The sequence below is a fragment of the Ailuropoda melanoleuca genome, chromosome 6 (assembly GCF_002007445.2).
Source record: "Ailuropoda melanoleuca isolate Jingjing chromosome 6, ASM200744v2, whole genome shotgun sequence".
Taxonomy (NCBI): domain Eukaryota; kingdom Metazoa; phylum Chordata; class Mammalia; order Carnivora; family Ursidae; genus Ailuropoda; species Ailuropoda melanoleuca.
The window spans coordinates 91033072-91102228 of record NC_048223.1 but is presented as its reverse complement, the minus strand read 5'-3'; the positions used below and the strand labels follow the sequence as shown (position 1 = coordinate 91102228).

At 49.9% G+C, this 69157-nt stretch overlaps 4 protein-coding genes and 1 long non-coding RNA gene across 11 annotated transcripts in view; 3 read left to right on the top strand and 2 right to left on the bottom strand.

The window, feature by feature from the left end:
* TMEM72 (transmembrane protein 72) overlaps positions 1–1170 on the top strand; it is a 25428-nt gene extending 24258 nt beyond the window's left edge. For both annotated transcript variants that reach the window (XM_002930492.2, XM_034662874.1), the window contains one exon: positions 692–1170. In XM_002930492.2, the coding sequence (XP_002930538.1) occupies positions 692–1170 (479 nt within the window). The remainder of the gene's footprint in view (positions 1–691) is intronic.
* An 11689-nt stretch (positions 1171–12859) lies between these two features.
* On the bottom strand, positions 12860–30461 carry LOC117802716. Of its 2 annotated transcripts, none has more exons than XR_004626194.1 (3): positions 30157–30461; positions 28547–29637; positions 12860–14796 (listed from the first exon to the last, which is right to left on the bottom strand). It is a non-coding gene; the product is annotated as an uncharacterized LOC117802716 (long non-coding RNA). The 2 variants fall into 2 exon arrangements; XR_004626195.1 differs by having other exon boundaries at positions 29135–29637.
* On the top strand, positions 19861–50409 carry RASSF4 (Ras association domain family member 4). Of its 5 annotated transcripts, none has more exons than XM_019793288.2 (12): positions 19884–19981; positions 21673–21788; positions 29164–29257; positions 30007–30082; positions 39220–39362; positions 40731–40822; positions 41729–41886; positions 45504–45605; positions 45883–45934; positions 46482–46603; positions 47458–47555; positions 48900–50409. In XM_019793288.2, exons 3-12 carry the CDS (start codon positions 29196–29198, stop codon positions 48958–48960), a joined length of 966 nt encoding a protein of 321 aa, XP_019648847.1. In that variant the 5' UTR covers positions 19884–19981; positions 21673–21788; positions 29164–29195; the 3' UTR covers positions 48961–50409. The 5 variants fall into 5 exon arrangements, with proteins under 5 accessions (XP_011215596.2, XP_019648845.1, XP_002930536.1 ...); XM_019793287.2 differs by having other exon boundaries at positions 29161–29257; XM_019793286.2 differs by lacking the exon at positions 21673–21788 and having other exon boundaries at positions 19862–19981; positions 29161–29257.
* On the bottom strand, positions 35095–36665 carry DEPP1 (DEPP1 autophagy regulator). The gene is made up of 2 exons (XM_002930491.4): positions 36472–36665; positions 35095–35900 (listed from the first exon to the last, which is right to left on the bottom strand). The coding sequence occupies exon 2, from the start codon at positions 35872–35874 to the stop codon at positions 35248–35250; it is 627 nt and encodes a 208-aa protein (XP_002930537.1). The 5' UTR covers positions 35875–35900; positions 36472–36665; the 3' UTR covers positions 35095–35247.
* Positions 50410–54481: 4072 nt separating the features above from the next.
* ZNF22 (zinc finger protein 22) lies at positions 54482–59851 on the top strand. The gene is made up of 2 exons (XM_034662872.1): positions 54482–54636; positions 56889–59851. The coding sequence occupies exon 2, from the start codon at positions 56975–56977 to the stop codon at positions 57650–57652; it is 678 nt and encodes a 225-aa protein (XP_034518763.1). The 5' UTR covers positions 54482–54636; positions 56889–56974; the 3' UTR covers positions 57653–59851.
* Positions 59852–69157: the final 9306 nt, after the last annotated feature.

The window sequence follows — 69157 nt, the reverse complement described above, 5'->3', positions numbered from 1 at the left end:
GCCACAACCTCCCACTCCTTGGAGAGCGAGAGACACCCAGAGGCTTCCTCTGGATAGAGTGTGTCTCCTGGCAGGAGACCCAGAGCAGCAATCTCAGCCTGAGACAGAGGGACCCCTGGCCTGGAGACTGGGGGGGGGGGGGGGCTGGGGGGGGGGGGGAGGTACACCCAAGACGGGGACCCATGCTAGGCCAACCCCACCCAGTAGGATTTACACTTTCCTCCATGTTTACTGGGGAGGCTGCGGAAGGAGCATCTCCCCACTTCTGGGAAGGGAAGGAAGCCCAGTTCAGCAGTTGGAGCCCAGTATCCAAAACAGGGTGCAGGCCCACTGCAGCCATGGCAGGTGCCTCCCCGCACGCGGTCCTAACAGGGCGGCCAAGCATGGTGATAAGAGGCCAGGCAGGTGGACCAGCGTCGGCTGTCAATAGGCAGGGGGCCTCAGGCCCAGGGTCGTCGGGCTGCCAAGCAGGGTGAGACCCAGCACAGCACTGGCCCCACTGACATCCCTCAGCCACACACCAGGCCAGCCCCCTGAATCTGAAGTGGGTGTATGAGGATGATACGATGCACAGGCTGGAGCCCAGAGGGCCTGAGCTTGCCACGGTGGCCCTTTGGAAGAGCGGGCTCAGACAGCCTCTGGCTGTTCCCCAGCACACGCCCAGCATCCTGACCTCCCGCATCCCTTCCAGGCTCCATGCTCATCATCACTGCCCTGGCTTACTTCCTGTTGAGCAAACGGAAGAAGAGCAAAGCCGACCCCGAGGTGCCGGCTCCCCCAGAGCAGTACACGGACCCCTCCAGCAGTGCTGTGAGCACCACCGGCTCCGGGGACACCGAGCAAACCTACACCTTCCACGGGGCCTTCAAGGAGGGGACCGGCTCCCTCTTCATCCACATGAAGAGCATCCTGAAGGGGACCAAGAAGCCCAATGCCCCCCAGGGCCCAGACACCCTGACGGGGCTGACTCTCGAGCCAGCTGACTCGCTGGTCAAGAAGAAGCAGGTGCACTTTGAAGACAGTATGGTCAGAATCATCCCATCTCTCACTGAAGATGCAGATGACGGGGACAGCGAGCCAGAGGAGACCACCTCTGACACCACCCCCATCATCCCTCCCCCACCAGCCCCTATCTTCCTGTCTGCTCTCACAGACACCAACCTATTCTGATGGCTTGTTCCAGCCTGGGGGATACTCAGAAAAGGGTCTGCAGAGATTGACGGCCCTGCCTGGAGTTTCCTGATGTTTGAGGCCGCTCCAGGGAGTGTGGGGGCTTCGCGGATTAGGGCTTCAAGGGGTGACCAGACATCCCCATGGTAGCTAAGCTGCTGGGCCATCGAGATCCTGCAGAGGCCTTGAGGAAGGCACAGGTGGAGCTCATGCTGCCTCAAGCCGGCAGACGTTCCTCCTTCCTGGACACGGAGCGGGGAAATCCTTGCGCTCTCCCCAAAAGAGACCATCAGTCCCATCTCACATACAGTTGCTTCAGCCCAGAAGCCAATGGGCTTCTCTTGCTCCCGACATGAGGGCCCAGCCCTCAGCAAGGACTCATGGTCCATCCCATCTCTGATGCAGCAATCCAGCTCCGAAGGCCCAAGGATGTGTTGGCCACTTGAGCATCTCCACGGCAGGCGTTGCAGGTAGCCCTACATCCCGCTCCCCCAGGTGAGATTGCTCCCCATGTGGGGAAGGCGAGGCAGTGAGCCCTCAGGCCGGGAGCAGCAGGAGCCGTGGGCCGCATTCTCTGCGTGCTCTGGGGCTGGCGCTGGGCAGCCGGAGTTACGGAGCCCTTCAGGAAACAATGCTGCTTTGTGTTTACTGCGGGGAAAGCCAGCCTCATTCCAGAAGCATCACTGAGGACTTCCCGCATCCCCACCACATGAACTTTCCCGATGACGTCAACCAAAAGATCTTGGAAGGCAACAAGGATTCAACAGCGCGTGTCCCCGCACACAGCGCCTACAGTGTGTGGGGCGGGGGGGGGGGGACCAGGGAGGCGGGGGGGACCAGGGAGGCGGTGCTCCCCAGACACACAGCACAGAGAAGCAAGCAGCTCGGCCATGCTCAGCAGCCCGGTGGTAGAATAGGTGATACATATGCATTTGTTTTAAATGTAAGGGAGGGAAGAGGAGGGAAAGAGGAGGGATAGGAGGAAAGTGGACAGGCTGCTAGCTTGGCTAGGGAAGTGACAGTTAGCCTACAACGAGCAAAGAAATTTCAATCAGATATTCCTTAAAAGATTTGCAAAATGGTATTTGTTTCTAAAAAGTGTCCTCTGGTCCGTGGGATTGTTGCAAGGAAGAGCAGACAAGTGATTCTTCACAGGCAATCTCAATGAACAGGCAATGTGAAGAGACAGTTTTATTGTTTCCCAGTGTGTGGGTGCATTGTGTGTGCGTGTGTGTGTGTGTGTGCGCGCGCGTGTGTGAGTGTGTGTGCGTGTGTGAGTGTGAGTGTGTGTGAGAGTGTGTGTGTGTGAGTGTGAGTGTGTGTGTGTGCAAGCACCCGGTTCTGCAGAGCAACCTTAGAGCACATGCTTTAAGGTCTAGAGAAGAAATGTGTTCATTCTTGTACACTTTTCAACATCCCCTGGGAGTTACTTTGCAAATGTGTGGGACTCAGGACCCCCCAGATGATCAGTCTGGGGCCTAACTCCAACAGGTATCCCAAATGAGCAGCCCTCTTTCCGTGATAACCCAGTTCTCCTGTAAAACCAAGTGAGAACAAACAAATAAATATGTCCCCGTGAGCAGTCGATGACGGAAGCTATGGAGCTGGTGAGCCGTCACCAAGGAAGGGCTTCAGAGTCTGAGGGCCCACCGTCAGGGGAGAGTGGAGAACACGATGTGGGTGTTGGTAGACGGGAACGCACCCAATTCCTAATGGGCCAGGCATCCCAGGCAGGCCCCCTGTGCACAGAAGAAGCCCACGTGGAGAGGAGCCAGGGGCCCTGCACCTGTCACATGCAGAAGGGCACTGTGATGGGCACAGGCATGGCAGGTTTCTGGGGAACTCAATGCTTCCATTCTGTTCTCAGAACCCAAGCCAGCAGAGTGGAGACAGCTGACCAGGTCACAAGAAGCAAATACCGAAGTGTGTTATCAGAGGTGTTTAATAAACACTTCTGTCAACCTGAGGAGTAGAGCATTGTTTGGGATGGGTCTTAGAGGGGAGGCACCTGTTGGCAGTTCCAGGTGATACGATGTGCCTGCCCTCCTGAGACGTCGGGCTTCCGGGTGCCCATCATCAGTTAAGCAAGAGTTTGCTGGCTTTGCTTTAGAGGTTCGGACTGTTATGATCTTCCCCAGCTTACAAAGTAAAGCTCTCAAACACGCTATTGCTGCCAACAACGGCCGCAGCAAAGCTGGGATGGGATCATTAAACAGCCTGGAGCCTGCACCTCTGTCGGTAGGGCAGACAGGAAAGTGGCACGTCCTGATCAGCAGGTGAGCACCAAGTGTCCCCATTTGATCCCCGGCCCGAGACACTCTACAGCCACATCCCTATGCACCGTTATCTCTATAAAGATGTGGTGATGACCCTTATCCCTGAGGAGAAACACAGACCAGAAGGGCTGAGCCTATCCTGTCCTTTTCCCTTTCTCAGCAGAAAGTGAGCAGACGTTGCATAGACGTGGAACAGAGCGATGGGACGTAGACACAGCATTGGGCTGGGATCATTGGCACTGCTCCTAACATGCTGATTGGCCTTGGCCAACCTTCTCCACCTCTCTGGTCTCAGGCTCCCCTATTACGTGGGAATAACAGCACTGCTCTCAGGATTGGTGCAATGACTTAACCGAGAAGGATGGGGAAAGTGCTGTTCAGATTACCCAGGTGGGTGTGAGTGCACGTGCCCATCACCGTGGGGCCTCATGCTGTGTGTGGGTGCACTGCGAGGAGGTCCCAAAGTAAGGAAGCACTGAGGAAACACCACCAAAATATGTCTCGGCAGCAAGGTCAGTGCAGGTCCAAGAGCTCCTTTCTTCCCTCCAGATTCCAGGGCTTAAGTCTGGGCAGAGTGTAGCCACCGCCTTCCAGCTTACACAGAGAGCCCCAGTGGACCCTCGATCACGAAAAGCCAGGCCCTGGGGGCCATCCAGTATGTCCTCTCTGTCCCCCATCAACCTTAAGGGAAGTTTTTCTTTTCTTTTATCTTTTCTTTTCTTTTCTTTTCTCTTAGTTTTAAAAATATATTTATTGAGATATAATCCACACACCATAAAATTCACCAATTTAAAGTGTACAATTAAATGGGTTTTAGTATATTCATAATCAAGTTCACCACAATCTAAGTTCACAATATTTTCATCACCCCCCCCAAAAAAACCTGGTACCCATTAGCGATCACTACCCCAACCCCACTCAAAGCAACCACTAATCCCCTTTCTGTCTTTATAGATATTCCTATTCTGAACATTTCATATAAATGGAATCATATAATATGTGGCCTTTTTGTTACTTGCTTTGTTCAGTTAACATAATATTTTTAAGGTTCATCCATGTTGTCACATGTATCCTTGTGTTACTCCTTTTTGTGGCTGAATAATACTCCATTCTATGTGTATGTCACATCGTGTTTATCTATTCATCTGTTGATGGACACTTGGATTGTTTACACTTTGTGCCTGTCATGAACAATGCTGCTAGGAACTTTCATGTTTTGGCGTGGATATATATTTTCATTTCTCTTAGACATACGCCTAGGGGTTGAATTGCTGGGTCAAACAGTAACTCAACGTTTAACTTCTTGCAAAACTGCCAACCTGTTTTCCAAAGGTGCTGCATCATTTTACATTGCCATACAGTGTATGAGGGTTCTGATTTCTCCACATTCTCCCCAACATTTGTTACTGTCTGTCTTTTTTATTATAGTCATCCATTCATTGTGGTTTTGATATGCATTTCCCAATGACTCATGGGGTTGAGCATCTTTTCATGTTATTATTGATTATTTGAGTATCTTCTTTGAGACGTGCCTACTCAAACGCTTCTCCTTTTTTAAATTTGGTTGTCTTTCAATTTTGAGTCGTAAGAATTTCTTACACATTCCAGACACTAGACCCTACCAGATAAATGATTTACAAATATATTCTTCCATTCTGTGGGTCGCCTTTTCACTTTCTTGATAGTTTCCTTTGAAACACAAAGGGTTTAATTTTGGTGAGGTCCAATTTATCTATTTCTGTTCTTTTGTTGCTTATTCTTTTGTGGCCAAATCTAAAAGGCCATTGCTTAACCAAAGGTCATGGTTTATTCCCATATTTTCCTCTAAGAGTTTTATAGTTTGGGTCCTTAAACTTAGAAATATCAGTTTGGGGGTAATTTTTGTGCGTGGTGTGATGTGGAGTCTAACTTAATTCTTTTACTTGTGAATATCCAGTTGTCCCAACACCATTTGTTGAATTAAATTGTCTTGGCACCTTTGTTGAAAATTTATAGACCAAAAATTTCTGCACTTGTAATTCTATTCCGTTGATCTGTGTATCAGTCCTTCTGACTTTACCACAGTTCAGATCACTGTAACTTCGTAGTAAGTGTGTTTCGAAACTAGGAAGTGTGAGTCCCCAACTTTATTCTTTTTCAAGATGGTTTGGCTATTTAAGGTCCCTCATATTTCCATATGAATTTTAAGATCAGCTTGTCAATTTTTGCAAAAAAAAAAAAAGAAAGAAAGAAAGGAAGGAAGAAAAAGCCAGCTGGGATTTTGATAGGGATTTCATGGGCTCTGTAGACCAATTTTGAGAGCATTCCCATCTTCATAATGTTAATTCTTCCAACTCAATATATGGTGCCTTTCCATTTATTTATCGTCTTCAATCTCTTTCAATGTTATGTGCAAGCTTTACCCTTCTTTGTTAAAATTATTCCTAAATATTTTATTTTTTTTCATGCTTTTGTAACTGGAATGGTTTTCCTTTTTTTCTCAGCTTTTTTGAGGTACAATTGACAAATAAAATTACATATATTTAAGTGTACAATGTGATGACTTAATTTACATATCCATTGTAAAATTAGTTCCACCGTCAAGTTAATTGACACATCTGTCACCTTGTTAGGAATTTCATCCAAGTTCTCTAATTTGTCAGCATCATGTTGTTCGTAATATTACATTATAGTCCCTTTCATTTCTGTAATTTGAGTCTTCTCGCTGTTTTGCTTGGTCATTCTAGCTAAAGGATTGTCAATTTTTTTGAACTTCTAAAAAAAACCCAACATTTGGTTTCATTGATTTTTCTTTATGGTTTTCTATTCTCTATTTCATGTATTTCTGTTCTAATCTTTCAACTTTGTTTCCTTAGGCTAATTTTGCTTTTAGTTTGCTCTTCTGTATTTTTCAAGTAGAAGTTAGGTTGTTGATAGAGGTATTTCTTATTTTTTAATGTATACATTCACAGCTATACATTTGTCTCCGAGCGCTGCTCTAGCTGAGTCCTGTATGATTTAATATGTGGAGTTTTTGTTTTTACTCATCTGAAAGTATTTTCTATTTTCCTTTGATTTCCTCTTTGGCCCACTGGCCCTTTAGGAGTATGTTATTTAATTTACACATAATCTAATTCAATTTCAATTTCATTGTGTTGGAAAACACACTTGGTACGATTTCAATTGTTTCCATGTTTTCCTTTAAACATATTTATAATAGCTGCCTGGAAGTCTTTGTCACCAAGTCCCACTTCTGGACCCCCTCAAACACTGTGTCTATTGCCCTCTTTCTCCCCCTGTGTATCACATGTGCATGGTGTGATTTTCTTAACAACGGGACATTTTAGATAATATACGATAACTATCCTGGAAACTGGTTCTCCTCCTTCCTGCCTGAGTCTATCGTTTTTGTTTTTTTCATTTGTTTATCTCTTGTCATTGTTTGTCTACTAACTTGGCTGGGCTAATTCTGTGAAGTCAATCCATTTTCCCTCAGTGTTCAGCCTCTTAGGTCCCTGCTCAGATTTTCTTTTCCTTGTGTTTGATTTTTTAGCCACCTTCCCTAGGAGTCTCGCCTGGGTCAGCATAAGCCATTTATTGGTCAAAAGATGTGCTTAAGTGCCTTTGACCAGTTAGATACTTACCTTTCACCAGTGTGTGTGTGTGTGTGTGTGTGTGCGTGCGCGTGCGCGTGCGCGTGTGTGACTTGGAGACTTCTATCACAGTTCTAGAAATTTACATTTTCCCCCACATTTAGCCAGGAAACAGTAGCTTGGATGTTTCCTCCCCAACCACTCCTGAAAGGGTACACGTTTGGACACACAAAGCTGTGTGCCAGGCTATCAGGCATATGTGTGACTATATTTGTGAGCCTGGTTTTCTAGGAGTTGCTACTAGCCCAGCATTTGGTGCTTAAGCCTCTCGTGCCAGTGCGGCATCTACCATTTGTTGATGGATCTGGGTGTGAACGGGGGAGTGATTTCAAGTCTGCCCCACCCCCCGATGATCCTGTGAGTAGGAGCAGCCTAAGAACTACACACAGCCTTCCTGACTCCCAGAACTGACTGAGATCCCAAGAAGGCTCTTCCTGGCTGTCTCTTTACCCAATTCTCTAGCAAACTCCTAGCTGTTCCTCTCTTTTGCTTGTTGCTGCTAATGCCGTGGAGTAATGAGCATCCTTTAAATTGCTCTCTACCAAGAAGGCCATTATTTTCAATTGCTCCCCTCCCCCCATGCATGGAATTCTCCCCATTCTGTTCTAAATAAAATCTGTCCCCTGAGACAGAGCTGTGAGTTCTTCATCCTTACTGTCTGCTTTCTCCCTGGATAGAACATCTGTACCACTGCTCAGGAGCCAGAGATGGGGACAGATATCTGTTTCCCCGGAGTGACACCCTGTTCTACAAGTAGGTGCTGAGATGAGACAGCCCCAGTACTCTCAGTTTACCTCTCCCAGCGTGGAGCTTCCATCCTGGGAGTGAGTCGGGTGTGGCAGTTGGTCCCAGTGTTCTCAGTCCACTATACCTGCAGCAGCCTTTCTGCTATGGGAGTGGGGGCTCCATGGAAGAAGGGAGCCTGGGTCATCTTAGTGGTGCCTCCTCAGGATAGAACTTCTGCAACACAGGGCTGTGAAGATGAGAAACACCAGCATCTTGCCCCTTTGGGGGCAAAACTGTAACCTAGACTGGGAATCAGAGGGAGAGGTATGGCTTGTGTTATCGGCCATACCCGCCCAGGGTAGAGTACCGGCGTGGATTTTCCATGAGATGGAGCTGAGAGGGGAGAAGGGAGCAGGTCATGGTTCAAATGCCATGACCCTCCCTGTTCTCACCAAGATTTAGTAGATATTCTTAAATGAATGTTTCTCCATTTGCTATAAGCTTTTAAGACAATTTCCAGAGATTTTAAATAATTGATATTTACAATTTTCTCTAGTTAAGTGGTTGTTTCATAGGGGAGAGTCTCCCCTGAACTCCTCAAGCTGCCAGAAGCCTCGCTCCTGACTTTTTTCTGCCATACCTTGAAGAAAGGTTGTGCACTGATGAGAACGTTGACCATCAAGGGCACAGGACCTGGGCTTGAACCCTGGGTCTGCTTTTCACCAGCTATGTGGCCAGAGTTCATATAACCCCCTCTGAGCCTCTTACTTCCCCATTAGTAAAGAGGGGATGATAATAGCACCTACTTCCAAGAATTAGCTGGTAGCTGGCAAGGACTCAGTAAACATCAGCTGCCTGGTCCCCCTTGAATGCTCCTTTTCTGGAACGTGGGTGCCTGCAGGGGCTCTGGTATCCTCTGCTCCCTCCTTAGTCAACTCTGCTGGGAGGCAGCTCTCTCTGTGGGCTGCCAGTCCCACCTACTCCTTTCAGCTCAGCCTAGAGCTATCCCTTGCCAATGACATGCTTATCCTAGGAAATCCTGGGGTCCTATGCAATCCCACTCCTTACTAATCTCTCAGAGGAAACATACTCATTAATAAATCCAAATGGGAAAACCTCTTGCTCCATTCCTGCCTACACAAAATTTCAAGCTTTCTCTGTAAACTGGTCAGTCATCCAGCCTGAATCTTCCTCTCAAATCTCTGGGCTCAGCCAGAGTCCTGACAGCTGCTGGCCGGCAGGTGGAGAGTCAGTTCTTTGATCACCCGGAGAGGGAAGGCAACGTAAGGCTCTTGGGAGACACGGAGGGACTGTCCCCACTGGCTGGATAGGGGCTGCTCCCATGGGATCTCCCTGGCTGGTTATCTTATCATTGTTCTGAGAAGAAGGAAGAACTGATAAGTCAAGACCTTTGCACAGAAGAGAAGGGGAATTTGGAGAAGCCAAGTTTCATTTAAGTGAAACATCATACTTCCAATTTCATATTATGACAAGGGTGAAAACAGCTTCATAGAAAGGAGCTTCCAGGAGGCCACGAGTATATTCTCATGGGGCTCTGCTGAGATTTGGGGCCCAAGGGAATTAGGTCATCTCCAAAAGTCCTGCCGGTTCCATCAGGGAGAGACACCCAGCTGTGCACGTTTAACAGGGAACATTTGCCCAGACCTCAGAGCAGGCCCAAAGGAAATCCAATTCTGAGTCTAAAGATAGGCTGTGCAATGTTTTGTACAGTGCGGGCTTCTGGAAATTTGCATAATCTCTTAGGACAATGATCTGGGAAAAAGGGGAGCATTAGAACCGGAGAAGTATCCTGGGAATATACTGGGGCAGGTGCAAAAGCCCCTCCGATGGAATGTTCACCACCTAATAGATATTGAAAGCCTCTGCGAGTCTCAAATCACATTTCCCTTTAAAGAGAAGATACCAAGTAAAGTGGACGGGCCATGCCTGTGATGATTCATTTGTCCCTAAACAGCTGCTTCTGTGCGAAGCTGCACATGGCTCTGAGTGGGACGAGGGTGCAACAGCTCGCTATCACTTCAGTTTCCTGTTCCCAGGAAGCTCGCTGAGATATTCATAGCCCTGAAGTCTTGGGTTCCTCTTTCCAGAGTGGAACACGGCTCCCGTCTTTGAAACCAGCAGCACCAACAGAAACTTAAGAAATAGGTTGCTAGAGACACAAGTCAATTTAACTCAACAAATACTCATTAAGCACCTACTGGTGAACCAAGCACCATGCAAAGTGCTGGGCTGAAGGAGTGAGTTAGGCATGATGTCTGATCCCATCGATGGACCATAAGTGTGGCTGACACGAGGCAGATATAAGCATGACAATGAAATTGCACGCAGTGTGCCATGGGAGATGAACTCAGAAGGAAATCTATGAAGGTGGATCTGTGTTGAGCTTCAAAAGTAGGACTAGAATATTATCAGGCACGTAACTGTCCATTCTGAGCCAAGGGAAGTGTGGCCAAGCCCATCAGAGTCTGAAGCCTGTAGGTGTATTTTCCAAACATAACAAAGGAGATTTCTGTGCAGCAGAAAGAGTATAAGGCAAAGAGTGGCGTCGACAATGATAAATGGAACGACTGAGAGAACTGAGACCTGAGTGTATGCCAGGCATTCGGTTCTTTGTAGGTTTCATGTCCTGTGGTCCTCACAGCGTCTAAGACAGGGTCTGTTATGATCACATATTACAGACAAGGAGCCACAGCATGAAGAATTTAGTGCCTTGCACACGCCATACAGCTAAGACTTGGTAGAGCCAGCATCCATTTCAGGCTCCGGAGTCTGAATTCTCAGTGACCTCAGGAAACCAAAGTCTGAGACTGGCCACAGACCTCACGGCGATGGCCTTGATCATGCCCCTTCCTCTGGGCCTCTCCCCACTCATCTTCTGAATGAGAAGAGTATGGACCAGATAGATGACCCTAAGATCCCTTCCAATCAAGTCATCTGAAACTGATTTTTCCCAGGGATCGAAGGAGAGGAGGCAAGGGACAGGGAGGGGTCAAGAAAGTCAGAGAGTGGGGAGAACTGAGTCGGGTGGATCAAGGCAGAAAACCAGCTCCCCACTTTGGTTGTGACTCAGTTTACCTCATTTTTCACCCTTGCGCTCACATGCCTGGGTGTGGTTTCTCTCCTGAGCTCTAAGCACCCTCACCTCCGCAGACTCAGTCTGCTCTGAAGCTGTCCTGACAAATGATCCCAACAGTTAGAATCCCTTCAGGGGCTGCCAACTTCCATTCAAAATGTATTTATGACCTGCTTGGGCAGAGAAGCCATTGTCTTCCGAAACCTTGGTGATGGTTACTGTGTTGTGACCTGGAGTTCACTGTTAATACTGTCATCCAAACAAAGTCGTGAAGGTTATTTGGTTATTAATATGATTGTTGTCACATCCTATGCAATGTGTCTAAATTGAATTATGGTACCAGATAGAACTATAGATAAGAATGAAGCTTGTGTATTATCCATTATCATGTATCATTAAAAAACAATTGAATATTCTTGAAAAGAAAAAAAAGGAAAGAAAGGAAAGGAAAGGAAAGGAAAGGAAAGGAAAGGAAAGGAAAGGAAAGGAAAGGAAAGGAAAGGAAAGGGCTGGATGGGCTTTTCTGCACCCCCACCCCAACCTGATCAGCGTTGGGCTACTCACACGGGGGAGGGTGGGTGCTGGCATTTTTTGGATTTCCCTGGTGGCTGATGGACGGGAGCAGAGCTAGGCCCAGCAGAGCCTGGGAGCTGTGTTCAGCCCTCCTGCATGGCCTGCCTCCAAGTCCAGAATAAAAATCCCAGCCTCAGCAGGGTCACCCCCACCCCATGCAAAAAGGAATAGCTAAGACAATGTCATTTTGACACTTAGGAACACAGCTTAAACACTCGGGTTACCCCTCCAGTTTCTTTCTCGGGGCCCAGACCTCTTGCTGCTCCTGCGTGCTGTGCTCCAGGCCCCCGGAGGCTCTACAGGAGGTTAGCAGACAGACACCAGCCCCACAGCCTCCCAAGGCTTCTTGCCTCTCCCCTGAGCCTGGAGTTTGTTGGCCTAGGCTTTCCTTGCAACTGGGTGAGGGAGAGGAGAGCCTGCTGACTGCAGGTCCCCTGGGGACTCTTCATTCCTCCGGGGACATTTTCATTTCCCATTTTTCTGGCTTGGGGGCTCCCTTTGTCTAGCCAGGGTTCCCTCACAGTTAACCAGAGCCTCCACTGCCCCCACCGGCTTTTTATGTGGCACTTCACAGAGGAAACCCGCTCCCCTGGATTACTCTCCAGACTGTTTGCCTCCTTCTTTCCCTTCAAACTCTGCTCACTTACCACACGGCAGCAATTTGCCCCCACTCTGGCCCTCCCTCTTGGCCCCCCTCTTCTGACAGACCCAGGATTTACCGCAGGCAATGCTGGCTTCTTCTAGGACTCGGCAGTGACAGTAGGCATTGCTGGGCTTGTTCCCAGGGACACCGCTAATGGCTGGCTTGCTGGTACAGCCTGAATTTTCATGGTTAATTGACCTTCATCCCCTTGGCCACCATGTGTTTCGCCCAGCCAGTCACAGAGGGTCCAACCTCAGCAGCATGCTCACAACCTCATTCTGGCCAGTGGGAGCTGAGGGAGATGGCCCAGTACCTTCTGGAAAAGGCTTCTTTGCTACTAAAATGAGCTGCACTGGAGCACACCCTTTTTCTTCTTCCATTGAATGTGGTCATGTCTGCCAGGAAATACAGGAACCATTTGCAAATACCAGGGAGAACTAGACCGATATGCTGAAGATGACAGAGTACGGAGGTAGGAAGAACTTTGGTCCTTGAAGATGCCTTTGGGGCCTAGACTTAACCCGAGAACTACCCATTCCTGGACTTTTTTATTATATGAGATGTTAAAACCCACATTGAGTTTTTTACTCCTCACAGCTGAAAGCATCCCAACCCAGGGTGCAGTTTCCCCACCCCTTTTGCCAGGTTTCACAGGGAGAAAAGGTCTGATATCACCCCAAACTCAATCTTTACCCATGGACAAAATCAGGCAGACCTCTGCCTGTTTTTATAAATAAAGTTTTATTGGAACACAATCACACCATTCATTTCAGATTATCTATGGCTTGAGTTGTGGCAAGAGAAATGGTATCGTCTACAAATATGAAAATAGATACTCTCTGGCCCTTTACTGAAAATGTTTGCCAACTTCTAATTTGGACTCATTTGGCCAATAGAGAAGCAAATTTCCTCAAAAATTGCCACAGATTACATAGGTACATTAAAACATGAAATCCCTGGGAAAGAAGGCATGTTACATGCTGAAGAGTCTTCGAATGCCGAGTATCTGCCACAGAGTCTGTCCTGAGAAGGACAAGATGGAGTATAAACTGTTGGCCAAACTCACTGATCGTGATGGTTAGTTTTCTGTGTCCACTTGGCTAAGCCATGGCACCCCATTACACGGTCAAATACCAGTCTAAATGCTGCTGTGAAGGTGTTTGCTGAGATGTGATTAACATTTAAATCAGTAGACTTCCAGTAAAACAGATTACCTTCTTCCAGAATGGGATGGGCTCACCCAGTCCGTTGGAGGCCTTCCAGGAAAGACAGAGGTTTCCCAAGAAGAAGCAATTCTGCCTCAAGATTGTAACGGAGAACCCCTGTCTGCGCTTCCGGTGTGCTGGCCTGCAGATTCTAGACTCCAGACTGCAGTATCAAATCTTATCTGAGTCTCCAGCTTGCCGGCCTGCCCAAGAGATTTTGGACCTGTCAGCCCCCACAATTACGTGAGCCACTTCCCCAAAATAAATCTCAATATCTCTCTTTCTCTCTCTCTCTCATATCTATCTATCTATCTGGCTATCAATTTCTCTGGAGAACTGTGACAAATACACTGATCACTCTAATTCTGTCCCAGCTGTAAGGTCGACATCCTGTTTATTATGCCGAGAGGGGGTTTCCAGCGTGAGATGCCAGAGATGATTCCCCAATGGACACACAAAAAAAGACGTTTATAATAGGGCACAACCCTGCCTTAGGCACACAGATCTCGAGTTCACAGTTCCAGAGGCTGGGAAGGGAACTTGGGAAAGCTAGCACTGGCACACCAAGAACTAAACAGAGGTGGCCCTGAGGGCAGGTTCAGAGGTGAGGCCAACCCCGCTGAAACATCTTTTTAAACACAAGGTTAACGGGTCAAGTCTGGCCCGCGCACCCCTTTCCCGTTGAGGATGTTTCACATTCCTTAGAAACTGCATGCTTGGGAGAAGAGCTAGAGGGCTGTCCTTCCTTCCAGAACACAGCAGCAGCAACATTCTTCGGCTGGGGAGTCTCCCCAGAGTGCCCTGAGGCTGATGTTCTTTGAAATACAAAGCCCAGGAACTGGACAAATGGCCCTTGTTTGCGCAAATGCTCTGTGCTCTCGCTCTCTCTCTCTCTCTCTCTCAAGGTTCCTTTCTTTTCCATCTGGAAAGCCTCCACCTCCTTTGGCTGTTTAATATCCTGGCTTGAGGGAAGGTCTTAATCGTTTATTATTTTGCCGCCTTGGATCTCAGTCGGTATCTGGCTGTTCATAGGAATTCTGGTTCCCAAGCAACACCAAACTCTCTGTAGAGGGAAATCCTTACGTAAGACGTTATACTTTGAGAAACTGTCCTTCCATAAACCCTCCTGCCCTTGTACTGTTTCAGGCCGTGTCCAGCCAACAGTCTTGCCATTTCTTAAATGAATCGAAATACTGAAGAGCGTGAAGAGTCATTTCCTGTTGTTGAAATTTGAGTTGCATTGACAATTAATACATTCAGACATCTTGCATTGCCATAGTTATTTTACCTTATTTCTGAGATGTTAGCAACTTGTGGCCATTATGATGTCCACTCATGACCATTGAGTTTCTGGCAGCCCCACATTGTCAGCATCCGCCAGGAGCAGAGCCCAAGTAGAAGGTGGCGAGGTATGTGAAGTGTGGGTGGGTGGCGAGGTGACATAGATCTGCGGGAGGCTTGGGAAGGCAGGGAAAGCCTAAGGAAGGGAAAAGATGGCCCTTCTTCAGCCTTCTGATTTGTACTGTTGGATGAACCAAAATCATATTTATATGTATATATAGCCACTGTCAGGAAACCAGGGAAGAAAAGGTGAAGGGAAAGACCTTTGACCCATTACAAACCAGACCTCTTTATGCTCTCTGCCTAGAGATGTTCATGACATCCTTGTCCTCACATGTCTTTAGAGCAGACTTAGGGACAGTGACATCCTTTTCTCAAGACCAAGTAGAGAAAGGGCTTGAGCTAAGCCAATATTTTTCCCCAAAAGGAAGTTTCAGGAGCAATTTTTAGCTATCTCACCTTTTAAAGGAAGCTCTCTCCCTCCTAGGAAACCCTGTTCCTAAGCCCTAAAGAGTTTTCTGACAAGGGATATGAAGCTTTTCCAAAACATAACCATAAAGGACAAATAATATGTAATAGGGAAAGTGCACATGAGCGTGTGTGTATGCGTGCGTATATGTATGTGTCCGTTTAACAAGAAGTCAGTTATGTGGCATACATTACACAAATTTATGTCCATTTGGCAAATAAATTCTCATTCTCAGCCTGCCTCTAGCATGGGTTGTAGAGTTCCCTATATTAACCTGAAGTTATTATTTACATGCTAACAAATGGAGTCAATGAAAACCATTTCACATAGGAAAGAAGGGGAGATGGTGTGTGGCTTATTTGAGAAATCATCTGAAAACTGACGGCAAATTCTTCTGTATTAACATACTATCCTTCTGTATCAACATTTTGCAATGGCATGACCTCACTACCCAAGGATTCCATCAAAGCAAGTGGTACAAGAAGCATTCTCTAAGTGGCCTCTTCCTGCTGGTGGGTTTCATAAAACAGAGCCCATTAAAGGCAAAGAAAAGCTGCTTGGTTTAAACTGGATCTTACAGACCTCAGTCGAGTGCAATCATCCAATTGTTTTCTCAAGAATATACATTCGAAATCATGAAGGCTTTGAAAAACTGCTTTAAAAGTCACTGGTTCTGAATCTTATGTCAGAGACAGTCAAGGGAAAAAAATCATACCAAGTCATCCAGGCAGTTAATCAGCAATTTTCACTCAAACTCCCATGTACTGTTTTCAGAGAATGGCCTTGAAAATGATCCCCATTATTAATAGCGTTTATGTTAAATCATATAAACCTATTTCTCAAGACTCAGAGAAACCTAAATTGCATCCCAACAACATGTGATTATACCCTGGCATTCTCATGACTTGCCTCTCGAAGCGCTGGAGGAAAGAAGGTAATTTCTCAGCCTTCTTGGAACAGGGCACTGGTGCCCAGAAGCCACGAGCAAAAGCAGAGCCCCACACCCATCCCCGGTGGCAGCCTTATCTGGCACAAGAAGTCACGTGTGTTCTTTCAGACACAGGCTCCTTTAAGTGTAACCCCTTGCAACTCAAACACAAATTCATTCTTGTCGTTCTTTCTTGACTAAAAATGTTGGATCATGAGTGTTTCCATTTGGCTTTTTATGGATCTTACAAGTCAGTCTGTACCATCCACAAAATAATGACTTTTCTAAAGACTTTCTGAGGCAAGAATGCTAGAAAAAGTGAAACTGCCAAGATGAACAGGATAATGCCCCATTCCTTAGTGGACTCCCACCGGCCCCCTCTCCTGGGGCGATGCGCCACGGTGAGAAGTCTTGCAGAGACTTCTGTGTGGCCTCAGCTCCCCTGAGGTCCGACCTTCCAACAGAGGTAGGTGTTGTTTTACCCTCACTCCTTGGTGGCACAAATATGACACCCTGAGACCACCAGAGTGCAAACCCAGACTCTACCACTTTATTCACTGTGTCCCTTTGGATGGGGTATTGAACCTCCCTGAGTCTGTTTTCTTTCCTGAATCTGGCAGAAAGGGGGGGGGCGGGGATCATACACCAGATATTGGTTAAACACTATTCATTCCAGGCAGAATCAATGTCTAACGCAACAGAAACAGTCTTAATGAGTCTCCTCCCTCGAGGAGCTCATGATAAAGAAGTGAAACACACAGCTTGCCAGAGAGTAGAATGTACGAGCCGGTGAGAAGCATTTTAGTTAGGGGACCAAGAAAGACCTTGAAGAGAAGGTGATTTGTGAATAAAGACCTGAAGAAGGTGAAGGAACATGTCCTGTGCACATGTGGAGGAAGAGCCTTCCAGGCTGAGGCAACAGGAAGTGCAAAGGCCCTGTGGTGTGATGGGCCTATGCAGGAAAAAGAGTATCACCAGAGCAGAGAGAAGGAGGGCAAGCAGGAGGAGATGAGGTCAGAGAGTCAATAAAGAGGGCGAGATCATCTAGGAAAAGAGTTAACAAATTACAGCCTAGGGTCACATGTGACCCCCCACCTGTTTTTGTAAATAGATTTATCGGAGCCACGGCCATGCCCTTTGGTCTACATGTGGCCTATGGATACTTTCAAACTGCAACAGCAGAGTTAAGTAGTTGCAACACAGACCATTTTGCCCACTTGGCCAAAGTATTTACTATCTGGCCCTTCATTGAAAACACGAATCTCTGGCTTAAACAAATAGGGGTCTATTTTTTTCCATGACGAGTCTAGAGGAGGCAGTGCGGGCATGATACAAGAGCTCCATGATGTTAGTAAGACCCAGACTCTTTTTATCTTTATGGTCCACCAACCTTAGCTTATGGACATGTTTTATCATGATCTCAAAAGAGCTGCCAGTGCTCCAGAAGTTACACGTGATATCCACATTTGAGACAGAATGGCAAGTGAATGGGATATCTGTTCCTTCTACCAGGAAAGCAAAAGTGGACTTCGCCCCCACCCCCAGAACACTTTTCCCTGTCTCTTCACCCAGAAGTGGGTCATATGGCCCTGCTAGTTTCAAAGGAAGCTGGGAAAGTCATGAAAAGGATTGTCAAGATTGACTTGGTGGCTTTCAAACATTTTTGACCATAGCCCACAGTGAGAAACACATTTCATATCAGCCTAATGCATGTAACTGAAACATACATAATGCAAACAAAAGTTTCATAAGACACAACTTATACTTACTTTGTGTGCTGTAAACTGATATTTTCTCTTCCATTTTTTTAATACAAGACACATCATCCACTAACTTAATTTCATGACTCAGGGTTGGGTTGTTGCAATGCACCATATGAAAAATGCAAGTGGTCATGTTCTGTCACTAGGGCTGGCATGGCACTGCTCCAAACAAGTTGCTGGCTCTCCCTCTCTCTCTCAACTTTTTTCCTTTTATTTTCTCAAAGATTTTATTTATTTATTTGAGAGAGAGAGAAACCGAGAATGAGCAAAGTGGAGGAGCGGAGGGAGAGGGAGAGGCAGGCTTCCCGCTGAGCAGGGAGTCCAGTGCAGAACTCTATCCCAGGACCTGAGCCGAAGGCAGACGCTTAACCAACTGAGCCACCCAGGCACCCCAACTCTTTTCCTTTTTGGTTCCTTTCCTTCGTTCCTCTCTTTTTCCCAGTGAAGGCAATGGATAATGGATTTGCAACTAATAATATCCGAAACACCCACCATAAGTGAGCTGGAGACCAAATACAGTTTCATTGAAAACTAAAGGAAAAGATGGTTCTCCACCCAAGGAAACTGAGGACCCTGATGATGGACACTTGTGTTCCATGTGAAATCCAGGTGGAAATACCCATTCCCTGGGTGTTGAGGGGATTGTGTGGGATCCCCGATGTATTGCACTAGCACAGTGCATGGCACACAGTGGGAGGGCAAGACACATCAGTTGCTTCCTCAAACACAATCATCACTCCAGGCTAGTCCTGGTCCTAGACAGACCATCAACTAGATAAGAGAAATGATTCATTCTCAAGTGCTGGAAAGCCCCAGGGAAATTGTATGTTACCCTGGTGCTGTGTTTATTTATCCCGTTGGGCATGGAATGAATACTCAGAGGTTAAGGGCTATGTTGAATTTCGCCCACTGTTTTTGGAAAAACTTTCAGAAGCACCACTTATTGGTCTCGGCTTTGATGACCAGACCTGTGGGCTGTGCAGGAGTCGGGGGTTCCTGATCACAGGGAAGCCCTGAGCTGGCCAAGGATGCGTTATTCTCCACAGATTCATGCAATGGCCAAGTTGAAGAATCTCTGGTATCTTTAGTCCCCTCATTTTTGCAGGTGGGGAAATTGAGGCCCAGAGCAGTTGCAACATGGCAAGGTCATGCAGGAAATAGACAGCAGAGCCCAATCTCTTGACCCCAAATCCCGCAGCCCTGACAACAATGATTGGCACAGCCCCTCTCAAGAGGGGACCAGGGGCCCATAAACTCAAAACCCAGGCTGATTTTACCTGCATTTTTCTAGAGGGTACATATCAGGTTCTAAAACGGCCATCTGTTTCTACAAAGATTAAGACCCACAGATCGAATAACACTAAAATGATTTGTTTTGAGAGTAGGGGAGAAGAGGTCCAGNCCACCCCCATACCCCAGAAACACTGAACTCTCTGAGCATCAGAAAGGCCTGTGGGCTTCGGTCCCCTTGCCTCCGTGCAGGCAAATCCTCGTTCTGCCGGCAGTGACTGGAAGAGAAGTTTCTCTCCTCTTCACCATCGGATCCGATTTCTAAAACGCGGTGGAGCTCTGAGAGTCCACGCCCAATCAAACAGCAAGACCACACATAGGTGCCCCTTGAGCAAAAAAGATGACAACGCTCGGGCTTTAACTGATAACGTCCTCCCCAGTGCTCACTAGTAATTTCGGCGCCCACGCAGCGGCCTTTGTTGGAAACCCAAGGGTCTTGGTCACCCAAGGGTCCGGACTCCGCCCACACCCCCAACCCTCCCGGCGGAGTCTGGGCTGTCCTCCAAGCCTCTCCGGGCGCCCTCGTTATGGTACGGGGACATCTCTCGGGTCTGACTCCTCGAACCTTCCCCGCAGCCCCTCCGGCACCGCCCGGAACCCACTCTTCTCGGCTTGCCGGGGGCGGGGCGGGACGAGCGGGGCGGCGCCATTGGCCTACGCTAGACGAGGGGCGGGGAGGAGGCGGGGAGGGGCGGGGCGGAGAGGGACAGATGGGGCGGGCCATTGGCCCGCGCCTGGCGAGGGGCGGGGAGGGGCGGGCCCTATGCGCCAAGCCCCGGGGACCGGGGGTTTTAGGCGCTGCGGACACAGCTCCGGTGCGGGCGAGGGCACAGCAAGGGCCCCGGCTTCTGGACTGCGCGATGAGCGGAGGGTGAGTGATGCACAGGCAAGAGTTTGGGGGCGTCCAGGGAGCACCGTCTCCGCCATCCCCGAACCCGAGACCGCCCCCAGCCGTGGACTCTGGAGCTTGGGCACTGATGCCCCTTGGCTGCCGCGTGCAGAGTTCCCTCCCCCTGCCAGCCTGGCGCAGCCCGGGCCTCAGGCCCATCGCTGAGAGTGGGCACTGCGCCAGGCACCTTCTCCAGGGGGAAGGCACTTCAGGGGCTCAAATCTGGCAGCATAGGTGAGAGCGGCCGCAGGCTACACCTTTGCTCACCTTGTCTCTCATCTTAGGCATTCATCTTAGTTGGGGGGGAGTGGCTCAAAGAGGCTCTGGCACAACTCTCAGATTTCACGGATGGAAAACCGGCGCCGAGATAATAGCAGAAGGAGAGGCTTGCGTCACCACGCTATTTATAAAGGATTTACCTGGTTCCCAGACCTGTGCAAAGGGCATTAGCACAATATGGCACCTACTTCTCAACAGCCCTGATATTTTCATTATCCCCATTATCAGATGAGAAGACTGAGGCTTACAGAATTATGGAATTGTCCAGTTTCACCCAGATGAGTCAGTGCTGGAGTCAGGATTTGAACTGACTTCATTGTGCCAGGTCTCATTCATTTCACCCACTGACTTCAGAGTTTACCCTGCCCACCATCTTGTTCTCCCCCCATGCTCCTGCCTCTCTGATCCTGGAGAGATGCTTCAGAGTTTGTACAATGTGACAAAGCGCTGTGGGTAGGAGGGCCTTCTCTCACACCATCAGTGCAAGGCCAGGGCTGGCCAGTGCTTTCTTAAAACACTATAAGGAGATTTTAGTAATCTCACTTCATAAACAAATTAAATAAAGTTGTAGCAAATGGGGCTGGGATTCTGGAATTTGAAACCAAGCAGGTTAGACTCCAAAACCACACACTTGCACTGGCAGAAGAAACCCCTGCTAGCTTCTCTGTAGTTTTAAACTACTCAGGGTGCAATCAAGCTTTGTTGCCAGTAGCTATGATTAAAAAAAAAAAAAGTTGCAGTGAATTGGTAGAACTAACAGGTGAATGCAGGTCTGCCTGCCTCCTCCTCCCCTGTTTAATTCCGGAGCTGCCGCCATCAGGGCGGGAAGTGCTAGAGGGAGAAATGGAGGAAGGAGAGATTGCAGGAGTGAGAGGAGAAGAAGGGGGAGGAGAAGAGGGGAAGGGAAAGAAGGGAAGATGATGGAACGCATTGAACTCAGGTCAAAAAATTTCTCGCTGGAAGTTGTAATGGGGTGTATTTCAGCACTTTGTCAGTGGTGAAATGTATTTGCAGTAGTTCTTGTCATAATTCTCTGTGTGTGGTGCCGGTGGTTCAAGACCTGACAGTGAAAGTGAGGTTGAGGCCACAGATTAGATGGCCCCTGTGAAAGTGGGAAGGGAGGCCCTCTTTCCACCCTGAGACTCCAGTGGGTGGCCTGGAGGTGGAGAACAGAGTGAAGGTCCAGGGTCCCCCTGGGACAAGGTCAGAGGGACAATGCCAGAGAACCAAGAACATGAGCAGAACTCAGCATGTCGCAGTTGAGATCCTGTCAATGCAAAGCCTCACAGGGAGACCCTGACTAGGAGGTCTACCAGAGGGCGCTCCAGACGGGGCCTCTGGGGACTTGGGCCCTGGTTTTGAGAGTAAACTCAGCCATCTGTCCTTGTTCACAGCCACTCCAGCTGGGAGGACTGCCGTCCTCTTTGAGTCCCACATCTCCATCTCCAGAACCCTGCTATCTCTTCCGACTGCTATAGCGACCTGTCGTGGGAGCTTCAGTTTATTAGGGGTGAGTTCCATGTGAGGCCCAGCTTATAGCAGTCAGTGATTCAGCTAGTGAGGAATCTGAGGTTCAGAGAGAGAAAGGGACTTTGTCTAAGGTCACACAGCTGATGAATCACAGAGCAGAGCTTTAAACCCAGATCTTTGTAAAGGCTGGGTGGTTATCTGGTCACAGAGCACATTGAAGGAAATATTTTGGACTTGTTTTAAAGTAAATTAAGATCAAATAGGAAGTGGCTGTACTTCCCAGAGCCTCTTCTCTTATTAAAGGGGAACTTACATTTTGCTCAGTTTTCTTTTCTGGCTGCCTGACCTCCTTCCCCAGGATGCACTGCTGAGGGAGAGATTCGGAACCCCTTCCGCTTGCCCTGCCTGACTCTGGGGGGGTGAGAGTGGGAAGCTCGCGTAGCCCCATAGCTGCAGAGCTGGGAAGAGCCCTGAGGATGTTCTGGACCAGCTGCCTGTACAATCCTGGCTAAACTGAGGCCCAAGGGATGGCACAATGTGCTGGAGTCACAGGCCAGGTGCATGCACCAGCAAAACCCACCCCCAGACTTCCCTCCCGAAGGCCCCTTCGCCTCCTCTCTCTCACTGTGCACGTTTCAGCAGAAGTTCTTAACCTGGCATCTGGGGATCTAGGGGCACGTGAATAGGGGCCTGAGGCCCCTGCAGTGGTATGCAACTTTGGTGTGGGCATCCTTGCACACTCATGCACATATGTGCATTTTCCCGGGAGGGTGTGTTACGCTTTCAAGAGATTCCAAAGGGTTCTGTGGCCCAGAAGATTCTGAGACACACGATGTCTCACAAGAAAGCACCACCAGGAACTGCACTTGGCCCACAGGCCTGGCGCGGTAGCCGGCGGAGGTGGGGCAGCCACCGAGAGCCCCCGGGGCAGCCCTGCCGCAGCTGGCACTGAGCGCTTGGAGGGCTTGCCCCCCAGACTACCCCCACCTCTGGCCTCCGGCACTCAGGATCTTGGTCATTCTGAGCACCTGTTTGGCCCAAAAAAACATGGCTGAGAGGATTCCTGTTTGCATAGATCCCATCTTCCGCAGGCAAGAGGTGAGCCTGGCTTTGGCAAGAAGGGCCCCTCTGGCCGCAGGTGTGTATGAGAGAGGGAGCAGGAGGTTGGGAAATGTCTTTCCTGGCTGAGGTTGCCATGCCTTGAAAGCCAGAGCAGAAACCAGAAATCCTGCCGCAGGGGCCTGCATGAGGCAGCTAGGGCTGTCTGGAAGATTCGAGGAAGGCCAGCCTGCTCGAGCGCAGAAGGCCCAGCTCCTCCGAATAAGGGCAACAATGTCAGGGAGCCTGTGTGCCAGGATGGGCTCAGGAAGACCTGTGGGTGGGAGCCCAGGACCGTCGGGGTGGGGAGCAAACACCAGAGGGACCTGGGGTCCCTGAGTCAGCCAGGAGAAGGCAGTGGGGGAGGTAGCTGGTGGCTCCGCAGCCAGGTCTCCTGCTCTCCCTCAGCCCCCATCACCTCCCTCTGGACTGTGCACAGTGTGTCACCCCCTGCCCCGCCCGGTCCTCCTTCCTAGCTACAGGGCTGAGGCGGGGAAGGGTGGGGCTGAGCCCGAGGCAGATGGTGGAGGGGGGGGGTGGGCGTTGGAAGCGGAGAGGAAGGTAAGGACAGCAGTGTGGAGGGGCAGGGGCGGCAGCTGCTGAGTCGCTGCCTGTCATCCGCATCCCCAGACCGGCTTTCTCCTTTCTGGGCAAACATGTGCTGCCGAGGGGCAGCCTGTGTCTGGCCAGGCCCCTCGCAGAGGCAGCTGGTACGGGCAGCAGGCACTGCCGCTTCGTCCCCAGCCAGGCTCCTGCCATTTGCTGGCTGACAGGTGCTGGGGGGTGGGGGTGCCTTTAAGGCTCCTTGTTTTCAGTGCCTCCTGCTGCCCACCCCCCCCCCAAGCTGGTCTTTGGAAGTAGTGGTCATGGGCTGCTGAGCATGGAACTCAGGCTTCTCAGGAATGAGAAGACAGTGTCCCTGCACCTGCCCTCTCTCCCTGAGCCTCCTGCCTCCTTCCAGTCCAAGCAGCCTGGGCCTGAGGCTTCCAGCTGGACCCCACAGCTCTGCCCTCCTTTCTTTCGCTTCCCACGTCACTTTATTTACACATTCAATTTTAATCATGCCTAAATAAGAAAATAAGCATCATAATTGTGTAAAGTATTAGAGCTTACCAGGTCTCCCAGACGTCCCCAGAACATTTAAATTTGGATATTGATGCATTTGCCATTTGGCCAAGTGAGGACAATGACTATCTATTTTTGCCATCATTTTATGAAAAGAGAGGGCATTGTAAGAGGGAAAAGTAGGCAGCACAGAGTCCCAACAGCAAAGGCTTTCAAATGTGCTCAGTTTGGCTTCAGGAGAACCCCACTCCCTTAGCCTTTTTCTCCTTTGCCCCTGGCCAGCAGGATGGGGTGGCAGCGGTGGTGACCCGAAGAGCCACAAAGCTGCCTTCTGTGATAACCGGCTCCATGACCACAAACAGGGGCAAGATGGGCCAAGCTGAGCAGTTGTAAAGGCTTCAGGGTCCTTTGTCCCAAATCAAAGGCCAGAGACAATAGCTAGGGCAGGCTGTGGTGCCGCCCGTCCCCAGCAGCCCCTTTGCACGGCCGGCAGAGCAGCCACTGACGTGGAAAGCAGAAACAGTTCACTGTCTGTTCACTGGAGACAGGTAACCGTGGCTGGCGCGTCGCCCTGGGGCCCCTTCTCTGGGGACAAAGAGCCCTGGCTGCAGTCTGAGTCCTCCGGTTGCGAACAGAGCCTCCTCCAGCCCAGGAAGAAAACAGGGAGGCCTGAGCCCAGCCCTGGGGCCAGGGGGGAGGGGAGCAGGCAAGGACAAAGAGGGCTGGCCTCCCAGAGCCGCAGGGCTTGGCCTGTCCAGCTGTGTCTGTCACTCTGCTTTTTACACAGCGCCTGGGTGGCAGGTCGGCTCCAGCCTGTCCTCTCCCCCACTCCCGCTCCAGCCAAAGTAGCTTTGCTTTCATCTGTTTGTGCATTGGGCTTCTGCCTTTACAAGTAAGATTGTGTGTTTTATTAAAGGTTGAAAAGCGCTCCCTGGGAGATTCTCCAAGGCCCTGTCCAGCGCACGAGGAGAGTGAATGTTTAACGGGCAGTTTGGGGAGCGTGTTCTGAACACAGAGGGATTTCTGTTTGCTTTCTTCCTGGGGATGCTCGCTCGCTCTCTCTCCCCCTCCCTGCCTCTCTCCCTGCCTTGCAGCATTCTCATTCCGCAGTTGTCTCTAGTGGCTGAGTTACAAGTGTACCTCACTCGAGATCTCTCCAGGACGCAGGGATGATCAGAGCGAGTCCGTCTAGTAGAGGAGGCCCAAATGCGCAGTGTTCAGAGTTGCAGGGGAAGCCTGCGAGTGACCCCCAAGTTTAGCTCTGGAACTCAGGGACGTGGAGATGTTGCCTACTTGGGGTGGAAGGGCGGTCATGTGAGAATCAGAGACAGATGATGAATGTCAGAAGACACAGAAATACGTGTCTCCAAGAAGAGACTGTTTTTCCAGGGCGGCAAGTTTCCTACCCCATAAGGCTTGGACCCAGCCCAGCAAGTTGGAAGAGACCCTCTTTGCTGACGTGTCCCCTTCATTGCCTCCCTGCAGCCTTTCTCACCCATCTTCTGCCCTCCCCTGGGATGGCATGCCCCCTTCTCCCTCCCTGCGGAGCTGAGCTATTAGCCCTATGGGTCACCTTCCCCTTTCTCCTTTCACTTGACCATCTATAATCCCAGACCACTCTTCACTTTCCTCCGGACTCCCTCCCCCAGCTGCTGCCACTCAACTCCAGCTGGAGCCGCTCAGCATGTTGGTCATGTCCTTTTAAAGAGCAGATTCTAGACAGTAAAGCTCTCTGGAAGGTCAGCGCAGGGAAGGTCTCATGTGTTATTTAGCACTGTGCTTTGCAAATAATATTATCCAGAGTCTTAGGCAAAGCGCTGGATGGGGCTCCCTACCACCCACCTCACTGTTGACCCAAGCAGCCCCCTTTAATCTGATTTGCATAAGTATTCCATTTGAACAAAAAGTTCTACAGTTGAGAAAATTGGAGATCAGTATTCCCATTGTACAGACGGGTAAATGAAGGCACAGGGAGGAAAAGGCCGACAACTGAAGCCATGAGGGTCTTCAGCCGCTCCCGGCCCAGAGCTCTTCAGGAAGCATGTTAATAACTAATCATTGCATGACTTACAGAGGCCCCACTTACAAGTTTTCCTGCTACATAGCTGTGTCGGCATATTCCCCACATGCTGTGGGAGAATCAGTGTTGTAAACTGGGTCTGTGCTGAATCAGAAGTCCCACCCTGGAGCCCCACTAAGGGCATCTGTCTTGCAAGTGGGTTTTGTCTGGCTACATTTTATTTTTAACTGTGTATTTTTAATTGAATAATTTCCTGTATGAGTCGGGATAGTCTAGGTTATGCTGCAGTAAAAGATCCCTGGGGCACCAGCAGCGTTTCCCAGCAGAGCATGATTTCGCTTTCCCAGTCCGTCTCCACAGTGGGTTGGCCAAGGACTCTGGTCCACAGAGGCACTCGGGGACCCAGGCTGACCATCTGGAAGCTGCACCAGTTGGGACGTGTGGCTTTCTGGCTCACCATGGCAGAGAACAGGGTCACACACGGCTCGAAGGCACTAACCTGAGAGTGACACACCACCCTTCTTGTATGTGACATGTGACGTGCTAGTCACATGGCCCCACAGGGGGCTGAGGAATGTGAGCCATCACAGGTCATTCCCCTGGAATGACTTCCGGGGCAGTCAATGTCTCGGCCACAGTGTTCACCTTTAAAAGAGGAATGTAGCCTGTGCGCATCCAGACTTTGGCTTCTCATGGCACTCCAGAGAAGGAATGTGTCCCCCAATTCCCCGTGGACTCCACTGACCAGTGGCTCAGCTGAGGCATGTCCCTGACCCCTGGAGACATTTACATGTTTTATTCCAGCTGGATAGGCACGGCTCTGGGAACGTTGACTTTGGAGGACCCCGTGAGGCTTCTCAAAGTCATCCAATAATTTCACAGCCATCTGTGGACCTCCTGCTGGGTGTCAGGCTCAGGTGTGGGGCTGGAGACAGGAGGTGAGCCAGAAAAGTCCTGTCCCTGGTGCAGAGGCCCCCAGCTTCAACCTCCCCTCCCACCTACCCCCCGCGCCTCAGCCCCCTCACACATGGGTCAGGCCCTGTAGACCCGGCACAGCCAGGAGCTCAGAGCAGGGCTGGACTGGAAAGGCGTCTCCTGATCCTGGAGGAGGTGGCTGCTGTTGCAGGGGCTCCGGCGGAGCCAGCAGCAAAGTGTAGGGCAGGAAGGACAGAGAACAGCACCGTGAAGACCCGGAAGGAGGACAAAGCGGAAAGCCCGTTAGGAGAAATGAGGGCAGCTCAGGGAGGCCAACGCTCAGAGCAGGAAGTGAGGAGGGGTGGGAGAGAAGCTGGCTACAGAGGAGGCGAGAGAAAAAACCTCCTGCTGTTACTTCTGGGCAAATCCGGCCCTTGCCACCATGAGCCTGCAGGAAGCAAGACACAGTTGTGCCATGGGCCCACAGAAGCCGCGTGGAGTGAGAAAGCCAGATACTTTTCTTGGGCTGAAGCCAGCTCTGCGTGGAAGTGTGTGAGGAACTCCCCAGACAGGGAGCCTGGCTGATCACTTTTTCCACTGGAGACTGCGGAGCTGAGGAATTGAAACCCAGTTTTGAAATCCTGTTGCCTGACAGCGAGGCCCCCGCTCCTGGCCCCTGTGGTGCCTAACCCTGTGCCCTATGGAGCTAGGGCCTCGCTGTGGCGACAGCTGGGGGCCTAACCTCTCTCTAGGCCATGTTTTGCCTCCCTCTAGACCCAGGCAGAGCAGAGGTATTTATAGGATGATTCTGAGGTCTCCGAGAAGCCCACCTCTCTCAGTTCATCCCTCTTCTCCATGTTTCCCTGCTTCCAGAATCAAATGCTCATTCAGGCCTCATGCCATCACAGAAGGCAGGCTTGTCTTGTTTGTGGATGGTATCAAACAGGTGGGAAGAGAGGGTGTTCGGCTGGTCAGAGTCAGGGCCCAAGGGGACGGAGCGCTCTGAGGACATTAATGCAACAGCAGTGGAACCTGACCTTAAACCCCCGGGAACATGTGCACACACACAGAGGTGGGGAAGACCTGACTGAGCCAGGTTTGTGTGAACAGATGTTGGGGTTTTGTGAAGGAGCCACTCTGCGATGCGAAGGACAAGCTGTGTACCCTGTCTGGGCCATTTCCCAGTGTGACTTAACCCCTCGGAGTCCTAGCGGCAACTTGAGAGAAGAGGAGAGACAGGGCCATGATTGGGGAGAGAGAGAGGGAAGCTGTGGTTCCCTGCCCAACACATGGTGTGCCTGGAGAAGAGAGTTCTTGGCCAGAGTAAGTTGGAGAGGGAGAGAAGTAGAAATCTGTGCAGGGTAGCCACAAGCTAGAGAAAGTTCTAGTGGTTTTCCCCGGGAGGGTTGAGCAGCTCCACAAAGCTTTCCAGGCTGTGAAGACACAGTTTCGTGTGTGAATCAACTAGCAATCCTATAGGGCAGGGATCACCCCATTGCATAGATGAGAAAAGAAGGCTGGAGGGTTTAAGTCACTGTGTAAGATTAATACAGGGAAGGGGGTAAGAGGCCAGAGTCTAGGATCTAAATGCTTGTGCTCAAATACTGACTTTGCCATTGATTCGCTGGGAATCTTTGGCAAGGTACTCAACTTCTGTCCCTGTTTTCGCATCTATAAAATGGGAATAGGATAGTACTTACCTCATATTGTTGTTGTAAGGAGTCAATAAGATAATTCATAGAAATGCTCAACACAGTCTCCCGCATGTAGTGACCACAGTACCGATTAACCCATCACTAGGAGAGCTGGGCCAGGTGTGCTGGCTCCAGAGGCAGTGATGGGGCCACCAGCCTGGGCTCAATGGTAATGGAGGAGAAAGGCCCAGGGCGCTTTGGGGTTTGGAGGGGCAATGGCAGTAGAAACCATCCTTCAGGGTGTCCCGGCTGAGGGAAGAGAGCCTGTGGTCTGAAACATTTATGAGACTGATCCAGATCCCTTGGGATTATGGAGAGATTCTGGGAGAGGGGCTGATAGGGCTGGTCCTGGGAGCCAGCTAGCTCAGCAATTCTGACCATTCCCCCCACCCTCCAGGGGAGCTTGGCTGCCCCGGGAGGGTTTGGGACCCCATTAAGTCCTCTGAGCCTGGTTCTTCAGCTGTGGCCGCCCTGTGCCCAGAAGTGGAAGAAGTAGGGTACGGGCAGGATGGGAGGTGGGAGGTGAGGTTGAAACCACAGGCCGGCACACCAGGGCTCTGGACACGGCACTGGCCAGCGCTTCTCCAGGCTCACCTGTCTGTCTTTCGTCCTCTTCCCAGCAGGTAACTTCCGAGTCTGCAGACGAGAGGGGAAGATGAAGGAAGACTGTCCGCCCAGTTCTCATGTCCCCATCAGCGATTGCAAGTCCATCCTGAAGTAAGCCTCTGCGTCCAGGGAAGGGACCTTCTTGTGGCCACTCCCTGCCACGGACAGACTTTGGGTGGAGGGATGCCACCCCAGCATGGGTGTTGGGTGACTAAGCAGCAGGCACAGGCCCCGGCAAGCTGAGATGGGTCCTGAGCGCGAACGCGCTGGGCAGTGTTGATCTAGGCTGCTGACTGGGGAGTGGTTGTGCTGGAGGCGGGCGCTGCGGTCCTCTGGGGGCAGGGCGTTGGGGGCAGAGTGGCCTCCCTCAGGCCTTCAGGATCTTCTCTCACAGCTGTCAGCGTCTCCTCTTGATCATACCTCCATAAAGGCGGGACGAGGAAGAGGCAGACTCCCCACCCGTGGTGCCCCCACGGCAGCCACACCAGGCCCTGATAGGAAGTAATATGGGGGAAAGAGCAAGAGTCTTTAAAAGGGTAATGACCCAGTCTCAGGGGATTTATTGAGGAAGTGACACAGAAGTACAGTACCGGTACATTGTCAGGAGCTCTGATCTGTGATAGTGAAAGTGTGCACGCACAATTTGTACTATTACGTGGGCCGTCTGTTTCTCTTTGTCCTCTTCCCACCCCTACACCTTCCACAAGGGCTGACGTGGGAAACCTCTAGAAGACTGAAAGGCGTGTGTCTGATGGCAGAGTCTAGTCTCTAAACTGATTGTGTGTGGCTGGCAAGACATCTGTCATTATGCTCCAAAGCCCTGCCACGCCCCATGATTATGTGTGTCTTTATCTTTTCAGGTCGGAGCTCTTAAGCTTTCTAAAAACTTACAACTGCTACCATGAGGGCAGAAGCTTTCAGCTGAGACACCGAGAGGTAAGGCCCGTTTCTCTTCTTTATTCATAGGCCACCAGCTACCCTGGTTTGCTGAGGACAGTCCTGGTTTATACCTGTTATTCCAGGTTAGTGAGACCATTCCCTTCACTCTCAGAAGTGTCCCAGTTTGGGTGATGAATTATGAAGTCGCCCATCTTCTGAGTTAGAGACCAGGTTACCAGCAGCCAGGCCGTCTCCTTGGAGGTCCTGTAAGGGGTGCTGAGGGTCAGAGCATCCCCCCCCCCACACCCAGCAGGAGTTCAGAGCAGGTGGAAATAATCACCTGTGGGGTCTCCCCCTTCCACCTGGGACTTTTGCCTAGGTGAACTGCCAGGGGACACCAGAATTTGAAATCTTCGAGACCGCACAGCCCAGTCCCTTCTCTGCCCATCCCACAGCACAAATAAGGAACTCAACACGGGCTCTGGTTTGCTGAAGGTCACAGGGCCAACGAGAAGTGAAAGCAGTCTCTGTGTTTGCCAGTCAGAATAAATATCAGAGGAAAGCCTTGAAATGGAGGAGAGCTCCGCAAAGGATGCTCACAGGGCCAGGCAGGTCAGAATGTGAGAGGCCCTGCAGGCCTGGGGAGTGGAGGACGCGGGAGAGCACGTCCCGCCTGCAGACGCTGCTGGGCAAGAGCGTGGGCTGCAGATAGCCAGACTCTTTCTAATTTTTCCAAAGAAGTGTAGATATCTGGAATTTCATGTGGAATTTCCCAAACCTCGAAACACCATGCGGGCTAAACAAAACTCTTCCATGGGTGCAGTGCAGCCCAGGCCAGGCTATTGTCCCACGGCCCGGGAGCCTGGATGGGAGGGAAGCTGCTGGCGCGTGGTCCAGGCAGCACCAGGCTGCTGGGATGACCTGGAAGGGCACACGCCCCACACTGCACCTCCCCTGGACCTGCTCAGCCCGCACAGGGCCTTGTTCCCCGCCCCCTCGGCCTGCCCCGGGCTTCTTTCTGCAGAGCAGCTCTCTGACACCTCTCACCAGCCCGCCGCAGCCCTGCTCCTCACTGCTGCCGGCCGGGCTCTGATGCCACAGCCCTGCTATCTCTGGTTTTGCTGTTTCTTTTCCTACCTGAGTGCCCGGCTGGTTTCACGTCCCCAGGCCACGCACAGGGTGCCACCCCAGCATGGGTGTTGGGTGACTAACCAGCAGGCACAGGCCCCGGCAAGCTGAGATGGGTCCTGAGCGCGAGTGCGCTGGGCAGTGTTGATCTAGGCTGCTGAGTGAGGGGTTGTGCTGGAGGCGGGCGCTGGGGTCCTCTGGCTGGGCCCTCCCTGTTCCCCAGCCCTGGGCCGTTCCGTGATTCATCTAAGACTTGGCAGCTCTCAACCCGTTGTCCCCACACCAGCAGCCTCAAGGTCGCCTGGGAACTGGTGGGAAGTGCAAATTCTTACAGCCCTCCTGCCCCCAGGCCTGCTGAATCAGAAACTTCTTCTGTTCCCATCCGTGTTTTAACAAGCCCTCCAGGGGATTGCGATGAAGGTCAAGTTTGAGAACTGCTCCTCTGAGAGCTTGGCCTTGGCCCTTGGGATTCCCAGTGATAATCCCCTCTGCAGGAACAGTCGTGTGGGGAGTAGGCTGGGAAGCCCCAAACCTAGGCCTTGTGTTTGTGTGTGACGGGAGAGTCCATGTGGAAAAGTGAGAGACCCAAAAAGGGGAAGAGGAGTTCTTGCCAGTCCCCGGTGGGAAGAAATTAACGCCCCACAGACGGGGATTTTCCTGTTCTTAACCTAAAGAAGGTATGAGGATCTGACTTGGTCTCCCTGGAGCCAGAAAGTAACTTTCAGGAAACTTCCACAGCCTTAAGAGCCAAGGGGCGCCAGCCCGAGGGAGTATGCATCTTAGGGGGGGAGGTGACCGCCACCACAAAGGCACTGTAGGCCTGGGCAGCACAGAGGTCTGACGCTGAAATGCATGACTGATTCCTGGACACCTGGTGCCTCCGTGGCCCACCCACCACCCTATGTTCAGGCCTCTGCGGTTTCTCCGCAGAGTGCAGACCCGGGACCTCCGGGGCCTCGGGGAACTCACAGTTCAGGCACCTGCCGCAGGGCCGCCCCAGGCCAGCCTCTCCTCAGGCACTGCAGGCCCTGAGGGCAGGGCAGACAGGCACCAGGCCCGGCTCCTGTACTTTGCCCCTCTGTTATTTATTGTGATTCAAGAGCGGTGTGACATGGGAATGGCCATTTTCCAGACAAAGAGATTGAGGCTTTCAGAGTTTAAGTCTCTCCTGCAAGGTAACAACACTGCAGTAGATGGAAGAGGCCTCAAGGCCTGAGCTCAGGCGTTTGTCACACAGTGACACCATGGCCAGCATGCGGCTTTGACAGGCCTCAAGGACACAGGGAGCTGTTTGTCGCTTTCAGTCACCAAGCTAAGGTGACTTCTAGCTGCGGAGGGGCTCAGCATCGCCTGTGCCCTCCCAGAGCCGTGTGGGGCTCCCGAAGAGACCACGCTCCCTGCTGTCACTAGGCCTCCCCCCGAGCGACGGTGGCCTGAGGGCTGTAGTTTGGGGACACCTCCTCCTGGTCTCTTCTGGGGTCCATAGAACGTGGCACGATGAGGTGTGTCAGGGAGCAGGGGCCACGCCCTGGGGCAAGTGTTCCCCTGCGAATTCTCCCCCAGCTCCAAAGGGCAAGGGATTCCCCGTACTCACCGCCTCGATCAGAGGAGCCCAGGCACTAGCCTCCTGTATCGGAAACTTGGCCTTTGGGACACTTCTGCTTGTATTACAACGGAGAGCACGGGCAACCTGGAGCAGTCCGTGCCTTTTGAAGATAGCAAAGCATTTTCACCAGGCTGTTTGGTTGCTCCCGAGAAAAATGGAGCACCCAGAAATACCAGTGGGTAAATACATCACTGTGATAGAAAGTAGGAGCCTCCTGTTGGGCACCAGCGTGTGGCCCGCGAGGGGATCCGGCCTCTCGTTCTCCCCCTGGTGGCCGTGAGCGCACACCACGCCCAGTCCCCATGCTTGGTCCCAGGCTCCTGCACAGAGCCAGAAAGGGAAGGAGCATCCCCTCACTCAGGGTCTCTGTCTCTCCCAGGGTGGAGAAAGTCAGGATCCCCTTCCCTCTTATAAGGATTCCCCTTCCTTTAACGCCTGAAGGCAGGGATGACGGGCAGTTGACCGATCACTGGCCCCCGGCTGAGTCCTCCGTGGATGTGTTCCCTTGAGAGCTCCCAAGTGCTTCCCAGACTGCCCCCTGGTCAGGGCACTGTGTCCTTTCCCTACTCCAGGGACAAGTGAGGAGGAGACTGCTCTATAGGACCCCCATCACAGGGACTTTCTGCTAGGCTGTTCTGTCCCATGGGAAGCTTGGAATAATGCCAGAACCCCCTTCTTCCTGCCCTTTATTCAATCATTATTATTATTTATATTTTTGGCACTTCCTGAAGGTGCCATTAGGTTCTTTCACATCAGGGGATGTGAGCAGAGGAGCCCAGAGCCCTGTCCGACCTCCCAAACATAGCTGTGTGGTTTTTGAGCTTGGGAGGAATTGGCCGACCTCATCCTAGTTGCCTCCTTCTGGCGGTTTCACACAGCTTCGCAGAAGGGGCTCAGTGAGGCCAGCCCAGACCACGCGGTCACGGCCAGCACTGCTCCCAGGTCTGCGCCCCCCGCCGCCTTCCTGGTGTTCTGGCTAAAGGCTGCCCCTCACTTATTTGCCAGCAGAGGTCAGGGACAGGCGGGTTTCGGCAGGCCAGAGACCCAGCAGATTGTGGCAGACGCAGGCATTCCTCTGCGCTGTTTCTGCTCCATCCCCAAGGGCACGTGCCCCATTCCTCAACCCCTGCAGGCTGGGAAGGGCAGGGGTGGTGTCCCCATTTTACAGATAAGGAGACTGAGTAAATTACTTGTCTGAAATGTTTAAATGTATGGTTTACGTTCTGCCTTCCCACAAAATACACACAAAAGAGGGCAGATAAACATTTTTAAAATGCAAAGCAACTTTAAAATAGAAAGGAAAAAAAAGGAAAGGAAGAAGGAAGGAAGAAAATAGTTTGATAATCCTCAGAGCAAGGAGATGGAGGAAGCTGAAGCAGGCTGTAAGTTTGGCGGAGGCCCCAGCTCTGTCCTCCTCTCCCCTCTGTCCCTTCCGCCCTGATCAGGGTCAGCCAGCTCTGACCTGACCCAAGGGAATAGGCCTGATTCTTTTGAGTTCTCTGATGCCTCACCTGCCTCTCTGAGGAAGAAGAACCCCCCTCCCCTATTCCTCACCTTCATCTCCTTCCTTGCTAGATGCCTCTAGGCACTGGGGTTGGAGGACCCAGGGCTGGCTCAGACCTTAGCACCAGGGGAGTGAGGCCCTGGCCACTGGACTTTCCTGGGAGCAGGGCAGCGGGCCAACAGCCTGCGCTTTGCCCCACAGCTGAGAAGCCCCCTGGGTGCAGAGAGGGATGGGGATGGTGGGGACAGGGCCACCTGGTCCGGTGGTTTGGCACCCTGCCAGCTGAGCCGGTGTGGAGTCTGTGTTGGCCTCAGCATGGGCAAAACTCTCCCAATGACACAACAGGACTTGTGAGCTGGGGCCTCGGAGATACCCCAGGTGTCCTCGTGACAGGTTCCCCCAAACTCAGCAGGTACATTTGGGAAAACCCCATGTTTTCTCTTGGGCTGCACGGAGCACAGGCTCTGAGGGTGGGGGCCAGGAGGCTGACCTGGGAGGGCGCAGGGCCTCACTCTGAAATCCCGGTGTGGCTGAGAGCTCCGCTTCTCGTTGGCCACCAGCCTCACGTCCCTCCCAGCGAAACAACTGCACAGATGTGTGTATAAGCCTGTGTGCAGGGTTATAATGTGTGCCCCATGATGCATGTGGCTTTTATCCCATTTACTCATCGGAACAGCCTAGAAAGTGGGTCCCTTTAATTACCTCCATTTTACCCACGAGGAAACCAATGAACAGAAATGTTAAGTAACTTGCTCAAGGTGCTCAGCCAGCAAAGAACAGTGCAAGCAGGATCAGTAGCATCACATGCGGCCAGATAGGCTGTTCTCGCTCTTCATGGGGTGGGGAGCGGGGGGTGTCTCGTTATGAAATGGTCAGGCAGAGAGCCCCTGCAGAAAGGTGTCTCCCTCTCGGAGACCTGGGGAGGAGGGTGGGGAGGTGACACAGACCAGCGTGCTCTGTACAGAAGCATTTATTGGGGAGGGGTTAGAGTTCTTGGATCACTGGGAGGCGCAGATAGAGAGTTCTGAGGGTGCTGCTGGGGCAGTGGGCTGGGGGAGAGGCCGCGGCCCCACAGAGTTGCCTGGAAGCCCAGGAGTCCTGGTGCCAGTCCCTTGAGGGTCTTGCCGGAGAGTGCCCCTGCACCCTGGCATCCCAGAGTCTCCCTCTGGGGGTCCCTCGGGCCTTGCCACTGTCCATCTGTCTGTGTGGACCCCAGGAGTGCGCAGAGGAGCCAGTCCTCCTTGGTGGGTCCCGCCTACTCGGCCGCTTTTCCTGGGACTCCCCGAAGAGCCAGTCCAGGGGGTCGACAGTGCCATCCCTGGGTGGTGCCGGCTGCTGACCACTGAAGCGGGTAGTAATGTCCTGTAGGGACTCAGCAGGGCAGCTCTTCTTGGAAGCCCGGGCCGGCCGGGGGTTTCTGCTGGGACGGGCCCCGGCTGTGGCCACGTCCAGCACTGACGTGGGCTGTGCCAGCTCACAAATGGACTTCACATAGTCATCCAGGCTGGGGGAGGCCGGGGGCTCCTGCCCGGGCCCCCCGGGCAGCATCTCCTCCAGGGTCTCCTGAATCGTGGGCAGGTGGGCCACGGGAAGCAGCAGCCGGGACCTCATGGCCGGCGGCAACGGGAAGCGGCGACCTGTTGATCGACAGAGGACCAGGGGTGAGGGTCTGCCATTCTGTCACCCCTCATGTGTCCCCTCTCTCAGCTGAGGCTGCCTGGGTGATTCACGGGCCTGAGAGTGGAGTGAAGTCTGCAGACCCAAGCCCAGGCTCGGACTCCTGGAGTCTTCCTTCCTGCTGACACTGAAAGCCACGTGCTCAAGAATCTACCGTTACTGTTGCTGAAGAACCCGTACAAATCAGAGAACCCAGCCTAATGGACCGGAGGCAGAGGGAGCCTGGGTGTGAAACCAGTCTCTGCTGCTTCCTGACCTGTGGACCATTGGCAAGCTCACCTCTCCAAGCCTTCCCTGACTGTCCATCAAACAGGGTTGTAAATACCCCCTGGAAAGGGTGTGTAAGAAATGCATGGAATGAAATCCCTCTAGGAATGCAAAGCCCTCTGTGGCCACTATCACTGCCATCGACTGCACGCACTGCACGCCCTGGTCTCCGACCCACAGTGAGGCCCTGCATGTCCCCGCCCTCAAAGTTCAAGGAAACCTTTTTGTTGTTTCTCTAACCAGAAGGAAGCCGCTCTCTCTTACCTGTAGCTGATGGAACCTGGGGATCACAGGGCTGCTGGATGAGCAAGGAGGGTCCTTGGGAAGACCCTGGAAGCTCGGGGTGGAGGGTTGGGGGTCCAGCAGTCCGAGCCCCGTGTCCAGTGTGGAATGGCCAGGAGGTGGACGGTGAGCACGATGGTGGGGACGACAGGCCACCGTCCGCCCTGCAAGCCTCCCCGAGCTGTCTGGTGAACCTGGAGGCCTGGCAGCTGCTTTTATACTTCCCCACCGGTCATCAGTTATTGTCACGAGGGCCAAAAATAGCAGTACACAGGAAGGCTCTCAGAGGCAAACAGCCTGGCTGGCGGGGTTTGGCCCAGCCGCAGCCTGGAGCTGTGGGAGGCTCTGGGGATGTTTACTCTCCGGGGCAGGGGAGGCATGGCACCGCTCCTGCCTCCTCAGGCCCAGGGAGAGGTAAGGAGCTTCAGTGAGAAGGGACATGTTCACTGGGACCCAGAGTCAGAGGACCCAGAGTGACTTCCCGACTTAAGGAAATGTGAGGCTGTGGGACCCACATTCCAGTCCTACCCCTGCCCGCGCGCCCTTCCCCACCTGTATGGCTGGGAGCCTGGAGGTCCTTCTGCTCTGCCCTCAGTTTCCTCTGATTTGACCAGACACAGCTGCAGCTCGACAGGGCCTCCCCTCCACCCCGATGGGGCCAGGCTGAGGGACAGTGGAATAGTGGTTGGGGGGCAGCTTGGGGGCACATGTGCTGTCTGTGCAGGGACACGGGGCCTGAGTCACATCAGGCCTGCAGACCCCAGCGTCGCTGATCCCTGACTTCAGAGGCTGCAGTTCGGTTTCTACCCCTTGCTCCCAGGCCCAGAGCATTTCTTCCTGTCTCCTTCACTGCGAGGTCTCCAGAGCCTTCCTATGGCATGTCTGAAGGCCCAGCCTCGGCGTGTCCGGCCGCACTGGCCCTGGCCCAGCAGCGCTGTCTTCTCCTGCCCCTCCGAGCACTAAATGCTTTCCAGACTCTCAGACCCAGGACCGTGACTGCTTGATCTCCCTCCACGCAGGGTCCAGCATGGGGCTGGCAGGCAGTGGGGCTCTGTGAATGAGCTTGCCGAGCTGTGTCGGATGGGGCGGGGCGGGGGAACTCTCTCAGTGTGTTGACCTCTGACAGAGGTAGTTATCTGAGGCCAAGACAGAAAACAAAGAACCAAACCCCATTTTGGGGTTTCTTCCTGCCCCCTTTAACTCCAGTGAATCAATCCAGGCTTTCCTTTGCAGGGAGCATTAGTTACCTGCCTGGGACTGTGTAATGTCAGTGGTTATCAAAAAGTGCTCTGTTTTTATTGTTGTTGTTTTCTTTTTTAACAAGCAGTGCAAAGTCATTGCAGAAAGCTATGTGTATTTTTGATAACCTTGAACAGAGTGGAACTATTTTCTCTGTGGATAATAGGCTGTTATAAGCGATTACTAACTTACCATGAAATCGATCCTTCAGGACAGCTCTATAAGCCCTTCCCGGGATATGAAGACGTTTCCACAAGGTCCCTTATTCTCACAAGGCTTTCAATGCCTACAAGGAGAAAGAAATGGAATTTGTGAATCTAAGGCAGTGTTCAAGATAGCAATGGGAGTATAGCACCCAGGGCTCAAAAATAAGATAACAATGGGAGAATGATGTTTCACATTCATTGCCAAAAGGCTACTATGGAAGCAGCTTGAGGGCAGGTAGCTGGGAGGACCACAGCTCTGGGGGATGTGGGGCTGAGAAGATATCAGGCAGATGCTCTGAAAGCAGCCTGGCCAGGCACACACGTGGGGCAATTCGGCTGGGAGCAGAGAGCCTGGAGGTGGTCACATATGGATAGGAGCCTGAAAGAGGTCAGAAACAGAATTAAAGACCTGAAGGGTGGGAGGGGAAACTGCCTGAGGGTGCTTCCAGAGGGTTCTGTCTATTAGGACCTCAGGGCCTGGCAGGAGCGCGGTAGCTGTGCCATGTGCAGACCTTGGGAAATCAAGGCTGGTTGGGGACACAATGAAAGCTGTTGTAGACACTGTGAGGGTTCATGCCAGGAGTGGAACGTGGGGGCTGGCAACATGCAGGTAGTGAGAAAAGCAAGACCAGCCCTCGGGAGAGAAAGCAGCTTAGAGATCAGGGTGGGCCCAGCCCACTCTAGTGGCTCCTGTGACAGTTGGGAGCAGTATGGGGAGAAGGGTGAGGCTGAGACCCCGCTCCAAGGAGCAGCCACCGCTGCTCTGGTGGACATGGAATCCGGTGCCCTCAGCATGTTCGCGGTAGGACCTGGTGACCGTGGGGCCCCCTCCCCAGGTGCAGTGTGGGGAGGGGTGGGGAAAGACACCCCTGCCGAACACCAGTGTCACTGTGGCCATGCTTCTCTGGAACGTGTTTCCTCACCCGTGTGGACGTGCTTGCTGGATAGCAGCTGGGTTCCTGTGGGACGCCTGACTCAGCCCTTCCGTCCCAGGCCATGCCCGTGACCAGATGTGACCAGATGTGAACTGAGCAGTAGAAGGGCATGCCTCAGGCTTCCTCTGGGTAGCCACATGGCCTCATGCCCTGGAGCACATAGAGGCTCGTGTGCCTACCCCCAAGGGAGGACAGGACCCCAAGGAGGAGAAGTGTGTTTGGGGCAAGAATGATCAGGGGAGTCCCATGGGGGAGGGGCTGGGCCTTAAGGGGGCTCAGGGAAGGTGGGCAGTGACCCCTGAGGAGGGCTGCTCTGGGGAAAGAGGCTAACCTGTGTGGGTTCCCCACAGGAAGAAGGCGCTTTGATCATCGAGGGGCTTCTCAACATTGCCTGGGGATTGAGGCGACCTATCCGGCTCCAGATCCAGGACGACAGGGAGCGAGTGCACTTCTCCTCAGCCTCCTGGACACCCGGCCAGCCTGGCTGCCCCCTGTGAGTGCTGGGATGGCTGAGGCAGGGCCAGTTGGCCCCCTTGGCACCTGTTCAACATGAGCTTACTTTTTGGGGTCTCCAGGGGGTGGTGTCCTCAGCCTCGGGGCAAAGCCCTGCTCCCAAATGAGACACATGAGAGCACAAGCCAGCCTTATCCTTGTCACCCCGTGACTGCCTAAGCCTGTGGCCTCACCTGCCAACAGTGGTCTTTCTAGATGATGACCAAATCATCTCACTCTTGGAGAATGTTCCAGACTCCCATCACCTCCAGTTGTGTTTCTCATACATTCACAGGACCCGCCTTATCTATAAGGAAAGGAGCTGTGGCCAGGGAGCTCCCAGCATCCTGGGCAAAACATTTCTTAGCATCTCCTGTTCTCCCTTAAAAATTCACACAAATGTAACCTCCTACTGCTCTACTTTCATTTTAATACCAGAATTTGTTTTTATAAATTTATTAGCACTTAATGTCAGACTTATTTTAATATCAGAAATATGTTTTAATCATGATGAAACCGTTTCCTACCTTACCGCTTAATGAACACCTGCCTCCTCCCCCCGCCTCCCCCCAAAAAAGGGCAGTTAGCTGCTGAGTTTTACTTGCTTCTGCATGTAATGAAGCCTTCCAAGAGGCAAAAATTCAAAACGTTTTCCCCTTCAAAAATTCAAGCAAAGTTGCTATTCTGAGGGCACGTAGCACCTTGACACCCCCTGTGCACCCCATACAGACTTAGAGTATAACGTCTGGACCAGCTTCCTGGAAAGGCGACGGGTGTGACTCGTGAGTCTCACTCCCCAGGGTAGAGGCAGCCGCAGGAGCAGTGAGACCACAGGTCCCTAGGAGGCCTCTCAGCCTGGGTTCAGCTCTTCGCCTGCCCCTCCCAGGCTCCCTCAGGCTGTGGGGCTACTTCCCACCGCACTGATCCCCTTCCTCAGCCCCGCACCAGCTTCCCGGGCTTGGACTTCGCCCTGCCCAGAGGCCCAGAGGTTGGCCGCTCCAGCTTGCCTCTGCCTGACTCGCCATCAGGGAAGCCCAGAGAGCCCACTCGGCACTGGGCCGCAGACACCGCCTCCCTCAGCCTGGTGCCCAGGAGTGCGTGGGCACAGGGCGTGTGTCCCTGTGTCTGTGTAGCGGGGACAAAGCTGCTCAGGTCTGCAGGGCACACTCCCTCTCCTTCCAGCAGACACTGTGGCAATCCTTTGCTGTTCTTTAATATTTGACGTTCACTCGGTGTGGAGTAGGGCCTTACCTCGGCCAGCCCTGCTTCTTGCCTGTGTCCTGTCCACAGAGGCAGCCAGCCTCTTTGCTGTGACTTGAGCTCCTTTTTGCTGTCAGCAGCTCTCTGAGCACCTTGACTGTCTTTTCAGAAAGGAGCTGCTTCTTCAGGATGGTAGGGTCCCTGCCCAGGGGCCAAGCGCTCAGACAACACACAGGGCCGAGACTTCCAGAGACAGCTCAGGTAAGTGGGGCCTCAAGCTACCTGAGACCCCAGCTCACTTGGCCGGGGTAGGAGAGGAGGGGCTTGGCTCCTGACCACCATCTCTGAGGAACAGCGTTGTGTTGGCGCGCCAGGCTGGCTCAGTTGGCGAAAGCGTCCAACGCTTGATTTTGGCTCGGGTCATGGTCTCAGGGTTGTGAGCCTGAGCCCTGAGTTGGGCTCCATGCTGGGCGTGGAGCCTGCTGGGGATTCTCTCTCTCTCCCTCTGCCCCTGCCCCTCCCCCCTTGCTGTCTGTCTCCCTCTCTAAGAAAAAAAGAGAAAAGAAAGACCAGCTGTGTGGAGGAGCACAGAGCGGCTGTACTGTCTTCACGCACTTGCTAAACACCTCCTCGGGACAAGACATGCTCCTCAGCTCCTCGCTTAAGAAAAGGAAGCAGAGGTGACATCGTTTGATGTAATTTGCCTGAGTCTCCTGCTTTATAGAAAGGAGAGAACAGCAGCAGCAGGCATGGCTCCCTCCTGGCCCTGCGGGCCTCTAGGACCCGTCTTCCTCACACTCTGGAGCCCAGACGGCTCATCTTTGTGTCCTCCCCTCACACTCAGTGGGGGCTCAGAGGACAGGGGTGGGGCGGCCCAACACCTGCCCTGGGCACCCAGAGACGGAGGCCCAGGCCGCGGGCATACGGCGTGGTGACCCAGGTGATCCCGTCTGGGGGTCCACTCTCCTGTCTGCGAAGTGGGCATCAGCCGCGCTGGACGCCAGCCACTGTCACGGGCACAGCACCCACAGTCCTGTCTGCTGCAGCGTGGCATGACCTCAGAGCTCCCGCGACCCGGCCCACGCGCCTCACGACCGCAGCCGCACAGCAGGGCTCTGGCCCCTTTGCTCCAGCCCGGACTGACCTTCTCACCCGTCCTCACTGCAGAGCGCCTGGAAGAGGACGAGGAGACCCCCCAGCTGATGCGGACCAAGAGTGACGCAGCCTGCGTGATCCAAAGGAGGCCCCGGGCTCGCGCGCCCGGCGAGGCCCAGAGGATCCGGCGACATCGCTTCTCCATCAACGGGCACTTCTACAACCACAAGGTGAGGTTCCAGCCCGGCCTCTCCCCGGGGCCCTGAAGCTGAGGCCGCAGGAAGGCGGCCCCAAGCACGGGAGAGCTGCTGGGCCTTCTGAAGGCCAGGCGCACCCTGGTCTTGTCAGCGTTCGCCCCGGCCACGGCCCTGTGTGCTGGCCCAGTCCTGTCTGCGTCCTCACGGATACAGGGCTCAGGAGGAGAAATGGCTTGACAAAGTCGCATCANAAAAAATAAAAAAAAAAAAAAAAAAAAAAAATATCCACATTCTAGCTGGTGACCCCAAAGCCTGTTTTGGGGTTTGCTGGTGGTTTTGTTTTTTGTTTTTTGTTTTTGTTTTCTTTGGTTTTTTTTTGTTTGTTTGCTTGTTTGTTTTGTTTTTTTACCACATACTCACTGTCAATCCATTTTCATAAGTTGTATGGATCTTTGGAAAGTATGCCAAATTTATGTCTAATTAGGCAGTTTTCTCTGTGGTTTCCACCCGAGCTCAACTGATGGTTTCATGGGAACACGATGTGCTGCTGGCTTTCTCCCTGGGTAGCTTAAGCCCTAGGTTGAGGTGTGCCCAGGGGCACGTGTTTCTGGGCCCCAGAGAACCCGCACTGCTCCCGGTTCCCAGCACTTAGCCTTTTGTCTGAGTATGTATTGTACTGACCTGAGGAAAAGATCTCCCTCCCCAGATGACATCAGTCCCTAAACAAACCAAACTGTAAAAGGAGAAGTTGATTGTTTCTATAAATGGCATGAGTGGCAGTTTGGGTGAGGCCCTGGATGGAGTGTCCTGTAACAGGGCCACATCCTGCAGCGCTGGGAAATGGGGGCAGAGGTTTCCAGTAGAAGCAGCTGCCCATCTTGATAGGCGATGACTCACGGGAGGGGGAGGGGGCCTGGCAAAGGCAGCTCTCAGGGTCAGATCTGAAGAATAGTTGCACAGGTTAGGTCTGCGAGGGGCCATTCTAGTGCTCTGGGGAGTACCCTGGACTTTGGGGTGAAGAATTCAGCAAGGCAAGCAGAAGGGACCCTGCCTTACTAACAGGATCCCCTACCCCCCACTCTGGTCTGGGTCTGCAATAAGTGTTCATGGGTGATACTAGGTTATCCTTGCGACATGCATGGAAACCCAGGACTATCTGAAAGTAGTTTCCTGAGAGGGTGCAGGGTTGAAGTTAAGCAGAGATTAAGGATGGGTTAGATTAGCCAAAGGATCCACGATGTGACTTGAATATGCTTTAAATCTTGTTCCAAAGGGGTTTAGTCTGTAAAGTGTTCAGTAAGCATATTAGCCATGTATATGCTATTTTGAGGAATTATTCAAAAATTTTAAAAGAATATTTGCATGGGTTTTGCCTCTTCGTATTTCTACATTCCTAAAAAAGGAAGCCTTTGATCCATGACTCAAGGTAACAAATAGCAGGGTTTATCTCCAGCACATTCACCCTCTCCGCTAAGGGAATCATTCATTTCTAATAGGTGCGCCTGGCACATTAAATGTTACTGTCATCATTGCAAGTGTCCCAGAGACATGGAGATGTCTGAGCAGTCTGTGGCCTTTGAAATGAACAAAAATAAAGAATGAGGGCTTTTATCAGAGCCTTTCGTGTCCATGGAAGCCCCTCTGGCAAGAAGGGCTCCTCAACCCACTAGCCTGTAATCCAGTCTGGGCAGCTCTTTCTCTCAGTCAAAGAAGGTGGGTTCATTCTTCCAGGCAAACTGACTAACTTCCAGGACGTGAACTAGTACCTTAGGCGTGTTGGACAGTTGAGTCCCATCTCCTGGCCGAGTAAGGGGCTCCTTCTCTCTCCCTTACTTGCAATCCATTCGGAATCAGTGTTCTGAGAAATCAGGTGACAAAGTACTTGAGTCACAGGCAACAAGTAAAAAACAAAAACAAAACCAAAAACAAAACACCTAGAATTGACTTCCAGACGTTGTTATTCTGGATTTTATTTCTTAGAACGGCACACCATTACTTCACTCAATCATTTCCCCAAACTATTCTGATTCACAGCAGTGCTGGCATGACTTCCAGACTCAGTGAAACTTGGTACCTGTCCCATTGTTTTGTCCTGGCTGTTAGATTCAAATGTGTTCTACTGGAGAGAAACCATTGTGGTTAGAGATGGCAAAGTAGCCATAGGATCTTTGTTCCTACTTGGAGCTGGTCAGTATTATCTTGAGATAAGGCTCCAGGCAGAAGAAACACTAATGATGTCTTGTTGACAAGACCTTTCATCTCCTTAAAATAGCCTGACTCCTCTATTCCATATTCCTTGGGGACTGGAAGCCTAGTCTGGCTTTCTGTGTAACCCAGAGTCATTCTGCATGTCAACTATGGAGGAGGCAGGTCTGGGTTTGAGCCTGACTCTGGTACTTGGGGACACTGAGCAAGTCCTTCATATCCCTGAGGCCTAGTTACATCCCTGGGAAGGCAGAGCTAGGACCATAGAGGAGGAATGTGAAATTTGAATTTGGTTTTGGAAAGCAAGGAAGAGCTCACCTCAGGGAAGTGAGACTCACAGGGAGGTTCCAGTGCCATGGGGGTAAAGCATGGAGTTTCCAATGGCTCTGCCTTTTCTAGATGGGTGACCGTGACAAGCTACAAGTCTCTCCAAGACTCTGTGTCCTTTTTTAAAAGGAGGACTAGTGACAGGTACTTCAAAAAGCTGTTGTAAGGATTAAATCAAAGCTTTTAGGTGAAATGTTTAGCAGGTCTACAACCCGGCTAGTGCTCATTGAGGACTTATTAAGCCTCAGGTGATGCCCTGGTTGACTATATAAATGGTGTCTCACAGGCAAAGGCAAGATACCTGCAGGAGTATAATGGGACCCCCAAACTATGAAGAGCTTGTGTGGCTGGACCTCAGGGCATTACGGAGACAATCAGTGTATTACGTGTGCAAACAGTGAGAGGAGGAAACAATGGTATTCTTTAGGCTATGGGAAGTCTTCAGATACTTCTAACTAGAACTATGCCAGAAGACAGTTCTTCTCAAACTCTACTGTATGGAGAGCATCACCTGGTGGTTTCCTCAAAATGCAGACTCTGATTCAGGAGTCTGGGGCTGGGAGCCAAGACCCTGTGCTAAGGCAGCTGGTCCAGAACACACTTGGAGTTGCAAGGTTTTTGAAAGGTTGTTCCTTTGGGCAGCAACATGGAGAATGGATGGAAAGCGCTGAGATTGGAAGGGGAGAGTGGGACGCTGATGCAGTGTAAACTGAGAACCTCTGCCACTGGGAGAATGGGGAGGAGCACACAGATTCCAGAACTTTCGGTCTTAGAATCAACAGACACTTGGCAATTTGAGCCGAAGAAAGAGTGAGCAGGAGACTGGTGCCCTCACCCCTGTGAATTACTTCCATGGGCCTGGCTCCTAGGGTAGAGAGCTGGCCCTGATAGCTTTGGAGGCGTCTTTCTTACAGGCCTCTGTAAGACAGGAGCTATTATGGCTTCCCCAAGTGCACCACATGTGGGCACAGCTGTGTGTGGATCTGTGACTGGACAGACACAGGTTTTTCCAGAGCCCAGGTCCACCTGTCGCTCCAGACCATTTGGCTGACAGTGTGCCCAGCCCCTGCATGATGTCAGCTCCATGTCAGCTCTGAACTGCCTACCTTCCCCTGCAGACCTCGGTGTTTACTCCTGCCTATGGGTCCGTGACCAACGTGAGGGTCAACAGCACCATGACAACCGTGCACGTGCTCACCCTGCTGCTGAACAAGTTCCGAGTGAGTCTGGCCAGGAACAGCCTTGCCCTGGGATGCTGGTGGTTTGCTGTCCTGTTGGGGGAGCTGGGAAAGACTGGGAAAGCTGCCTACGGTTCCTGGGTAGAAGGTCTAGCAGAGTTTCCTCTGCTGACGTGGTGTCTCTGGGATTTTAAGCAGAGAGAGGGGAGGATCCTTGGGGACTTCTGTGTGCAGCACTGGGGGCGTGGTTCCTGCCAGGGATCCCTTCCTGTCTCATCTCATAAAGCCGTGGTCTGACTTCCTGTCACTGCCCGAACAGGTGGAAAATGGCCCCAGTGAGTTTGCGCTCTACATTGTTCACGAGTCTGGGGGTAAGTGTCTGCCTGTGCTTCCAGATCATAAAAACCAAAGTCTCTGTCCATTTGGCAAGCTCACTGACTCTGCTCCTTCTCTGAGGGCCATCATGAATGCTCTGCCAGGCCCAAACCCAGGCACACTCGCTGCCCCTTTCAGAATCCTGCCAAACCCACAAGGGAAGCCACTGTCTTTGACCTCACTCAGTTGGGAGGGGCTGGGGATGCACATCAAGGGCTGTAAGCCGGAGCTGAAGCCCCTTGACCCCTGAGAACTGTTGTAGAACCCACATGTCCCTCTGTGCAGGGTTCTGCTTCTTAGTAACTGAGCAGTCTGGCCTCCCTGTGTCCACTCTCCCCTGTCTCCTACTCCCTGGGCTCCTGTTCCTCTCTGACCTGTCTTTGCTGAATGTCACAATCACACATCATTCAGGGAAACCTTCCCTTCAGGGTCTGAGAAAGTTCCCGGCCCCCTGGACATCCATTTTCTACCACATTCCCATCCTGGAACAAAGAGGGGCAATACTAATGCCCCATGAATTTTGTAAATGGCCTTCTTTTTCAGAGCGAACAAAATTAAAAGACTGTGAGTACCCACTGATTTCCAGAATCCTGCATGGGCCATGTGAGAAGATCGCCAGGATATTCCTGATGGAAGCTGACCTGGGCGAGGAAGTTCCCCACGATGTGAGTCAGGGCTGAGGCTCAGGGAGGCCTGCTCCTGAGGGAGGGGCTGGATGACGGCATGGGGGACTCCCCAGGGCTCTGAAGGTGAGCTTGGCCAGAGCCCTCCGGAGTGATGCCTCACACAGCTGGCCTGAAGGGCCCCAGGCCCAGCACAGTGAGGGCTGCAGCCTCCCTCCTCCTGTCAATCAGTGCCCCCCAGCTCCAGCAGCTGGCCTAGGGAAAACGGAAGTGGGGTCCTAAAAACCACTGCCTGTGCTTCCCCCTCAGGCAGGCAGAAACTTTTCCTCTGTTAGAGTGAGTTTAGTTGTCCTTACACTAAAGACCCACACAAGGGCTTCTTAAGTAGGGCCTACCCCGGGGCCTGTGGAAGGGAAACAGGTGGCTAGGCCCCACCACAGCCTGCATCCTGGGCTAGGAAAGAGCATGTTGCCGAACTCCCTTGCACAGAAAAGGTCTACAAGGTGTGAACCCAAGGTGAAGGCCAGTGACCCTGTACCCCTCAGACAGTTCACAGGCAAGTGCCGCTTCATCCCACTGTGAGAAGCAATGGCCTTCCCAGCGCTCCCCTCCCCCACCCCAGAGAACACCCAGTGTGGTTCTGCTCTCTGTCGAATACTTTTCCTAATATCCAGCTCCATCTTTCCTCCCAGGGATAACAGGCTGTGAGGTGAGCAGGGCTTCTCTGTCCTCCATCCTAGTACAGACCGAGTGCTGGGAGTGGGTGGGGAGAAGGGCAGTCACGTCCTTGGCTATAAGACATTGCTGAATCGGCTGCTTATGGAGGCCCTGAGGAAAAGAAAACACATTTTTGGCTTCTAATTTAAAGCACATTAAAATGTTCTTGGATTTTCTAGGTCGCTCAGTACATTAAATTTGAAATGCCGGTGCTGGACAGTTTTGTTGAAAAATTAAAAGAAGAGGAGGAAAGAGAAATAATCAAACTGACCATGAAGTAAGCCGCACATAAACAGCCAGGCGTGGGTCCTGACCATCAGGGCAAGTGCGCAGGGCAGAGACGCCAGGCCGGGGCTGGGCGAGCTCTCCCCTCCGGGGCACGACGCTTGCCCAACTCAGGGAGGCCTGCCCAGCCTGGCTCCCCAGCACCGCCCTCTGGCCCCCTGCTCGGTAGTGCGGGCAAGCTGGGGTGACAGCCTGCGGAAAGGGCAGGAGGCAGGGCAAACCCCCCATCTGGCTTCAGCACCTCAACAGCGCGGGAGGGGCTCTGCTGTTGAAACTGAGCTCGGGAGAGTCAGGCAGGAGCTTGGGTGGGCGCTGGACCAGGGTCACGAGCTCTACTAGTGACACAGCCTTGGAGGAGCAACTGAGGAGAGGGCCTGCTCAGGGCACATTCAGCCCGGTCTGGGCCTTTCCTGCTAGTGGGAATTCTGAACCTGCCAAAAAGCAGTGGCTGGTGGAACCTTCGGTATCAGCTGGTGTTTTCAGGTGCAGGGGACCTGTTCAGTGGGAAGGCGAGCACCTGCTGGCTCCTGGGGAAGCTACATCAAGGCCTGGCCGGGTGAGGTTAGCCAAGCTGCATCCGCCGATGATTGACCTGTCCCTCTGCAGAGTGAAGGGTGGGGTGGAGGGAACATGTGGAGTGCTCAGCCAGGGCCAGGGTCTGAGTGCCCCTTAGGAAGGGAAGGAGGCAGTCAGCTCACGGTGAGAGACCTGCAATCAGGACGCTCGTTTGGATTCCGGTTTCTGGCTGAATGAGTTTTGGAAAGCCACAGCCTGGCTTTTTATCCCCACCCCCCGCCGCTGCAACATTCCGTCTGTGAAGTGAGGCCCCATTCGGGAGGTCAGCAGAGACCCCCGATCAGAGGGTAAAGTCCACCATGCAGTCTGCTGAAAGGTCTGGGAGCTGGAAGGGGACCTGGGGGGTCACCTGGCCGGTCCATTCAGGGCACAGAGAGGAAACCGAGGCCCAAGGTGAGGAAGGTTGCCGCACAGGTCACTGACGAGCCTGGGCCTGAATGCAGGCTTCCCGATCCCTGCTCTGCCACCCTGTCCCCACCCCCCAGTGTGCTGCTGTCTGTACTGGAGAATCTTTGGAATAGAAACAGCACATTCTGCGTTCGAAGCTTGACAGGGTCTGCAGCCCTTCTGACCGCTCCTCTAAGCTGCTGGTCTTGCAGGGTGTGGGCCTGGCTCAGCCCTCTCCTTGGCGGAGGAGAGGTGGGGGCCGCTAGTCCGCCTTGGGTCTACTGGCCCAGCCATCTGCACACTCCCTGGCTCTGTCCCCCTCGCCCTGTGTCCTCCCATGTCACTGAGTCCTCTTGGCTGTGTCTCCCTCCAGGTTCCAAGCCCTGCGTCTAACGATGCTGCAGCGCCTGGAGCAGCTGGTGGAGGCCAAGTAGCCAGCCAACACCGGCCTCCCCTGCAGCCCCCCACGGCCAGTGCACACTGCGTGCGTGTGGCCAGGCCCTGACTGGTCACACGGACTGAGAGCCACCGGCTGAGGAATCTAGCCCCCGCTTCTACATGTCTGTCTGCCCCATGCATCCCGTGTCCCTGGCTCTTGGCTCCAAGCTGAGCACTCGCTGGGCCCAGAGCCAGGCCCGAGGAGCCATGAATTTGCTTGGTGGGGTCTATGTGTGAGGCTTGCCTGGGCAGTAAGCAGCCCTGAAGCTGGGGCACTGGCCACATTATGTGGCTGGATAGCGTGGCCAGTCCTGTTCGTGCCACACCTCTCTTGCTCAGGAGAGCAGTACCTGATCGAGCCTGTGGGGTGTGTGCTCTATCTGCTTTCCCATGCCTGGGCTCAGAGTTTCTGCCTGGCCACAGGCCCCTGACCTCCTCATCCGCGTGAACCCTGAGAACCCTGTCTGCCCTCACCTCATGCTGCTGTTCAAGACTCTGCTGGGAAAAGCAGGGGCTGCCAGCAGATACGGGATGTGCCCTGCTTCTGGCCATCACTTCCCATGGGATCCCTGGCCTCCAAGACTTTGATGCCACCCTGTGAACATCACACAGCCTGGCACCCCGGCAGCAGAGTTCAGACCCAGAATAAGACCATGAGCATCCCGTCCTCTCTCTGCAGCACTGGCTTCTAACTTCTTGTTGGGACCCGAAGAATTCTTATAAGGAGCTTGCTGCAGAAAATATGGCACTTTGATCACATAGAGGAGGTGGCCCACATGGCATGGGAAGGATGCCAGCCCATGTGCAGCAGAGTCCAGGGCTCAGGCAGTGGCTCAGGAAGGCAATGCTCAGTCCCCATCACTGCTGTCTCATGGATGCCTATGTGCCTCTTGCCCTTTCTGGGCTTATTCTTTCACCCTCTACACTTCCCATCAAAGGGGCACAATGAGGAGAAATGTCTATTTGAGGAGAAAGGGCTTTGAATTCCCTGGGGCCAGAACAATTTGGATTTATCAACCGATGGAGAATTTCTGGAATGAATGGGAAGGCCTTTGCAAAACTATGCAACAGTTTACATTGGTCATGTGAAGTGTTTGTCCAAAACAGAACAAGTTAAATAAAATTCTTTCCCCACTGAGGCCTGTGGATAGTGGATATAAAGAGAAGAACTATAAAGTCTTCCAAATATAAGAGACATTCCAGCTCTGCTCCATGCAATGTCTCCTTCCCAACACCCATAAAGAGCAGAGCCTGGGAGCAGCCATGCTGTGTGGACCCACTGTTCCGGGTGAGCTTCATGCCAGGATTTCCCCGGCCTAGCTCCATCGTCACAGAGACGTGCAGAGGTGCCCCAGGGAGATCCCCTGCAGTATCTGTCTTCTCTGCCCTCCCTTCCTTTCCTAGTCTCCTAGGTGCTCAATAAAGGTGCGCTGTATTGAACTGAAGGAGTTCGGACCAAGCCTTCTTTTTGCGTATGTGTCCACCCTGACTCCAAGCTCTAACCTCTGAAAATTTTATCCTACAGGACGTGTGGCCAAATTTGGCAAGAGCCCAAGCTGAGCCACAGTCTGCTGCTCTGGACCCCAACACGACTCCTTCATTTCAGTGCATATTCTGAGGACCAGTGTGGGGCCTGAGGACAAAGGCAGCCAAAGGGCACAGAGGAAGAATCACTGCTGGGGGTCTGTGGGCAGCCTGGAGGTTGAGCAATAGGGTCACCCTGATTCGCAGAATCTCAGCATCAGGAGGACCATAGGAATCTTCCAGGCCGGGACTCAGATGGGACAGCAGTAGCACCTCAGGGAGGGTAGAAAACAAATTAAACCGGCTTCCCCAGCTTGTTCTACACCCTAACCCATATTCACAAGCTCAGGTCTAGTTCAACTGCAAATCCTTCGTTCAGCAGTAATTGGGCCAGGCTGGCGCTCAGTCCTGGAGGGACAAAGACAGAGCCACGGTTCACCTCAACAGGAGGTGTTCAGCGTTATCCTCAATCAGAGAAGCAAGCTGGACACCCAGGAGGGTCAGGGGACCAACAGAGGATAGAGCTGTTGTAGGTCCCTGGAAAGAGGCCTGGAGGCTGAGCCCAGGTTGGAATAGGTGGCTTTCCAATCTGAGAAACGTCTGGCAGCTTAGGAGCAGGACAGGGCCCTGCACATGGGAAGCCTTCGGATCAGGAGGCCCTCTGAAAGCACTCGCTGGTTTTGTTTTACAGTTTTTTCATGTTTAGGATTTTTCTTTTCTTTCTTTCTTTTTTTTTGCAGTTGTTACAATATTATTTAAGGCCTGCCTAGATAAGCATCACTTTTGAAATAGACATTATCAGAACTAACTTCCAAATATCATAGCTAAGAAAAAGCAGTAGCAAGTTGCACAGGAAAGGGAGAAATGTACACTTCTATAGTCATCTAAGGGGTTAGTTAGCCAATCTTTTTATCAATAGTATATTTGCTTTTCAGAGGCAATTTGAAAAGCTGCTAATTCATCTCACCGCGCTACCACAATTGCAAACTTTCTCTGCTAGGCTCTGTGGTTTCCTGCTAGCTTATGTGGGAGTTTTATTTTCCTCTCTCCATACAGCTTACAGTATTTCTCATGTGCTCCCTCACCAACTAGTATCTCAGGCAATAAAAGTATCCAAAAACAAAGTAAGGATTCCTATGAGTGAATGTCCTCTCCTAAAACAGAATTGTCTTCCCAGGCCAGATCTCAAGAACCAGAGAAAATAATAAACACAGGATGAAATCAACATGATTGCAAAAGAAGGACTCGACTTGGGGAAAAACAGGCTGGTTTGCCCAGAACAAATTATCAGAAGGAACCAAAAAATAGCTTGTTTTTCTCACGTGATAACCATATGTCACCTGCAGGAATGTTTACCAGAAAATGGATTAAAGGCCTTCCCACTGTCACAATGTGCCATGTGTTCACCCAGGATACATCTGGTCCTTTAGTCCCAGGGAAACAAAGCACAAGGCTTATCCAGTCTGACCAGGTGATTTGTTAGAAGCCAGCAAGGCACAATGTGTGCCACACGGTGGGCAGGACGCAGGCACCCTGCAGCTGTGGGGAAGGAGTGGGATATCCTTCTCAGGTGCCCGAGTGGGCAGCAGCCCCCCTGCCTCTCAGTCCCTCAGCCGTGATCAAGCAGGAAGTGCAGTCAGAGCCAAGCCGTTCTAAGTATAAAAACAGCAAATGTACACGTGCTGTGTTTCAGCCCCACAAGCTGAGGTTGTCTGGAAGAAAGCCAGCTGTTGACCTGCCCCTGGACTCACAACATGCAGGGTGGGGCTCTGCTCCCTTCTGGCCACGCTCTTCACAGAGATGTTTTCTGCAAACCCAGGAATGGGAATCCCCAGAGTTTCCTTTCCCAGGGAATCCAAAGGAAACAGAAAGCAAAGTCTCAGGCTTGGTGGACAGAACCATTGTTCGGGGTCCCTTTGTGGGAGATGGACAACTGCTGTTAGTGCACTTGGGCCACACATGTGACCAGCCTCCCTTGCATTCTTGCCAAATGCAGCAGCGCTCCCTGCTGAGCTGGGGCTTTTCCATGTCATGTGTGTACGCCTTTCTTCCTAGAACGACCTCTTCAAATACAACCAGGCTCAAGAGCACACTGGTGCCTGCTGGATGTTTCCCAGAGAAGCCTCAGCCAGCAGGAGATGACAGCAGCTCGGCGGAGGTTATAGCAGTGAAGGCACTGAAAGCAGCTCAATTCTGGATATATTTTGAAGACAGAGACACCAGAATTCAGGATTGGATTGGGTTTGGGGTGAAAACAGACACAACAATGACATCCAGATTTTTGGTCTGAGCAACAAGAAAGGAGTTGCCATCAACTGCTGGGATGAAGACTGTTGAAGGAACAGGCTGGGTAAACGTCATAAGTTCCTCCTTATGTGGTCCATATATACAATGGAATATTACTCAGCTATCAAAAAGAATGATTTCTCAACATTTGCTGCAACATGGACCGGCACTGGAGGAGATAATGCTAAGTGAAATAAGTCAAGCAGAGAAAGACAATTATCATATGATTTCTTTCATCTATGGAACATAAGAACTAGGAAGATTGGTAGGGGAAGAAAGGGTTAAAAAAAGGGGGGGTAATCAGCAGGGGGAATGAAAGATGAGAGACTATGGACTATGAGAAACAAACTGAGGGCCTCAGAGGGGAGGGGGGTGGGGGACTGGGATAGGCTGGTGATGGGTAGTAAGAAGGGCACGTATTGCATGGTGCACTGGGTGTTATACGCAACTAAGGAATCATCGAACTTTACATAAAAAACCAGGGATGTACTGTATGGTGACTAACGTAATATAATAAAAAATATGATTATTAAAAAAAAAAGTTCCTTCTTGGCACAGGTTAGGTTCAGGATGTCCATCACACATGCGAATGGCAGCTGAGTAAACAATTGGATATACGGGTCTGGAGTTCAGTAATACTTGCATCCCAGGGGTAGACTAAAGTTACCAAGTCAGGAGTCTTCAGCATAAACTGATGGTATTGGAAGCCATCAGACTGGAGCAGCTCTACAGGGGAATGAGGGCACAGAGAAAGGAAGAGAGGTCAGATGACCCAGCACCTGCCAGGCTGGTGGAGGAGGAGGAGCTTGTAAGAGAGGAGAACCAGGAGAGATCATTATTAAAGAGAAACGAGGGGGTATGCCGAAAAATCAGGAGACTCTGGTGCAAAAAGACTCCTCCCAATCCTTGATCTTCCACTTAACACTGTGGGAACTTAAACAAACTTCTCTAAGCCTTGGTTTCCTTATTTCTAGAGTATGATCATTCCCATCTTCCAGACGCCTTTTGGTTGTAATTCAGGTGTTAAATAAGCCCAAAATGGAGTCCTTTGCCCCAGTCCCTCGCCCTTGGCCCCCTCCCCATGACTTAGCTCAGTTTCAACCTATCCCAGGAATGCGGCCTTGTAACATCTGAAATTTCCTTAGCCACTTATGAGGTCGTCCTTAGGACAAAAACTGCCTTTCCTTCCCTCCCCACCAAAATGTAACAATCTTTTTTTTCTTTTGCTTAATAACTCTTTGTCCCATCCTCCTTCCTATAAAAACCTTCCAGCTTGTACAACTCCTTGGAACATCTCCACTTCGTGAATTGCTTAACAAAGCCAACTGAGATCTTAAAATTTACCTGAAACTAATATAGTACTGTAAGTTAATTACACTGGAACTAAAAAACAAAACAAAACAAAACTTGACATTTACTTGGTTAAATTTTTTTTTTTTTTAAACACAGGCGACTGTATCAGTAACAGTTTTGGCTCTCCAGAGTACCTCTTTATAATTACTAAGTGCTCAGTACTTGTAGGAAGAATGAAGTCTTGGGGTTGGGCAGGCCGGTGCTGCTTTTCCAAAGCCCCGACTGAGCGGGCTGCATTCAGCCGGCCCCGGAGACCACGGCGCGCACACAAAGGGACCCGGCCACAGGTCTTGCGGAACCTCGGGACGCCCTCCGCGCGGCAGGCAAGGGAAACAAACATGAAGAAACGAAGGGTTTCTTTCCGGTGGGCCCAGCACCATAGAGGGTCGCCCCCGCCACGTTCCTAGAGCGGCCGCGCGGCGCCGTCTGACGGCGAGGCCCGCACTTCCGGCGGCGCGAGGGGCACCCAGCGAGCGAGCGAGCCAAGGCGGCGGGCGGCCCGCTGCGCGGTGAGTGGGCCTGGGACGCGCCGCCCGGTGCTCGGAGGCGGCTAGGCGCCGGTTGGCCGCCGCGAGGCGGCACGGACCCGGACCCCCGCTCCCGGAGCCGCTGGGAAGGCTCGGCGCCGGGCGGGGGCGGGGGCGGAGGGAACTGGGCGGGCCCGGCCTGCGAGGAGCGGCCGGCGGAGGCCTGGGGAGGGCGGAGGCCTGCCTGCAAGGCAGCTCCTGCGAGTCGCCCGGGGCTTTTAAGGACTAAGTACTTTGAACAAATGCTTGAGTAGCACAGGGCTGTTAGGAGCGAGCTGCAGTTACTGACTCCTTTACCCCTCTGACACCCCGACGACGTCGCAGCTTTATTGTCCTCCCGATTTTATGTAGGGAAAGCAGGTCCATTCCGGATACGCGTGTTCGCACGACGACAGCTGCCATCGCTCAGGTTTACCATAATACCCGCACCTGCGGAGGAATTAATGCTGGGCACCGGTCGCGGCGCTGGACTTGGTGTTGAAAGTTGTGGCTGCACATCAGTTCTACCACCAAGAGGACAGACTCTAGGATCAGGCTGCTAGGGGTTGGGGACCTGGTCGAAATCGGCCTGCCTTTCCTTAGCTGTAAAATGGAGAGCCTCGCATAAAGCTGCTGTGGGAATTAAATATCATAGAACAGTGTCTGGCATACCACTAAGGCTACCTCTTAGTATGAGTTTCTCATCTGTAGTGTTCTAGGTGGATTACATAGTCTCAGAGTTTCCTACCAAATCTGACTAATATAGTATTAAAAAATAAATTTTTTTTCAATGTATAATTCCCATTATAGCTGTTTTTTGAACATCAACACCATGTATCTAACAAATGTCTCCTTGAAACAGATATTCTGTAAATAGATAAATATTCTGTAATAGACATTCTGCAGATATTGACTGAAGTTAATGAGTGTTGCTCTCTCCGTGATTGGTATTGAATGCAGTTTGCTCTTTCTGATACTCAACCATGATTACAACAGAGATAGTTATTAAATATCCAAATAAAGTCCTCAGCACTAGCAGGCCTGGAGTCTGAATTATACAAAAGGATGAAGGAAAGGCAAGAACAGTGATGTAATTTGTATTTTCAGTTATTTGCATTGTAAGTTTTTATGCAGAGACCCAGGGTAATTATCCCCTTTTTAAAGTCTCCTTCCTGACACAAGAGGTGAAAAATAGTTTCAATAATTCTGTTACTTTTTCATTCTAGCTTATCTCACACTGTCACCTATTTAGAGTTTGTGGCTTGTTTGTTTATGGCCATTATTTTAAATAACTATAAATAAGTGAAATTAATTTATTTGAATTTTTGCAGCATTTGGGTATTTTAAAACTTCTCTCCTATTTTTGCATGTAAACTTACTTCTCCCCCTCCTTTTCTTTTGTTTTACTCACCACCCTTTGTTTCTACTCAGTTGCCATTCCACTTTCCAGTAAAAGTTCTTCTGAATTTTTTTTCTTCTCCAGAAACAATTAACTTGTTTCAAGTTTTCAAAGAATTGTCCTCTTTCTTGGGTCATTAGAATCTAGGGGGGAAAACCCCAATAAATCATCTTTTCACTTATATTTTCCTCATCAGGTATTACTGAATTGACTCACAGAAACTTGCCATGCCTTATAGGGTAGTTCCTACTTTCAAAACAATGCTACAAAGTTAGAGTCAAGTTGTATCCATGCTGTGAAAGTAGAATGGCGAAACAAGTAAGGATAAACCAAAATATTTAATAAAGTAGTATGATCTGTCATTTCTTTCTAATTTGGATGTCTTAAATAGTCACCAGTAAGTAAGTAGAATTTTAACATGGGAGAAAATATTAAAATGTAATGATAGTCTATTACCCAAATTTTGATTGTCTTTCACAGTCATTTCTTCTATTCCCATAAGATATTATGTTGTCTCCACCTTTTAATCCTTCAGTTATGTACTCATTTGATAATGCCTAATAAAAACTTATATTTCACATTATCAGTTTTATCCTGTCCCAACAGACAAAAATTCCGTAGGTAAATTTGGTCAAAATTTGGGGATATTTATTAAATTGAAATCTTGGGAATTATTAGAATTATTTTGCAAGTATTTCCTCCCAGAATTGTCTTTGTTTTCATATGTATTGGATACGTTATTAATTTACACATGGATGCAATTTCAGTGGGTTAAAGATTGAATAATATGGGTTAAAGTTGAATAATAACAATAATGAGTGATCTACTTTGGCTTTTATTTTTTTCTTCTACACAGAAAATTGAGCTGTATAGCTCTAGGAAGTGAAACTTCAGTTCAGAAGAAGAGAGCGGACTCTTTAAGAATACATTTGGTTCATCATCATGCGGTTAGGAAAACCAAAGGGAAGTATTTCTCGGAGCTCGAGCCAAGGAAAAGCCTATGAGAATCCGCGCAAGACAGGGCGGCAGCGGCAAAAATGGGGAATGACTGTTCGATTTGACTCAAGCTTCAGTAGACTGAGAAGAAGCCTGGATGAGAAGCCTTATAAATGTACTGAATGTGAGAAGAGTTTCAGTCAGAGCTCAACTCTTTTTCAACACCAGAAGATTCACACTGGAAAGAAATCCCATAAATGTGCTGATTGTGGGAAAAGTTTCTTTCAGAGCTCTAACCTCATTCAGCATCGGCGGATCCATACCGGGGAAAAACCCTATAAATGTGATGAGTGTGGAGAAAGGTTTAAACAGAGCTCAAATCTCATCCAGCACCAGAGAATTCATACTGGAGAAAAACCCTATCAGTGTGATGAGTGTGGTCGATGTTTCAGCCAGAGTTCCCACCTTATTCAACATCAGAGAACCCACACAGGGGAGAAGCCCTATCAGTGCAGCGAATGTGGCAAATGCTTCAGCCAGAGCTCTCATCTTAGGCAGCACATGAAGGTGCATAAAGAAGAGAAACCTCGTAAAACCCGAGGCAAAAATATCAGGTCAAAAACTCACTTAGTGTCATCCTGGAAAGCCGGTACAGGTAGGAAGTCAGTGGCTGGTCTCCGCTAAGGAAAGGGCGCCACTTCAGCCTTCTTTAAAAAATAAATAAATAAAAGCTATCTCTTTTAGAACTGGAGATATTTTGTAATAGAGCGCTTAAATACTATATCCTTTCCTAGCATGGAGACATTGTAATGACATTGGGCTGAAAGAAGCTATGAGTCCAGCTGTTCTCATCTTTTTTTTTTTTTAATGTAACTTGGAGTACAAAAAACTGACACTGTGTTTTGAGAGAATATAAGATTCGTGACCTCATGTGATAATTGCTTCCTGCATCATTTTGACAAAAACAACCATGTTTTGATGACACGTGTAAAAGTGCAGGTATTCTGATGACTCCTCAGCTTTAGGACTTCCTGTGGAAGGCATAATTAAAAGGGAGAGGAAATTAATTCCATTAGTTTGGAAGTTCTGCAACCGATGAGGAGATTTTATGTTTGTAAAGTTTTGTAGTATATTAACCATTGGTTTGTAAGTATGACTCAAGATTCAGCATATTAACATGTATTCATGTTCACAGATTTTTAATCCACAAAGCCCATCACTCTGTTAGCTTTGTTTTTTGTTTTTTTTCCCTTCTGCTTATGGACAGTTATTAATTAAAGGAATTGAATTTCCCTTTTTCACCAAATTCTTAGAGATATTCTAGAAGCCAAAGTGAGAACTGAATTAGACCACAGTTCTGTTCTTAGAAGCGCAGTTCTTTGAGGTGGTGGTACACTGTGTCACTTGTTTTCCAGAAGTTGGGGTGGACTTATGTTGGTCCATCCCCATGCCTTTGTCTTTTGGCATTCTCTTATGCTCTGACAAACTGAGCTAGCCTTTTAGATCTACCTGAATAAATAATTAAACCATATACCAACACACCTCAACTTGTTAATTAGAAATCTACAATCTATACATTTCCTTGTTTACCCCCTTTGAGAGTTTTGGGTAACACTGGTTATCTTAAACAAATGTTTGTCAATAGTGAAAGTAATTTAATTCAAGTGTCAGTGCATTTGTAGCTCCGTGTGTAGATTTTGAAATGTAAGCTAACTTTCTCTGCATTAATATGAATTATTTATGAAGTCAAGCACACGTTTCTTAACTTTCATCAGAACAGTGCCAAGTGTCAGACTTTCTGACCAGCCTTCAGCTCAGGTTTTAATTTCTCTTGAATGCTAACATTCTTCTGATTTTTTTTTTGTATCTTTTATAATCATACCAGTTCCTGCTGTATTAATGATAGTTATCCATAAAAATAAAACAATAGAATATTTTGCATACTACTATCCTCTGCTTATTTTGCTCCTGGGAAATTGTTTTAATGAAATAGACAACACTTAAAATCACAGCTTTTGGAAGCATCACTTGATTTGCCTGTTTTCGATTTCCTCAAGCTTGAACTTTGCCTCCCTCCTGGCCTTGCATTTGAGTGCAAGTCATAGAAGATGGTCTCCTTGACAACAGTTTCGTCCAACAGAATATCCACAAAGTGTTTCGTGAGTGTGAGTTGGTTGCAGTTATCTTTTACAAAAAACGACCATGACCACTTAGCAGGTGTCCTGTTAATCACAGCCAGGTGGCTTTGCAGCCAGGGCATGGCTGTAGGGCCATTTCGAGGATCTACCATAAGTATTACAGCAGTTTTGTGTCTGGAGTAACTTCCGACTGGGACCAACGCCACTTTAAGAATTCGCCAGTTTTGACAGCAACGTGCAACAGAAAGACCTCTGTATATTGTTAGCTTTCATAATTTATATTTTTTACCCTGAATGACTTCCATATTCTGTACAGAAGTAAAGCAAATACTCTTCTTACGTATTCCCAGTTTGCCTGTGGTATGCATTTCTTCTCAGAGCCCTAAAACTAGAAGCGGATAGGTCAGTAACATGGTAGCCTTCTGTAGTCACTAACGTGCCCTGCAGCAGCCTTCACCTCCTTTTATGAGCATCTTACGAGGGAAATAACACAGCTGCTTTAAGTTAATGAATTAAAGGACGTGTTCTGCTACTAGAAATTGAGTTACAGGAGAATGTGAATCTGATAGGCACTGCCTCTGAGTACAGTCTCGCATGAAAATACGCTGCCTCTCAATATTCTGAATTTCCATCATTACTCAGGGTTACAAAACTGAATCCTTTGACTCCTCTGGCAGGCTCCTTTCTTACACAATCTCTGGATGTTTTACTTGGGAAGAAAATAAAAGCTCCAAGGTTTTTTTTGTTTTGTTTTGGTTTTTTTACGTATTGCTGAAATTTCATTTACCCTACACTAATGAGTAAGGGGTGTTGTTAACTGTGTTTGCCTGCCACCTTCATTTATTCAGTCATTTCGTAAGGATGGTAGAGATAAAACTGATCAAGGCAGCCTTAGTTTAAGCAACTTTGGTTAAGTGAATAGTCAGAGGAACTGAGAAGCTAGGAAAGCAAGTACAGGGATCTCTGCCCAGTGGTTCTCAATTTCGGGGTGCCTCAGAATCACCCAGAGGGCTTGTTAACACATTTCTGGGCCCATTCCCAGAATTGCTGATTCATCAGGTCTGGGTTGTAGCCAGATAATTTACATTTCTAACAGGCTCCTATGTGATGCCGATATGCTGGTCCAGAACACGCTGGAGAACGGCTGCTGTAACTGGAGGGTAGTGATGTGCTTCCATACAATGGTATCTAAGTCAGATAATACTATTCCTTGGTAAGGGTGGGCAGGATTTAATGATGAAGACAGCCTTGGGGTCAGCCTACTTAGGTTTACATCTTAATTACCTAGCAACTGGGCAATTTGAATAATTGCTCTTGAGTAAATTGGAGAAGATACCTATGGTTGAATGGTGGAGGGAATTAAGTAATGCAGTTAGAGAGCTTAGCATGGAGCCCAGAACATTGTTCAGAATTTACTGATAGTTTATTAGGTTGCCAGAGGCAGAGAAGCTATTATATGGAATCTAAAATTGTCAGTGACAAAAGTATTAATCCCATAAATATAAAGGTGAGTTCTTTTTTACTTGGATTGAGTCAAGATTCTCAGAGAAAGGGATGCCTATAAAGGGCAAGAACCATCTAATAAGTCTCCAAGGGAAATTTAAGAATTCATGAATGTTTTGACAAGTAATAGGAGTCCTTTTTCAAATAGGAAGTACATAGCTACAAATAATATTTATACTCCATATTAGGGAGGCAAAGTGCTTTCATTTTGTTAAGGAAATAAAAATTTGAGCACTGGCCATGTATAAAAGACTGGGAGAAAAAAAGGTAAGTTATATATATTTTTAAAGTAATGTTAAAACAGGTGATGACTGTATGGTGTGATTGCCATTCAGACTGGGAGAATTTACATCTAGAACTTGAAGGCAGGAAGGAAGGGATGATATTTACTAGGTTAAGGAATGGAAACCCACAAGGCTGTAGAGGTCAGGCAGCTACGCCAGAGAGACCCGGGCTGTAACTGCGGTGCACGTGTGCATCTGAAGGATAACCCGACTCCATTCCAGTCACTTGTCGCCACACAGACATTCAGGCCCAGGCATACCAGCTCCTGACTTTCCAAGAGAAACCAAAAATCCAGATTTTAAGTCACTACCCTTCCAGTGTACCACACTTGGACTGGAGTTTTAAGGATGTAAAGCCTCTGTGCATGATGGGGGGAGGGGGGTAGCAAGGAGGAGAGAGACAGAGCCACATGATGGAGTGGAAGCTGCAAAGCACAGAAGAAAGCTCGGAACAGCAAGTAGCTGCTTTGTTGAGAGCCGAGCTTCATGCAAGAGGTGTGGGAGATAACAGCTGGAATGGGCCTCCAGGAGAGCCTTAAATACCAACTTAGGAGTGAAACTGTTAAGATGAGTTGCATAAAGGATTTTAGGGCATAGGTTGGAAGGCAATGATCCCATGAAACAGAGCAACCACGTTGCTAAAAGAAAAACTCTCCCAGAAGAGACCCACTTGGCTAATTGGACCTACAGGGCCTCCTTTGTTTCCTCCCTAACGCTGAGTGACAGCAGCTCCAAACTCCTGTTACTTCACTTATTCTGCTTTGACCAATACCTACTCTGAGAAACCTCCAAGAAGTCAGCCTTGAATCTTCCTTACACGCTCTTCCTTTAAACTGAATTGTAACGTTCCATGTTTCAATCTTTCTCATTCTTCCTCTCTCCTACTGGACTGTGGACTCCTGGCTTATAGTAGTCATTCAAGTCAAAGTTTTAATGAAGAATGGCCAAGAGGGAAGTACAGGAAGAAGGTTAGAGGGAAGGAGTTAGTTCTGGGGAGTTTCTAGCCCAGCTGTCAGCTACCATACATACCTAGCTGGAGAGTCCCACCTAGAACTTTTCTCCCCGCATCTGCCATCCTTATCCCTCTTCTTCAGTCTTTCTGTTCTCTTGGAGGTCCTTGCTCGTTGTGTAATTCGTTCTTTAGCCTTGTACAAGGTACACATATTTGTTGAGGGAGTGAGTGAATGAATGAATGAATGAATGAATAAACAACTATGTAAAATGGCATCGACCTTTAAAGAATCAGAGATTCTCATGGTCTGATGGGACCTGGAAGGCCACCTACATCACCTGCCCCTAAATTGGATGATTGTTTTTTAATGACCCAATTCTTCTCTTATGCTCTTTGAATTATAAAATACACATACATAAAGTCTATATCATTATAGAAGGCTGTCATTTCCAACTTTTCAATGACCCAACACTCTGTGTTTTTCACCTTAAAGCCAGATCTAGAGCATTTTAAGGACTTGGCAGACTTCAAAACACACACATTTTCTTAGTATTGGTTTTGTGGCCAAGCAATAACAGATCCTCCAAAATTAGAAAGTCTGAAAAGTTTTTGGAAGAGATTTTAAGTTGCTATTTTGGAAAAAATGTTTTCTAGATGATTTAAAAAGTAGAGATGTGGGTCAAGGAGACCACTTGCTGTCACTGAGAGTCAAAAGGACTCTTAGAATAGTCCATGCAGGAAGAAATTAAAGTGGGGTTCTGGAGTGGGGAATGCTGAGGAGGTGAGAAGTAAGAGATACGGTGGTGACAAAATGGACAGGGCTGGAGACACATCAGATTTGAGGTGCAAGCAAGAGAGGAACACATGGTGGTTTCCAGCCTAGGTAGCTAGGAGGTTTGGGGGAGAAGTTGATGAATTTGTTTTAAGAAATGCTGATCTTGAGATGTTTGTGGTAGCATCTGGGTGAACAAGTGCAACAGGAGATTGAATATCTATGTCTCGGCATGAAAGATATTCAAGAAGGAAATTAATATTTGCCCCATCCTGTGCCAACATTAGATATTGTATTAGTGTGCTTGGCCTGCCATAATGAGATACCAGACAGCATGTATTAAACAATAGACTTTTCTCACTATTTTGGAGAACAGAAGCCCATGATCAAGGTCCTGGCAGGGTTGTTTTCTGTTTTTCTCTTCCTTGCTTCTAGGCAGCCATCTTCTCACTGTGTTCTTGCATGGCCTCTCCCTTATTCATGCAGAGAGAGAGAGAGAGGAGAGAATGCTCCCCGGGTCTCTTCCTCTTCTTATAAGGACATTAGTCCTATTGGATTAGGGTGTCACCCTTATGACCTCATTTAACTTTAATTCCCTCCTTAAAAGCCCTGTCTACTAATAACATTCACATTGGGGGTTGGGGCTTAAACATAGTTTTGGGAGGACACAGTTCAGTTTAAAACATATTATTCCCATTGTCTGGATAAAGAAACAGACTGAGAGAGTTCAAGGAACTTACTTAAGGTCAAACCGGACAAAAAGGTCCATGGCCTTTTGGATGTCTGATTTAAAAATCTTGTTACCTCATCCTAGATCATGTGAGTTAAATACATCTTTATGGCTATTAAAAATAAAAGTAACAGTCCCAACTTCTTGGGACTTCTCCTCAAAGAGAGAGGAGACTTGCCAGAATAGAGAATGACAGAATGAGCGTTGACTACTACACACAGCCTCTGGCTCTTCTGGTTCCGTGCCTGGGTCTATCTTAGCATAGACACCCATGAATTTGGATTTATTTGCCCCTTGAGAACCAAAGGGATCTAAACCTAGGTTCTGTTTTACAGGTAGACCTTGGTTGTTCAACACTGCTACTCCAAGGACAATTTTACAAGTCTTGACTTATGGTTTTTCCTGAAGACTTGATAAAAATGAATGGTGGTCTGGGGAGAGACAAAGGGCTGCCCTCTATCTGCTCACAAGGGGGGAGGGCATGGGGACATTGCCTGTAGGAAAGTATTTCAATGGGACCAAAGGTTTAATCAGGTCTGGCCTGCAGTAGACAGAGCATCCGCTCTAAAGTGAGCATAAAACAAAATGGTGTTGCTGCCCCCTGTTGGCTGGGTCTCCTCACAGTCCAACAGAAGACCGGCGGGCGAAGGCACAGGATTACAAACACCAATCCTCTTTTCCTCATTTAATTCCCTGAACCCTCCCTTGTTTTCTCCAATATTGAAAGCTGTGTAGTTTACTAATGCAGGTTAAAGCCCATATGCCATGAAGAGTGTTCTGGAACAAAGGGGTCAAGGGTGAGTATTATTTACAATAGTTAAGATATGGAAGCAACCCAGGTATTCAGTGATGAACTTACTTTTCATGATGTCCTCATGGCTTTTCGTTTGAGCCAGAGATGGACCACATGCCATATTCAGGGGTCTGCTTGCCTCACTTTGTACAAGACCCAGAAACATGTTTAGTAAGTGCTCTCAAGGAGATGGTCACCACCGATGCAAGTCAGCAGATTAAATCCATAGGCTCAGAAATCTCTCCACCCAATGAAGGCACCACATGGGCAAAGAAAATAGAAAGTACTCAGTCACAAAAGTTTTCATTGTTCTAGGACATCGGAAGTCTTGTATTTCCTGGAACTGTCACTGCATGGCAGCAAAGGAGATATCATGGGAACCAGACTGTAGTTGATCCACATTCACTCTGTATTTTCCCTTGAAAATACCATACTCGAGATGTTGAAAACTTAGCGCCACCCTTTACAGTCAGCTGGGATTCACTGAAACGTCTTTGGAAATGCAAGCATACTTTTTAAAATTAAGCACATTTCAGTAAAATTACCTGATTCTCATTCCATTTCTACAGTAACTTGGATATTAAAAACTTCTAAGGCATAGAGGGATAAGTAAGTCCCTTTCTTATAGAAGAGGAAAAGAAATCATCTGAAGTGTTGGCTAAGCAAACCATAGCTATTTTCTCTCCTTTTCCTCTGCTCTCCTTGAAAGATCTGCCTGTGCTTATTTCCTCCCTTTCCTTACCTGGCATTCTCCCCTCAGTCATCATGCTTTTATCTGCCCCTCTGCTCAGAAACACTCTTTTTCAAGGATTCTCCATGAAAATTTGTGCAGCACAGGCCCCTGAGGGGAAGTTTCAAAGGCAAGGCTAGACTCCATGCGGAATGGAACGCAGTCCTAGAGGCTGACTGATGCCAGATCTTGAAAGCTGGGAGAGCAGTTTGCTTTCCAGAGGTTGGACTTTTGAGCACGTGCATGCATTATGCTTATAATTAAAATATAAACGTAAAGCCAATTACATTCCTGTAGCAAGATAGTGGCTGGAACATTCTGGGGAAACAGGAGAGGGGGTCCCAGAGCAATGCCTAGGTATTTTGTCACCTTTACCTGGTGGGCAAGAAGTCCTAAGTAACACTGCATTTCATAAACTTACCATCTCATCTGGTACTTATTCCTGCAATCCTTTTCCTGGTGCTTTTCTTTCTCCTACTTCCAAAAGGCCGAATTATGTCACAGAGCCCACGTATGAGAACACCTCTGTGTTCAGTGGTTGGGTGCACCTAGGGTGGGGGGGTGGAGGGGAAGAAGGGTGTTGAATGTGAGAGGTAGTGCGTATAAGAGAAATATCTCTGAGTTGGAGTGACTAGTCCTGAGTTCCAGATCCAGCTCTGCTGTAGAATGTCCATGTACCCTTAGGCAATTCATTTTTCCTCTCCGACCCTAAGTCTTCCCATTTGTCAAATGAAGTCAAAACTGACAAGTAAACCAACTGTCTCAGTTATGATTCTATAGCTGCAAGCTGCCGAAACCAACTTTGCCTAACTAAAACAGCACAATGAGAAATAAAGAAAGATGGTTAAAGAAAGAATTGAACCACTAGGCCTTAGGAAGGAAGGTCAGCCAGGGCGGCTCTAGGGATCTCAGAGTCATGGGCAGATCTTTAGGAGGCTGCCGTTGGAAGTGCTCAGGTCTAGCCACTATCTGCCTGCTAGCTCTATGGGGGTTCCGATGGATGTGTTTTGCAAGGGGAAGGAGTAATGCCATTTCTAACAATTGGAGGGAGGGGAGGAGGGAGTTGAGAAAAGAGGAGAGAAAGAAAAGACACAAGAAAAGAAAAATGAGTAAAGGAACAGGACTTATATTCTTTTTTTTTTTTAAAGATTTTATTTACTTATTTGACAGAGATAGAGACAGCTAGCGAGAGAGGGAACACAAGCAGGGGGAGTGGGAGAGGAAGAAGCAGGCTCATAGCGGAGGAGCCTGATGTGGGGCTCGATCCCAGGACCCCGGGATCATGCCCTGGGCCGAAGGCAGACGCTTAACCACTGTGCCACCCAGGCGCCCCAGGACTTATATTCTTAAAACTTATAAATTAGCTCTGAAAACAATATTCAAATTCCTAAATTAGCAATCTAACAATGGTTGAAGTAATGGGAACATTGCAATGAACACATACTTTCTGATGTGACTACTTTAAAAGAAACAATAATTCATCTCTGTGTGTATTTTTTTTGTATCCATTCTCACAGAAAAATACTAGTAAATATTCACATGTATTGACTCAGGTCTTCTAAGATGTCCAGTAAGTAAATCACTATCTACTCAGAAGTAATAAGAGTGACTTATTTAAATTTGTTTTTAACCTCACACTTGAATTTAGAAAGGTTCATCCTAGGCAGTTTCCCCTTAAAACATCTGAAGCTAACTCAAGTACTAGTTTTAAACCTTATTCTCTGTGGCAGAATTATTGAAGATCTATTTTGTAACTTGCCCTTCAGATTGCACATTACCAGACCGAACACATTATTTTGTTCTTTCTTTCCTGTTTACTTGGATAAAAAATACGTATTTGTATATTCTTATGTGTGTGTGTGTGTATATATATGTATACACACACACACACATATATATATATATACACACACATATATATATATATATACACAAAACCCTTTACTAACATATAATTAGGAGGGGGAAAATTCCTTATATTAATATTCTGATACTTAACTGAAATAAAAAATTTGTTTTCATCCTATTGCACTCATCTGTTTTGACATTACAACTACTTTTTTATCACATCATATCAACTCTTTTAAATATTTTATTAACTCAGGGCCTTTCACTGGTTTAACTTGTTCTAATTCATCATGATTATAATTCTGATTTTTCATCCTCCTTAGTGGGAGCCCCTCCCCCTGACAGCTTGAAAGCATCCTCACCTTGTGTTATCAGTAAGTCCAGACCCACTGTGATTTCCTTTCTAGCCGTGGAATCAGTTTTCTCTAAGGGATCTCAGCTCCCCTTACTGGGAAATAATACTGGAGATAAACTCTGGTTACTGTGGTGCACGTGAGTCACAAAGATGGAAAAGGCATGACTTTTAAGGCCATGTGCTCTTTCGGCTTAAAAAGTTAGGTACCCACGGCCTTCTCAGCCTATGTTAGGAGGTTTTGTCTCCCTCTCTGGTTTTCTACTACAGACACCAAGCTGCCGCTCGCCTCTGATGCGACTATAAAAGTGCAGTCAGGGCTCCACTTTGTATCTTTTAGTCAGCCGACACTGATAGGCACTGTACCAGTCGTGCCAAGGGGGAGTTCACTGGGCCACAGCCCCTGCCCAGGAGCTCTCTGCATAGTAGAAAAGTCAACCATGAGATGAGGTACTGCATAGGATAGGGACATGTGCAAAAAGAGACCTGTGCTGGCTCCAGCAGGCACTAGGGGTGGGGGCAGGGGGGGCCACCTGGGTTGGGAGGGCCAGGGAAGAGTGGGAGGGGGGTGGAGGAGGAGAAGGCATGCCTATGGGGAAACAGGCAAAGGCAGAGGGGTAAGGGGTAAAGGAACATGGAATATTCAGGGGGGTGTGCATAGCCCAGCGTGGCTGCTGCTGAGAGCATATGCTGGGGAGTAGAAGAGATGAGGATGGGGAGCTAGGGAGGGCACAGATCACGGAGAGGCTTGAATGCCTAGCTAAGAAGTGTGGCCTGATGTCCTGAAGGCAGTGTGGTGCCATCAGAGGGGTGGAAGTAGGGACAAGGCAGAACCAGATTTGCATTCTGATGGACTTTTTCTTGCAGCTGCTTAGAAGAATGTCTCAAGGATGTGGCCTGATGTATGTTTCAGATTCTTTTCAATTTCCTCTCCTTACCCATTTTCTGATGCTGAGGTGTGTTATTCCAAATGATAACACTTGACCATCATAAATTCTTTTACTCCCTTTCTGAGATTGAAGGGAAATTGGTTTATGCCTTTCCTTTCTGGGGCTGGCCTTTTAACCCTTCAAAGCCCCACAGCCAAGGCAAAGTTTATGTACTGAATCAAAGGGCTCTCTTACCTTCTAGCAAAATTTATTATCTTGATAATTAATTTACACCTTACCTGATTCTAGGAAAGATCTATGGTAGTTTTCAAAAACCTGCAAGATCAACAACAGCAGTCAGGAGGACAGCTGTGCTGCATAGCAGGCTCCAGTGGCTCCCTGCAACCTCCCACTGACTCTTCTTGAACCACCAGCGAGGATAAAAACCCGCAGTCTCACTAAAACCTGAGAATGATGGACAACCTACTGGCTAGCAGGTGAGGCGGCATTAAGGAGACTACAGCACAGGCTTCATTTCACAGAAAGCTCAGGCTTTGATTGATGAAACAGAAACCGCCCAAAAGAGCAGGAAGACATTTAGGTCCTCTATGCAGTTCCCAGGGCTGCCGTAACAAAGTAGCACAAACTAGGTGACTTTTAACCACGGAACTAGCTCCTTTCACATTTCTGGAGGCCAGCTGTCTGAAATTAAGATGTAAACAGAGCCGTGCTCTCACTCAGAGAGCTCTAGGGCAGAATCTGCTCCATGCCTTCCTGTTAGCTCCCAGTGTTGCTCGCAGTCCTTGGTGCTCCTTAGTGTCCGCCCAAACTCTGCCTCTACCTTCACGTGGCCTCCTCCCTTGTTTGTTTGAGTCTGTCTCTCCTCTCTTCTTGTACGGATACCAGTCATAATGGATGAAGGGGCCACTTGGCTTCAGCATGACCTCATTGTAACTAACTATATACCCCTTATTTCCAAATAAGGTCACATTCTGAGGTTCTAAGAAGGACATGAATTTTGGAAAGACACTTGGAAAGCACAGGTAGGCTGGTATTGGGTATTAAGGAGGGCACATATTATATGGTGCACTGAGTGTTACACGCAAATAATGAATCATGGAACATTGCATCAAAAGCTGGGGATGTACTGTATGGTGACTAACATAACAAAATCAAAATTATTTAAAAAAAAAAAGCACAGGTTCTATCTCTCAACCT

Coding starts and splice junctions, on each gene's coding strand:
- ZNF22 (XM_034662872.1), top strand. CDS start 56,975: ATGCGGTTAGGAAAACCAAAGGGAAGTATTTCTCGGAGCTCGAGCCAA.
- RASSF4 (XM_019793286.2), top strand. CDS start 29,196: ATGAAGGAAGACTGTCCGCCCAGTTCTCATGTCCCCATCAGCGATTGC. Junction 30,083..39,219: donor TTCAGCTGAGACACCGAGAG/GTAAGGCCCGTT, acceptor GGTTCCCCACAG/GAAGAAGGCGCTTTGATCAT. Junction 47,556..48,899: donor ATAATCAAACTGACCATGAA/GTAAGCCGCACA, acceptor GTCTCCCTCCAG/GTTCCAAGCCCTGCGTCTAA.
- DEPP1 (XM_002930491.4), bottom strand. CDS start 35,874: ATGAGGTCCCGGCTGCTGCTTCCCGTGGCCCACCTGCCCACGATTCAG.